A 72,089-nucleotide genomic window follows, 5' to 3' on the forward strand; every position below is an offset into this window, starting at 1 on the left:
GGCAATCTTAAGTGATTGGATTCCAATTCCTTGGCAACCCAATCTCTCAAATCTTGATCAATAGCCAATTCCTTGGTCTAATTGCTCATGAGAAGAGATGAAGTATGGTCACTGATTATACCACATGTATTCCCAAATCAAAGTGTTGGTAGGATTATATGTCACCATATCCATCCAAACCCCAATTTGGTCTAACATGAGAAAGCATTTCTAGCATGATCTCTTCATTCCTCTTCCAAGGTCCGAATAGATCCAAGTATGAATAGCTTCTTTTCCAAGACAACTACCCAATAGGATAAAGATTGAAAGCTTTCTAGTAAAATCAAGAGAAAAGAAAGAAGAAGAATAATGAAAACTATTATTGATCCATCAAATTACAACAGAGCTCCCTAACCCAATGAAAGGGGTTTAGTTGTTTATAGCTCTGGGAATGGAAAGCATAAATGAAAAGTACATTTCCCAAAATAAAACTAGAGTTGGAGAGAAAGTAAAATATACAGAGTGTAGTTCTTCCAATGCCAAAAGCTCTCTACTAGTTCAAAACTACTCCTATATATACTACTCTTCTGATCTTCTAGTTGGCTCTTCAAGTCTTGGATATAGGCCTTTGGATCTTTTGAAGCAGTTACAGTTCTTCAGTGGGCTCAGCTTTGCTTGCAGAGAAGTGTGAGTTAGGCATGGACGTTAGTTAGGACGTTAGTGGTGTTAACGTTAAGTGAAAATGTGGGTTCGAGAACGTTAGTGACGATTACCTTTTTCACTAACGTTCCAAGCCAAAAAAATGGTCCACGTTAACTTCAACGTTAATGGCACTAACGTGACCACTAACGTTGCCTCTTGGTCCTTCGCAAACGTTATTGGCATTCACCTTTTCCAATAACGTTGCTTATTGCCCCTTTTTCCCACGTTAGAGTTCATGTTAGTATAACTAACGTGACCCTTAACGTGGGCATGCCTAAGCTTGGAGAGCGTTAGTGACACTTACCTTTGTTACTAACGCTCCAAACGCCCCTCTTTCCCACGTTAGAGTTCACGTTAGTTGGATTAACGTGACCACTAACGTGGTGGTGATTGCCATCTCCAACGTTAGTGACAAAGGTGAGTGTCACTAACGTTGGTCCATCAATTCTTCCTCCACGTTAGCTTCCATGTTATTGTAATTAACGTGGCAACTAACGTGGGCAATAGTGGCTTAATCCAACGTTAGTGACAAAGGTGAGTGTCACTAACGTTGGCGATTCCTTGTTCCTTCCACGTTAGAGTTCACGTTAATGTACTTTAGGTGACTCTTAATGTGGCCAAGTGTGCCCTTTTTCCAACGTTAGTGGTATTCACTTTTACCACTAACGTTGGAGCTTCCTTTCTCCTCCACGTTAGCTTCCACGTTAATGTAATTAACGTGGCAACTAACGTGAGCTATAATGGCTTTCGAAGGCATTATTGGCGATCACTTTTCTCATTAACGTTGCAAGCTTATGACCATTCCACGTTAGTGGTCACGTTAATTAGACTAACGTGACTACTAACGTGGTTCTTCCTTGCTTCCTTTGTCCTGAAATCAAGCAGTTAAGTACATCAAAGCTCTATTCCAAGTCATGAGATCATGTATTATCTAATTTGCCATTCAATTCATGCATAATTCTCATGAAATCATATAAAGTTCACCATGTTTACTTGAATCAAGATGTAAGTGAATATCTACCCAAAATTTACTTATTTACTAGGAAAATGCATGAAACTACCCTAAAACAGTAAAGAAAAGGTCAGTGAAACTGGCCAAAATGCCCTGGCATCACATGTATAGTTAAAAAAACTTTATTAGAGTTTTGAATAGAGTAGTAACTCTTAAATAACAAGAGAATAATGTAATTTTACATTGCAGGCGAGTTTGAATTGTTCTGGAGCTGTGGCTTCATCAGTTCCCGGTTCATCAGCTTTCTTCGGAAGCAGCTTGAAGAAGGTTACATCAAGAATCCCCAGTAGCAGCAATGTTTCCTCCGGAAGCTTCAAGATTGTGGCGATCGATGAGGACAGGCAAACAGATAAGGACAGATGGAAAGGGTTGGCCTATGATATCTTAGATGACTAGCAAGACATCACAAGAGGGAAGGGTATTTTGTAGTTTTTAAAGGAAGTAGATAATGTAATAGTTGTTGGAATTGTAATGCATGTATTACAAATTCATGGGTAGTTGTTATCACTTTGATTTTTTGTTAGAGCTTGTCATGTGATCAACCACTATATTTGGTATACAAGTTTATGAAGGTTTTATATTGTTAATAGTAATTAAAATTATTATGAAGGTTTTATATTGTCTAAATCTTACATTATCTATGAATTTTCTTAGGTTTCATTACGAAGATTAAAAAAAAACAATTGAACTTGAACAAACTTATAGCCACGCTTTAAAAGCGTAGCTATTTCATACAGTAGTCATTTTTTGCCACGCTTTTAAAGTGTAGCCATATCTCTAGCTATTGGCACGCTTTAAAAGTGTAGCATATCTCGCTATTGTCAGGCTTTAAAAGCGTAACCGTATCAAACAACCGGCACGCTTTAAAGCGTAGCCATATCCTCCCGCATATGGCCACGCTTAAAAGCGTGGCAATAGATAAAAGCGTGGCAACAAAAAAGCGTGGCCATAGGTCACCAAAAGCATGGCGATAGAGCAACCGACACGCTTGCAGTTGTGACGCTTTCAAAAGCGTGCCGGTTGCTCAAAAAGCGTGGCGAAAAGCTATCGCTACGCTTTTTCCCACTTTTCGTCACGCTTTAAAAGCGTAGCAAAATCCTAGTTTTCTTGTAGTGCCACTTGAACCAAGCCAACACCATCCGGATCCACTTTCATTAAAGGCCAAATTGAAAGCAAGCAAAGCCCATTAACATGACTCAAAGGGACAAGAAAAAGCTAGATTAGGAATTTTATTTGAATTTTAATTTGTTTTCAATTTCAATTTCATTTTTTATTTTTGTAATGCCTATATAAAGGCATAAATTTCATTTCATTAAAGAAAAGGCTGGCTCTGCTAGAGAGCAATAGGAGTAGGAGTAGGATAGAATAGAAAGCTCTCTTTGATACAGTTTTGTTTTTTTGCAATTATCATATTTCAGTCTTGAATTCAATTTCATAGTTTCGTTTTCATTAAGCTTGATTTACTCTTCTGCACTTCTACTTCTCTGCAACTTTACATTTCTGTTCTTGATTCAATCTGATTTACTCTTCTCTGAAATTTTATTTTATACCACTTTACAATTCTGTTCATGATTCAGCTTGATTAAATTTTCATGCAATTTAAATTTCCAGTTACTTGTCCTCAAGTTTTCTTTGATTACTGCTTTCTTTAAATTTACTGCACCCAATTTCCTTTACATTTACTGCAATTTACATTTCTTGCTCTTTAAGATTTTACCCAATTTACTTTCTGCACTTTACTTTCACTGCAATTTATTTTCTGTTGCTTCAATTTCATCCAATTCACCAATGTTAGCTTGACTAAACTAATCACCTCACTAAAGTTGCTTGATCCATCAATCCCTGTGGGATCGACCTCACTCTTGGGAGTTATTACTGCTTGATGTGACCCGGTACACTTGCCGGTGAGTTTGTGTGAAAATCTAATTTTCCCCCATCAAGGATCATTGCAAATAATGAAAACTGCTCAAGAGGCACATAATCTTATAGACATGGTGGCCAACAATGAGTACTTCTACTCCTCTGAAAGGCAAGCAGCCCCAAAGAAAGGTGTATTTGAACTTGAAGGAGGTGATACAATATTAGCTCAGAATAAACACATGTACTAGCAGCTTCAACAGCAAATTAAAATGATGAAAAAGAGGATGGATGGATTACAACTTGTAGCAGTGAGCACAACTAACCAACCACCAGTGGTATGGGGACAGCAGGAGGAAAGCTATGAAGAATAACAGCCTGAACAAGTGTAGTACATGCACAATCAAGGTTCTAGACCAAATGATTTCCATGGAGACACTTACAACTGATCTTGGAGAAACCACCCCAATCTGAAATGCGGAGAGAACCAAAACCAGCAACCTTGGCAAAAAAACTCCAACCAAAATAACTTCCGCAACACAAACCACCAAAACCATCAAAACACTAACCAAAACCCATACAGAAAACCACAAAACAATCAACCCCAATTCAACTTCTATCCACCCAATAACCTATCAACTAACCAAAATAACTTTCATTCCCCATCTACATCCCACACTCAACCACAACCTCCCCAAGAATCCGAAGAATCTTCAACTTGGAGATGATGATGGAGAAAATGATCAAGCATCAAGAATTGGCCAATAAAAACCATGAAGCTTCACTAAGGAACCTGAAAAGACAAATTGGACAATTGTCCAAGCAAAGAGCAGCTGAAAGACCAACCAATGCACTACCGAGTGACACTATTCCCATCCCCAAGGAAGAATGTAAAGCAATTCAACTTAGGAGTGGAAAGACATTGGAGAATAACAAAGAAGCTAACAAGAAGCCAGTAGAGGATGATAAGGCCAGCAGCAAGGAAGAAGTAACAATCAAAGAGAGGAACCAGGAAGAGCTCGAAAAGACGGATGAAGAGTCTCAAGCTTCAAAGAAAGAAAAACAAGTCATGATAGAGCCTCCACAGGAACAAAGGAAGGAAGTTAAACACTACATACCTCCTCTGCCATACCCTCAAAGATTGCAAAGAGAGCTCAAGGATCAACAGTTTCCCAAATTTTTGGAAGTTTTTAAGAAGCTGGAAATTAACATTCCCCTTGATGAAGCATTGGAACAGATGCCTCTATATGCAAAATTCCTCAAAGAGCTCATCAATAAGAAAAGAAGTTGGAATGAGAAGGAGACATTGATTTTAACACAAGAGTGCAGTGCAGTGATTCCAAGAGGTCTCCCACCAAAACTCAAAGATCCTAGGAGTTTCATCATATCTTGCACCATAGGCAACATGACCTTGGAAAAAACTCTCTATGACTTAGCAGCCAGCATCAATTTGATGCCCCTCTCACTAATGAAAAAGCTTGCAATAGAGGAAGTCAAACCCACCAGAATGTCACTTCAAATGGCTGACAGATCACTCAAGATACCAAATAGAGTTGTAGAAAATTTATTGGTAAAGATTGGAGAATTTATCTTCCATGCCGACTTTGTCATCTTGGATATGGAAGAAGAAGGACACAACTCAATCATCTTGGGAAGACCCTTTTTAGTCACAACAAGGGCTATTATTGATGTGGAGAAAGGTGAAATGACCCTCAAAGTGTATGATGAAAAAATGATCATCAATGTCTTTAAAGCCATGCAACATCCCCCTGAGAAGGAAAAGCATATGAGGGTGGAATTGGTAGAATACTTGGTGGAAGAAGTGTCTGAAATCAATGTCCAGGAGAAATAAGAAGAAGACATGGAAACTGATCAAGATGTCACAGAGAAACCAGCCTTTGAAATCTCCCTTGAAGGCAAGACAGAGGAAATGCCAAAGTAAGAATTAAAGCCCCTCCCTCCTCATCTCAAGTATACATTTCTTAGAGAAGAAGAGACCTTGCCAGTGATTATCAATTCCTCCTTAAACATGGAAGAAGAAACAAAGCTGATTAAAATATTAAAAGCTCACAAGACACCTTTGGGGTGGACGATTAATGATATCAAGGGCATAAGCCCTGCCATCTGCATGCATAAAATCTTGCTGGAGGAAAACTCAAGGCCTGTGTTGCAGCCTCAGAGAAGGCTTAACCCAGCTATGAAGGAAGTGGTTCAAAAAGAGGTGATGAAGATGTGGAATGCTGGAATTATATACCCAATCTCTGACAGTACTTGGGTAAGTCCGGTCCAAGTTGTACTAAATAAGGGGGGATGACTGTCATTTCCAATTAGAAGAATGAGTTAATCCCTACAAAAATAGTAACTGGGTGGAGGATGTGCATAGATTATAGAAGACTGAATGAGTCTACAAGGAAAGATCATTTTCCTCTCCCATTCATTGATCAGATGCTAGAAAGATTGGCTGGCCATGCCTATTACTACTTCCTGGATGGATATTCTGGGTACAATCAAATAGTGGTAGACCCCAAGGACCAAGAAAAAACCTCATTCACCTGTCCATTTGGTGTGTTTGCTTACAGAAGGAAGCCTTTTGGGCTCTATAATTCTCTAGCAACATTCTAAAGGTGTATGCTCTCCATATCCTCTGACATGGTAGAAAAATTTTTAGAGGTTTTATGGATGACTTTTCTGTCTTTGGTGACTCTTTTGACACTTGTCTGCAACATCTAACCCTTGTATTAAAAAGGTGCCAAGAAACAAATTTAGTTTTGAATTGGGAAAAATGCCATTTTATGGTACCAGAGGGCATTGTTCTTGGGCAAAAGGTTTCAAGCAAGGGTATAGAAGTTGATAGAGCAAAAATAAAAATCATTGAAAAGCTTCTTATACCTGTTAATGTGAAAGCAGTAAGAAGTTTTCTTGGACATGCTGGTTTTTACAGGAGATTCATCAAAGATTTTTCAAAAATAGCCAAACCACTGAGCAATCTGCTAGTGATTGACAATCCTTTCATCTTGGATGACATTTGCAAGCCTGCCTTTGAATCTTTAAAAAGAAAACTCACTACAGCACCAATCATCACACCTCCAGATTGGGAATTACCTTTTGAACTCGTGTGATGCAAGTGACTTTGCCATTGGTGCTGTATTGGGGCAAAAGAAACACAAGATGCATCATGTTATATACTATGCCAGCAAGGAGTTGAATCAAGCACAGAAAAACTACACCACCACTGAAAAAGAGCTCTTGGCAATTGTATATGCATTTGATAAATTTGGACAATACTTGATTGGATCCAAAGTTATATTATATACTGATCATGCTGCTCTCAAGTATCTCTTGTCTAAACAGGATTCAAAGGCAACGCTTATTAGGTGGGTGTTGCTGCTACAAGAATTTGACATTGAAGTGAGAGATAGAAAAGGGAATGAGAACCAAGTGGCAGACCATTTGTCAAGACTATCACAAGAAGCTAACCAAGATACACCACAACCAGTGAATGAAAAATTTCCAGATGAATATCTTCTTCAAATACAGCAGGCACCTTGGTTTGCTGACATTGCAAACTATAAGGTGGGAAGGAGGATTCCTCAAGAGTTTACTAAGTAACAAGTGAAGAAGCTATGTAATGAAGCCAAGAAATTCTTGTGGGACGAGCCATATTTGTTCAAGAGGTGTCCGGATGGGATGATTAGAAGGTGCATTCCTGAAAATGAGATGAGAGACATATTGTGGCACTGTCATGGTTCAGCTTACGGTGGACATTTTGGGCCAGAAAGAACAGCAGCTAAAGTGCTTCAAAGTGGGTTTTATTGGCCGACTATATTCAAGGATGCCAGAGAATTTGTGCACCAATGCAATGAATGTCAAAGAGCTGGAGGGTTAACAAAGAGGAATGAAATGCCTCAAAACTTCATATTGGAAGTGGAACTGTTTGATTTATGGGGTATAGATTTCATGGGCCCCTTTCCTCCATCATATTCCTTCAAATACATTCTGGTACCAGTGGAATATGTCTCCAAATGGGTGGAAGCCATAGCGACAACTACCTGTGATGTACTAATTATTCTTCAATTTCTTAAGAGACACATCTTCACTAGATATGGGGTGCCAAAAGGCCTTATTAGTGATGGTGGCAGCCACTTTTACAACAGACAGATGGAAAAACTACTTCACAAATAAGGAGTAATTCACAAAGTAGCCACACCATATCACCCTCAGACTAATGACCAGGCTAAATTGGCAAATAGGGAGCTGAAGAGAATCCTAGAGAAGACAGTGGGGATCATAAGGAAAGACTGGGCAAGAAAATTGGATGATGCTCTGTGGGTATACAGAACAGCATTCAAAACTCCAATTGGGAAGTCACCATTTCAGCTAATCTATGGCAAATTTTATCACCTTTATGTGGAGTTAGAACATAAAGCTTACTGGGCCACTAAGCTCCTCAATCTTGACCCTCAAGTAGCAGGAGAAAAAAGGCTATGAGAAGCTTATGAGAATGCAAAGATATACAAAGAGAGAGCTAAGAAGTGGCATGACAGGAAAATCTTGAAAAGAAAGTTCAAACCAGGGCAGCAAGTGCTCCTATATTATTCCAGGCTCAAGATTTTTCCTGGCAAACTCAAGTCCAAATGGACTGGCCCTTACCTGATAACCAAGGTTTTCCTACATGGAAGCCTTGAACTTTTGAATGAAGCAACAAAGGACATAATCACAGCAAATGGTCAAGGAGCTAAGCATTATCTGGGAGGATCTTGGAACAAAGAAGAGAGAGTTTAGGAGTTGGGATGAACAAAGAATGGAAGACGTCAAGCTAATGATGATAAACAAGCGCTTGTTGGGAGGCAACCCAACCAAAGGTAGTTTTCTTTTCCTAACTATTTCAGTAAAAGGGTTAAGTAGATTTATCTATATTGCAAGGAGCTAGGTTTGGTGTTGCACACCAAAACAATTTAAGGGTGAATGAAGGGTGCTAAGTTTGGTGTTCCACCAAAAATTTCATTTAAAAACACATTTCAACCCTCTACATAAATAGTTATTAGCTCCATACAATTAGGGAAACTACTCAACCATTGTCTGTTTTCTAGTTTTTAGTTTTTGCTCCCTTTAGCAAAAGCACAAGGTTTCATGTATATGGTTGATTTATTGCATAAGAGGTATTAGTAAGGGACTAAGTTTGGTGTTCACACACCAAAGTAAGTTCAAAAGCCTACAAACATTCATGCATGTTAACCATTTTTCAAGTGCTTGGAGGACAAGCAACTTCTACTACCAGTGCAGAAAACTATTCAACTTTTTGGAAGGATTTTGAAACATCAGCAAGAAAAGCACAATAGCTAAGAAGAAGGATAAAGGATTAAACAAGAATATACCAAAAGGTTGTATTGTTACTCAACTGTTTATATCTGGCTGTATTTCAGTTGGAAGTTTGATTGTACCCCCTTTTTGATAAGTTTACCACTATCTGCATTTTTGCTAGTTTACTGTCATCATTAATTGAGTGATCTAGCCAGAGTGTCTGTCTCACTCAATTTACTTGAATATATGTCTTGTTTCCCTTTGCATGAATAAGAGAAAATATTGAGACAGGAAGTAAATGTCCAATGTGGCAGGAATGATAATAAAGCTCTATGGTGGTAATTGTCTTGTTTCCCTTTGCATCAATAATAAAAGCTGCAGGATAGGATGTATCTTTGTAGTGTGAACTTAGTTGCTGTTGTAAAGCCTTCAATTAATAATTATCCTAAATAAAAGAAAAAGAAAGAAAGGAAAGGAAGAAAAGCCAAGAATTGGCAACCAAAAATGAAAGAAACAGATAATAAGGCTAGACACCAATAGCTTGGACCTTAGGACACATGCCTGTGATGCTATTGTATTAGGATTTGTTTGGATTATTAGGTTCTGAGGAGTATTTTAAAACTTGGAAAAGCATTTAGTGACCGAAATAGGTGTTGGGCATCAATGTCTTAGGATGAATTGTGAGCCAAGTGTCTGTAGTAAATAGGTGTTGAATTGAGCCAAAAAGCTTCTGCAACACTTAGCTATAATTGAAAAACAAGCTTCTGAAGCAAAAGAAAGAAAGAAAAAGCTAACAAGGATCAATAAAGAATAAGGCATTATAGCAACAATTCTAGTTAACACTCAAAGAGACATTTCTTGATTGGAAGCTGATAATAATTGAGCTGCATTCTGTCTGCATAAAACCCCATGAACCAAATTCAATTACCTGCTAAATAAGGACATATAGGCTTCTCTGTTTTCTCTCATTTCTTCTCATGTTTTAGTGCTTGCTTGGGGACAAGCAAGATTTAAGTTTGGTGTTGTGATGACAAGTCATCTTATGCTAGTTTCACAAGCATTTTTCATGTGTTTCATTAGGTTTTATGCACTTTCTCGCACAATAAGTAAGTGGTTGGAGTGGAATTTCTTGATTATTGTGATTCAATCAAACATCATTTATTTTATACAAAATCATGAGATTTATGCAAGAACTAAGTGATTATTATGATTGATGCAAATTCTTGTGATTTTGGTGAAACTTTGATTTCTTTTTTGGTTGATTTCAGGTGAGAAAATGAAGAAAAGAAGAAGCCATGCAGTATAGTGTTGCGTTCAAATAATTAATGCCACGCTCACTTGCGACGCGCACGCATAACGGACGCTTACGCGTCAGGGATGGATTTTTGAAGATCCACGCGTACGCGTGCATGACGCGTACGCGTGGTAGTGGTTGGCGCTCGTTTTCAAAAAGAGCGCTACGTTCATTTACTCAACATTTTTGGGCACGTTCAAATTTGGAGGCAAAGTTTTGAAATCGACGCGCACACGTGCATGACGCGCACGCGTCGATAAAGACTTGTGATGAAGCACACACACGCGTGACTGGCGCTGAAGCCCGGAATTGAGATTTTACTACCCACGCGCACGCGCAGAGGACGCGCACGCGTGGGCAGCGCTCACTAAGCCAACGTAGCACTCACTAAGTTAACGCTATAAACGATGCGTACGCGAGAAAGGGATGTGCGAGCATGTTTCGAGCTGAAGATTGATAGTGACGCGTACGCGTACATGTCACGTACGCGTCGGTGAGCAAAAAGCGCAAAAGGACGCGCACGCATCAGAGACGCGCACGCATGGATGAATGAACGCTGCGCTCACTTTGAGAATGCAACGTTCCACTAGAAGCAGCAACCAAAAGCCAATTTGTCCACTTCATACAAGGCCGCAAAGCCCACTCCAATTACTTGAAGACTAAATTGGAAAGTGTATAAAGAGGATAAAATTTGATTTCACAGGGGGCTCTCTTTTAATTCTCATTTTTAGAATTTTAGAATTGAGATCAGATCTGAATTTTTCCTTCTGTTTTTGTTTTCTTTCTTCTGCTATAATTTTTGGTATTCTGCTTTTGGTTTTGGAACTCTAATTGGAGAATTCTTCTGAATCTCTTCACCTTGGAGTGTTCTTTTATTTTTTCCATTTCTAGCTTTAAGAATTGGAGATCTGATCTTAAATCTTCTTTCTGTTTTTACTTTCTCTGCAATTTCTTCTTCCTGTTTTGGTAAAAGAGCAATTGATATCTTAATTTCTTTTCTGTTTCGTTATTCTTCTGCAATTGTCAATTTCTCTTTCTGGATTTTAGAATTGATGTAAGTTTTCTTTCTGTTTTATCTTTTTCTACAAAGTCTTCATTTCTATTTTGGTACTAAAATCCTGATTGATCTATTTTCTGCATTTCTTCATCTAAGAGTTCTTTAATTCACTGCAATTTACATTTTCCAGTTCTGTTTTGATTCCCAATACCCAAATCCCTTTATTCTTCATGTAATTTAAGTTTCCTGGCAATCTAAATTCTACAATTTAAATTTCTTGCACTTTAAGTTTCAGCCATTTTCCTTTCTTGTACTTTAAGTTTCTGCTGATTTAATTTCTTGCACTTTAAGTTTCTACAATTTACTCCTTCAGGACTTTAAGATTCTGCCAATTTTTCATTCTACACTTTAGTTTACTTGCAATTTTATTTCTGTTAATCAAATTTCACTCAAATCATCAATTATTCGCTTAACTAAATTCATCACCATACTAAAGTTGCTTGACGTTGGAATTTTTGCCAGTAAAGAATATTATAAAAACAGTCGCGTCGTAGATATAGTTTCTAAACCAACAAAAATCCCTTCGTACAAACGTTTTGGTTGTCACAAGTAACAAACCCCTTTAAAATTGATAACCGAGTATTTAAACCTCGGGTCGTCTTCTCAAGGAATTGCAGGGAGGTGTTCTTATTATTGGTTATGAGTTTGTAAATTGGGGGGTTTAATGTATAAGATAAAAAGCAAGAATAGTAAATGGCAAGAAAGTAATATTGTATTAAATTAAATAAATAATAAAACTCTGGCAAGGTATAAGCACTGGAAGTCCTATTCTTGTCAATTGCGATGAGAATTGGGTGTTAATCCCACTTTGTTAACCTCTAACTATGAAGGTAAATCAAGTGGATTAATTAGCTTAATCCTCAGGTCCTAGTCAATTGCTATGGAAAGACTAGAGTTATTGGAGCAACTCCCAATTTCAACCACTGCTTTATTTGACAGCTTAAGCGTTACCAATAAATCAACCAAAGCCAAAAGGGAAAAATCCAAATTATTTATATAATAAAAAGGAGCAATCATAAGTCTGAAATACCTCAAGATATATTAAATAGAAAATCAATCTAAACATAGAGAGTTATAAACAAAATTGAGAAAAGAAATAAAAAGAACATTGAACCTGGGAAGAAGTTGAAATAATAAAGTTGAAATAATAATACATCCTAATTCCTTTAAGAGGAATCCTAATCCTAAATCCTAAGAGAGAGGAGAGAACTTCTCCCTCTAAAAACTACATGAAAAGTGAATTATGGAAGCGTCATTATGAATGGATGCATTCCCCCACTTTATAGTCTCTAATTTGTGTTTTCTGGGCCGCAAACTGGGTCAGAAACAGTCTAGGATTCGCTGGTTTCGAATTTTGCCACGCTGGATTTCCGTCACTGCGACGCGGCCGCATGGATCACGCGGTTGCGTCACCTAGCGTCAGGGAAACTATAATATATTATATATCAAATCGAAGCCCCGGACGTTAGCTTTCCAACGCAACTAGAACCGCATCGTTTGGACCTCTGTAGCTAAAGTTATAGCCGTTTGAGTGCAGAGAGGTCAGGCTGGACAACTTAGCAATTTCTCCAACTTCTTGCATTCCTTCCACTTTTGCATGCTTTCTTCCCATCCTCCAAGCCATTCCTACCTTATAATATCTGAAAACACTTAACACACATATCAAGGCATCTAATGGTAATAAGAGAGGATTAATAATAAGCAAATATAAGATCAAAGAAGCATGTTTTCAATCAAAACACATAATTAGGAAGGAAATATAAAACCATGCAAATAGTATGAATAAGTGGGTAAAGAGTTAATAAAAACCACTCAATTGAGTACAAGATAAACCATAAAATAGTGGTTTATCATTGCTCAATCCATCAATCCCTGTGGGATCGACCTCACTCTTGTGATTTATTACTACTTGATGCGACCCGGTACACTTGCTGGTGAGTTTGTGTGGAATCGTCTTTCCCTCATCACCTCCTCTTGGATTCTTCTCAGTGTCACTTGGGAAGCAATAAGTGGATTTGGGGATTTGTTGAGATAGGTATTCCACTTGTGACTCAAGCTGCTTGATAATTTTTCCTTGACTTTTCATACTCGTCCTCACTTCCTCCTTGAATGTTTTGTTATCTTCAGACTCCTTGCAGAGGTTTTCAAGCATAGCGTCGATCTTGGAGAATCTATCATCAGATGGTAGGTTAGAGGTGGGATGTTGAGGCTTATTGGCTTGGGCTTGGTATGGTGGTTGAGAATAAGTGTTTTGTATGGTCTGATATGGTCTTTGGTTGGACTGTTCGTAAGTGGAGTTGTTGTAATGGTTTGGATTATGAGGTCTGTGGTTTTGGTTTTGGTTTGGTTGGTTTCCCCACCAAAAGTTTTTGTGGTTCTTCTAACCTAGGTTGTAAGTTTTGGAGTAAGGATCTGCTCTTGTCTTGCAGAATTTCCAATGTAGTTGACTTCTTCTTCCTCTATGTTTAGCTCTTCTGGTGCTGATGGTTGGGTATGGATTGCTGCTACTTGGCTTGCCTCCATCTTCTTTGTAAGATCCGCCAATTGCTTGGCAATTATCTTGTTCTAAGCCAAAATTACATCCATGTTGTTCAGCTCCATGACTCCTTTGTTGTTGCTTCTGTCTGAGGCATAAAAATACTCATTATCAGCCACTATCTCTATAACATCAATAGCTTCTTCAATGGTCTTCTTCTTGTTAAGGGAACCTCCAGATGAGTGGTCTACAGCTTTCTTTGATTCACGATTCAGCCCTTCATAAAAGATATGAATTTGCACCCACTCGTTAAACATATCAGGGGGATATTTCCTTGTCAAGTCTTTGAATCTCTCCCAAGCTTCATAAATAGTCTCACTCTCCTGCTGTCTGAATGTTTGAACCTCTGCTCTCAGCCTATTGACTCTTTGTGGAGGATAGAACCTTGCCAAGAATTTGTTAACTACATCTTCCCATGTTGTGAGGCTCTCCTTTGGAAATGATTCTATCCACTTGGATGCTTTAACCCTTGAGAGAAGGGGAATGAAAGCAGCCTGTAGGCATCAGGATGAACTTCATTTGATTTCACTGTGTCACAGATTCTTAAGAATGAAGTGAGATGTTGATTAGGATATTGTTGGGTGCTTGATAAACCATTATTTTATGATTTATATTGTGTTTAATTGAGTGGTTTTTATCAAGCCATTACCTACTTATTCATATGAATTGCATGATTTTATAATTCCTTCCTAGTATTATTTATGGTTGAAAACTTGCTTCCTAGAAACCTTTAATTAGTACATTTTAACTCTCCTTTATACTATTCGATGTCATGATCTGTGTGTTAAGTGTTTTAGGCTTCATAGGGCAGGAATGACTCAGAGAATGGAGAGTAAGCTTACAAAAATAGAAGGAACACAAGAAATTAAAGAGATGATCAGCGAACACTGACGCGAGCGCATAGCTCACGCGAGCGCGCGAAATGAAGAAATCTCAGCGACGCGAACGGGTACCTGAAGCAAACACGTTGATTGGAGTCTGCACGAATGACGCGAACACGTGGACGACGCGCTCGCGTGACAAGGGAAATCGCTAAATGACGCGAACACGTGGACGACACGTACGCGTGAATTGCGCAATCTGCAGAAATAACAGAATATGCTGGGGCGATTTTGGGCCGCGTTTTGACCCAGTTTTTGGCCCAGAAACACAAACTATAGCTAGGGAACATGCAGAGACTCAATACGCATCCACACACATTCAGATATATTGATATTAGGATTACTTTTAGTTTTAGATCTGAATCTAGATTAGCTTTACATTGATAGTTTATGCTTTTGCTTTGGATTTTGGATGTTGAAGAGTCATTACCTCTGTTGAACTTACTACTTTAGTTTGTTTCTTTATCCCTTTACTCTTTTCAGTTGATCATTGACCCTATTCAGATAAGTATGATGCATTTGGATTTATTAATATATAGAGTTACCTTTACTTTTAATTAATTGTTAATTCTCTATTTTATTTTATTTAATTTATTATGTCTTCTTATATTTTTATGAGTATTATATCCATGTCAATGGAGTAGATTTTCTACTTGACATGGGGGTTGATTAGAAGGAGACACTTGAGTTGGAATGCTCAAGTGCTTTGTTAAATTGGACATTATTGGCTAATTCTGTATCTACTAACGCTAGACCTTCCTAAGGGAGAGGACTAGGATTTGCGGATAAAAGTTAGCTCAATCACTTGACCTTCCTTTATTTAGTAAGGGTTAACTAAGTGAAAACAACAACCTCTTTACACTACACTAGAGAAGATTCCAACAAGGATAGAACTTTAAATTAATCATTTTCCCAGTCAAGGCCTTTTAATATCAATAATTATTCTTAGTTTATTTTCATTGCCTTAATTTACAATTATTTTAATTACTCATTATCCAACTCAATTTTTCTAGAAAATTTCTGATTAATAAATTAGCACTCTTTCCTGCAACTTGTTGGGAGACGACTGATAAACCACTATTTTATGGTTTATATTGTGTTTAATTGTGTAGTTTTATCATGATCCTGACCCGCTTATTCATTAAAATAGCATGCATTTATATTTTCTTCCTGAAATCATTACATGAGTGAAAACTGCTTCCTAGAGACTTTTAATTATACATTTTACTTCTCCTTTATTCCATTCAATGCCGTGATCTGTGTGTTAAGCATTTCAGGCTTTATAGGGCAAGAATGAGTTGGAGATTGGAAAGGAAGCCAGCAAAAATGGAAGGAACACAAGAAATTGAGGAGATGACCAGCGAGAAGCGACGCGGCCGCATGGACGACGCGACCGCGCGGAGAAGATCAAATCGCAGTGACGCGGCCGCATGGATGACACGACCACGCGAAATGGAAAAGCACGAGCGACGTGGAGGCGTGGACGACGCGCCCGCGTGGTGAAGCGAAACGCGAATGACGCGTCCACATGAGCGACGCGATCGCGTGGCGTGCGCGATCTACATAATTTGCAGAATCGCTGGGGGCGATTTTGGACCCTATTTTGACCCAATTTTCGGCCCAAAACAGCAGACTAGAGCCAGAGAACATGCAGAAAAACAGAGACAACATTCATTCTACACAGTTTTAGTTTTTAGATCTAGTTTTATTCCTCGTCTAGGTTTTCTCTCTACACATTCATAGTTCTTAGGATTTAATTTTCACTTACTTTTTTGGCATTGGAACACTGAGAAGAGTTATTACCTCATCAAGACTTCGTCATTCTAGTTCGTTTTCTTTACTTGGCTTCAGTCTTCCATGTTATTTGCTTTGTTAATTTTACCATTGGAATATTTTTAGGATTATTTAATACAAGGATCACCTTTATTTTAATTGGCTATTTCGATTTTTATTTACAATGTCTTCCTTTAATTCCCTTTTATATGCTATGAATTTTACATTCACAATGAGCGAGTAGTTCCCTAACTTGATGGGGAATTGTTTGAAAGGAACCCTTGAGTTGGAAGGCTTGAAAGAAAAATTGTAATTGGGTTTATGGTTGGATTGCCTCCTAATCACTAACACCAATCCCTTTTAATTAAGTGGATTGCAACTTTTGAACGGACGCAGCATTCCAACTTGTTTGACTTTCCTTTACCTAGTGAAGGATAACTAAACAGGATAACCTTCAATTGTCAATTAATCCTGAGAGCATTCCAACAATAATAGGGATTCCAACTAATCAATTCCCAGTCAAGGCTTTTATTTACACTATTCAAATTCACCAATTTAATTTCCTGTTTGCTCAATTCAACCCTTTTTGAAAACCTCTGATAAATAAAATATCACACTTTTCTACAACTCGTTGGGAGACGACCTTGGATTCATACTCCCAGTATCTTAATTTCAATTTTCTGTGACATCTTTCTAAATTGATAGGCAGATTTCTGGCAAATTAAGAACTATACTTGCAACGTATAAATTTTAACAATTTTTAATTCGCTAATTTCTGCCTGCATCAATTTTTGGCGCCGTTGCCGGGGAGTTGCAATAGAGTGCTAAAGTTATTAATTAGAATTTATTTATTTGCATTTTATTTTATTTTTCTACTATGAGCTGCATGTTTCTTTCGCTAGATGACGCGTTCACTTCCTGACCCATGCTTGCCAGTATTCGATCCTGAGATTGAAAGAACCATCTCACGATTAAGGCGAGCTCGGCATCGGTTAGTCCTCTCTGAGGGCGGATTTAAAATGCCATTTGAGGAAGAAACCAGCCCCCGTTCTACTGATTCGGTTGATTCACGTGCAGACGACATGGCAGAACCTACGAGAGTTACCATCTAGGAGGAAGGAGCCCCTGATTTTACAATGCAACCGTTTCAAGCGCATCACCCAGCAGTGGCTACATATTTCGAAATAAAGACTGCACTGCTCAATTTGATGCCCAAGTTTCATGGCTTACCTACTCAAGAGCCTATCAAGCACCTAAGAGATTTCCTGGCAGCCTGTTCTACTGTCAGGCGAGATGGTGCAGATGAAACTTCAATTCTGCTGAAAGCTTTCCCGTTTTCTCTTGAAGGAAGAGCAAGAGAATGGTACTACACTCAACCCCTAGCAAATGTATCCAACTGGGATACGCTCAGAAAAGAGTTTTTGGAGAAATTATTTCCATCTGAAGTTACTGTTAAGTTGAGGAAAGACATTTCCACGATTGTTCAAGATGACAACGAGACTCTCTTTGAATATTGGAAGCGCTTCAATAGTCTTCTGGAAGCATGCCCCCACCACATGATCGACAAGATAGTATTGCTCAGCTACATCACACAGGGTATGAGGCTCCAAGATAAGACCACATTGGAAAGTGCTAGTAATGGGTCTACGAAAAAGTACAAGACCTCTGATGAGGCATGGCAATTGATCAGCGACCTAGATGAATCTACTAGGAACCACAGACAGAAGCAAGGCCGTTCAGAAGCCGTTGCAGAAGTATCCTCTAGCAGAGAGACTGCTGCTCTGACTCAGAGTATCTGTGAAATGACTAACTTACTAAAGCAGATGCAATTGAATCAACAACAAGTTCAGCAAGCTCAACCTTCTCCAGCACAGCAAAGCCAACAGTTAGTCTCACAGAGAGTTTACGGAATTTGTGCTGATTATAGCCATTATACTGATGAATGCCCGCAACTCCAACAGGAAGACAACATGGTAGCATCCACTCATAACTTCTATGATCGCCCCAACCAAGGGTACAATCAAGGTGGAAATAATAACCATGGATGGCAGGACAATTCTAACCAGAATTGGAGGAACAACAATAACAGAGAAGGCAGAGATAATCAGGGAAATCAGAGGTGGAATAATAACAACAACAGGCAGCAGAACCAACCTTACAGAGCATCTCACCTGAGGCAGTCCCAAGAACCACAGAATACCCAATAGCAGACCTCTCAATTTACTCACCCTTCTTCATCTTCTAATGAAGAGTTACTAAAATTTTTTGAGCGAAGTCAACAGACCATGGAAAATAACATTAATGTCAGTCTGAATGGTCTGACCGCTACTTTGCAAGCTCTTGTCTCACAGATTGGATCAATGCAAAATTCCAATAACCAACCTTCATGTTCCACTGGAATTCCCTCTCAACCATTACCCAATCCGAAGGGGGACATTAATTCCGTCACCCTAAGGTCCGGAACCACACTGCAGGAGAGGAATCAGGATGAGCCAAGCCCACCAGAGCATGCCTCAGCTGAAGAGGTCATAGAAATAGAAGATGTTGAAGAGGAAGAGGACATACAGGACATAACTGAAAAAGAAGAAGCCCAACCACAGGAGGAAGCACCAAGAGGCGCAGACACTGCAGAAAACACCACTCCCATTCCATTTCCACAACTTACAAGGAAGCCCAGGAAGCAACTGGAACTCGATCCCAAAATAGTAGAAATATTCAAAAAGGTTGAGGTAACCGTTCCTCTTTTTGTATACATAAGGACAAAATTTATGAATTAGAAACTATTCCTTTAGGTAGTTCCATATCTGCTTTAATAGGAGGATTACCTGAGAAGTGTAGTGACCCAGGTCCTTGTATAGTTAGTTGTACTATTGGTGGAGTAGTAATTTATGATTGCATGTGTGATTTAGGAGCCTGTGTTAGTATAATGCCTTTGTCTATATATGATATTTTGAGGCTCCCTCCCTTAAAAAGGTCGGAAGCTCGTTTTGTGTTAGCAGATAAAAGCATTATTACAGTGGCTGGAGTTGCTGAAGATGTTTTAGTGAACATTAAAGGGCTTACATTCCCCACTGATTTTTATATCTTGGAGATGCCCCATAATGACTCAGATAAGCCATCATCAATCCTACTTGGAAGACCATTCATGAAGACATCAAAATTCAAATTGGATGCTTTTTCAGGAACATACTCTTTTGAAATAGATGGCCGCATAGTAATCTTCAATCTAAATGGAGTCATAAACAACCCTCTAGAAGATCATTCTATCTTCTAGTGTGATGTCATAGATGAAACTGTAGCTGAAGTTCACAAGGAAGAGTTAGAAGAGAACCACATTGGACAAGGTCCAAGTGTGGGGACCCTCTTGACTGACAATGAGGGCACCTCAGCATTTTCACAAGCTCCAGACAATCCAGAGCCTACCCATGATCAGAAGTTGGAACTGAAATCTCTTCCTCCACATCTCAAATATGCTTATCTTGAAGATGAACAGAAGTTCCCCGTTATCATTGCAAGGGAACTCACTTCCCAACAAGAAGAGCAGTTACTTGATGTACTGAGGAGGCATAAGAAAGTAATTGGGTGGAGTTTGGCAGACATAGTAGGCATCAACCCTCAAGTATGTAAGTACAGAATATTTTTAGAAGAGGGAGCAAGACCTGTCTGTCAACCCCAAAGAAGATTGAATCCCAATATCTTGGAAGTTGTCAAAAAGAAAGTGACCAGACTATTGGAAGCAGGTATCATCTATCCCATTTCAGACAGTGAATGGGTTAGCCCAGTACAAGTGGTGCCCAAGAAGTCTGGAGTCACTACAGTGAAGAATGAGCATGGAGAGCTCATAGCAACTAGAGTTCAGAATGCTTGGAGAGTCTGCATTGATTACAAGCGTCTCAACCAAGCTACCCGTAAGGATCACTATCCACTTCCATTCATTGATCAAATGCTGGATCGCCTGTCAGGTAAATCACATTATTGTTTTTTAGATGGTTACACAGGTTATTTCCAGATTCATATAGCTCCTGAGGACCAAGAAAAGACCACTTTTACATGTCCTTTTGGGACTTATGCTTACAAGAGAATGCCCTTTGGCTTGTGCAATGCACCAGCTACTTTCCAAAGGTGCATGATGAGTCTTTTCTCTGATCTTACTAAGGACTGTATGGAGGTTTTTATGGATGATTTTAGCGTTTATGGTGATTCTTTTAGCCTTTGCTTAGATGGATTATCTAGAGTATTAGATAGATGTGTTAATACAAACCTTTTATTGAATTTTGAAAAATGTCATTTTATGGTAAAACAAGGGATTGTATTAGGACATGTGGTATCTAATAATGGCATTTCTGTAGACCCAGCAAAGGTGAGTGTTATTTTTAGTTTATCTTACCCCTCTTCTGTGAGGTCGTTCCTTGGCCATGCAGGTTTTTACAGGAGATTTATTAAGGACTTTAGTAATGTAGCACTTCCCTTATCCAGATTACTACAGAAAGATATTGAGTTCGAATTCAGTGAAGATTGCAAGCAAGCGTTTGATAAGCTGAAGGCCGCCCTGACTCAAGCTCCAATTGAGAGAGGACCAGACTGGAGCCAGCCGTTTGAAATCATGTGCGATGCTTCCAACCATGCAGTAGGAGCAGCGCTGGCTCAGTGTGAAGGTAAGGATCCTTTTGTTATTGCTTATGCGTCTAAGACTTTAGACGCTGCCCAGTCCAATTATACTACTACTGAAAAAGAGCTTCTTGATATTGTTTTTGCTCTGGATAAATTCTGAGCTTATTTACTTGGTACTAGAGTAGTAGTGTATTCGGACCATGCAGCTTTAAAGTATCTATTATCTAAAAAGGAATCCAAACCAAGGCTCATACGTTGGATACTGCTATTACAAGAATTTGATTTAGAAATAAAGGATAGGAGTGGTAACCAGAATTCAGTGGCAGACCACTTGAGTCGCCTTGAGCACATTAAGGATGATTCTGCTCCTATAGATGATAATTTTCCATTTGATAACCTGCAAGCAGTATCTGAGGTATCTCCCTGGTATGCACCTGTAGCTAATTATCTAGTTAGCCGCACATTTCCTCCTAACTTTTCTAAGCATCAAAGAGACAAGCTGAAAAGCGACTCTAAATATTATATATGGGATGACCTATATTTATGGAGATGTGGCGATGATCAGGTAATTAGACGGTATGTGCCTCAATCAGAATTCCAGTCCATCTTAGAGGCCTGTCACTCATCTGAGAGTGGAGGACATTTTGGCCCTCAAAGGACTGCTAGAAAAATCTTGGACTGTGGATTCTGGTGGCCTACTCTTTTTAGAGACGCTGCTGAATTTTGTAAATCTAGCCCCCCATGCCAAAAATTTGGTAATATATCAAGGAGGGATGAGATGCCTCAACAAATTATACTTTTCTGTGAAATTTTTTATGTTTAGGGCATTGACTTCATGGGTCCATTTCCAAATTCTAATGGTTATTTCTATATATTATTAGCTGTGGACTACGTTTCCAAATGGGTGGAAGCAATTCCTACCCGCACTGATGATGCTAACACTGTTGTTTCCTTTGTGAGAAACCATATTATCTGTCGCTTTGGATCCCCACGAGCAATCGTGAGCGATCAAGGCACCCATTTTTGTAACAGGAGACTAACAGGACTAATGAAGAAGCATGGGATAATTCATAAGGTTGCAACAGCATACCATCCTCAGACCAATGGGGAAGCTGAGGTGTCAAATAGAGAGATAAAGCGTATTTTGCAGAAGATAGTCAAACCTCATAGAAAGGACTGGAGCACCAGGCTACAAGATGCACTCTGGGCATACAGAACAGCATACAAAACACCCATTGGGATGAGTCCGTTCCGTTTAGTTTATGGAAAAGCTTGTCATCTCCCTGTTGAGGTAGAGCACAAAGCCTTTTGGGCAGTCAAGGAGTGCAACATCGGGAGGAAGAACGCCGGAGCTGAAAGGTAGTTGCAACTACAAGAACTGGAAAGCCTTCTCCTAGAAGCTTATGAGAACTATAGACTATACAAGGAAAAGATGAAGGCTGCACATGATCAGCACATCAATAGGAAAGAGTTCTAATCTGGGAATTTAGTCCTTCTTTACAAATCTCGTCTGAGGCTCATGCCAGGCAAGTTGAGATCCAGATGGGAAGGTCCATACAGAGTAGAGAAGGCCGAACCATACGGAGTTTATCACCTAAGTCATCCTTCAAGTTCTGAACTTATCAAAGTTAATGGACAACGCCTGAAGTTATACCATGGCAAGAAGATGCAGAAAAATAAGAAGCTTGAGATCTTCCTCTTGGAAGATCCCCACATAGCAGAAGATTGAGCTAGTGGAGCGTCCAACTTACGGACGTTAAAGCAAAGTGCTAGGTGGAAGACAACCCACCATGGTATGATCGTTCTTTTCTCTATTTTTAGTTTTCTTATCCAATAACTCTTCTCTTTATTAGTATATTTCGTGCATCTGCATTTACATAATTAAAAAAAAAAATTGATTGCCACGCGACGCGACCACATCAGCGACGCGTCCGCGTCGCAAGGAGAGGGGAGAAAAATAAAAAACGAACAGAGAGTCATGCTGGAGCATGGCTGGAGGAGTGCAGTGGCACAAATCAGCCCACGCGACTGCGTCGCTGACGCGTCCGCGTCGTATGGGCATAATGGCCTCTGACGTGACCGCGTGCCCTGATTTTCGACGTAGAAAGGGTGCACAGCTAAAAGTTGTGCTAGAGTGGTGCTGGACTGGCGCTGGACGCGCAATCCCCCTCACGCGACCGTGTGCCCCACGTGGCCGTGTCGTACCCCATAAACTGCCCACTCACGCGATCGCATGCCCCACGCGATCGCGTAACCTAAAATTTGGCATTTAATGATTTTAAACAAAGAGTTATGTGAGTGCGAGGCAACCCTCGCGCCACTGGCACAAACTGGGTCACGCGACCGCGTGACCGACGCTACCGCGTCCCTCACCTTAAGCGCAAGTCGCGCGACCGCGTGCCCCATGCGATCGCGTCGCTTGCACCGCACAACTCAACCTAATTTTACCAATTATCATATCTTTTTCTTCTCCAAATCCTAATTTTCCTTTTTCCCTCCTTATTTCTTCCTCCCCCCTTCTTCCTTCTATCTCACCTTTCACTCTCTCTCCCTCACCTCCATTAACAAGGTTTTATTTTTTATGCCAGGGCATCTTGGCCAGTTTCACTGACCTTTTCTTTACTGTTTTTAGGTTAGTTTCATGCATTTCTTTAGGAAATAAGCTAGTTTTGGGTAGATATTCACTTATGCCTTGATTCAAGCATGCATTGTGCAATTTACATAATTTTATTAGGATTTTGAATAAGTTTGGTGAAAAATATTATGTTGCATTACTCATGACTTGGACTAGAGCTTTGATGCACTTTATTGCTTGATTTCAGGACCAAAAGGAAGCAAGAAAAGGGGAGTTAACTTGCAAGGTTAATGAGAAAACCAAGCCCAAATAAAGAAAGGAACTGCTTCAAACTCAAGATCCAAAGGCCCAAGACTTGAAGAATCACACTAGAAGCTGAGAAGAGTAGTATATATAGGAGTAGCATTGAATTGAGAAAGAGTTCTGGAGGCTGGGAAAAGGAGAACTACTCTCTGTATTTTACTTTCTTTGCAATTTATAGTTTTATGATGTATTCTCTATCTTTGTTTTCATTTTCAAGAGCTATGAACAACTAAACCCCTTTCATTGGGTTAGGGAGCTCTGTTGTAATTTGATGGATCAATACTAATTTTCATTATTCTTCTTCTATCTTTCCTCTTGATTTTACTTGAAAGCTTTCGATCTTCATCCAATTGAGTAGTTATCTTGGAAGAGAAGCTATTCAAACTTGGATCTCTTTTGAACCTTGAAAGAGGAATGAAGAGATCAAGCTAGAAATGCTTTCTCATGCTGGACCAAATTCGGTTTGGATGGGTATGTGACTATAACCCTCTCAATACTTGATTTGGGAAATACATGTGGTATAATCAGTGACCATACTTCATCTCTTCTCATGAGCAATTGACCAAGGAATTGGCTATTGATCAAGATTTGAGAGATTGAATTGCAAGAAATTGTAATTCAATCACTTAAGATTGCCAAGGAGATCAATGAGTGCATTGATTGAGGAAGAGATGAAAATGAACTTGATCCGGAGAATTGCAACATCTCCTAAGCCCAATGAACTCCCCATCTCTGATCTTACCCATTCTCTTTAATTTCTGCCATTTACTTTCATGAGCAAATCCCCCATTCCCATTTACAATTCTGCAATTTATTTTCAGTCATTTACTTCCAGTCCTTTAATTCTAGCATTTACTTTTCTGTTATTTACATTCCCGCCATTTTATTTTCTGCAACTCTCAACCCAAATTCTGGATTCGCTCAACTAGAACATTCTTCTCATTAAAGTTGCTTGATCAATCAATCCCTGTGGGATTTGACCTCACTCTATTGTGAGTTTTTACTTGACGACAAATTCGGTACACTTGCCGAAGGGAGATTTGTTGAGAGACAAGTTTTTCGCGCATCAAGTTTATGGCGCCGTTGCCGGGGATTGATTGTGCATCAACAATGATTAAATTGGAAGATCACTAGATTGATCATTTTTATTTTGTGCATTTCATTTTTCTGTTTGAGTGATTTACTTTTTGTTTTAGTTAAACTTCTTCCCTTCCCCCTCTATTCTTTTGTTTTTCTTTATTATTTTCAATTCTGTTTGCTAACCCACTAACTGTTTGATATATTGCATCACCCACAACTAACAGCAATTCTGACACAAATACTGTCTGCACCTATTTTCTTTGCTTGCACTTGTTGGTTGTATGACACGGAGAAGAAGCGGGGCTTCAACTTCCTTTGATTCTGAACCTGAGAGAACCTTCCTTAGACTAAGGAGGGAGGCAAAAGAAAAACGTGTAGTTGGTGCTGAAGAAGAGGAGGAACACTTTGAGGAATACTTTGAACCTAACATGGAAGAAAACATGGAAAATCATCATGAAGAAGAGACTCACAACCATGGCAGAGGAGGTGGAGCAAATCATGCTGGGGAGGATAGAAGAGTTTTGGGCTCTTACATCAATCCAAACCCAGGCAATTGTGGAAGTAGCATCCAAAAGCCAACAATCCATGCCAACAACTTTGAACTTAAACCACAGCTCATCACCCTTGTTCAGAACAACTATTCGTTTGGAGGAGGTGTTCAAGAAGACCCCAATCAACATTTGACCACCTTCCTGAGAATATGTGACACAGTAAAATCTAATGGTGTTCATCCTGACACCTATAGACTGCTCTTATTTCCCTTCTCACTCAGGGACAAGGCAGCCAAGTGGCTGGAATCCTTCCCAAGGGAGAGCTTGACAACTTGGGAGGATGTGGTGAACAAATTCTTAGCAAGATTCTACCCTTCTCAATGAATCAATAGGCTGAGAGCTGAGGTTCAAACTTTCAGGCAACAAGATGGTGAGACTCCGTATGAAGCATGGGAGAGGTTCAAGGACTTAACAAGGAGGTGTCCACCTGACATGTTCAACGAATGGGTCCAGCTGCACATCTTCTATGAAGGGCTCTCTTATGAGTCAAAGAAGGCCGTAGACCATTCATCTGGAGGATCCTTGAACAAGAAGAAGACCATTGAGGAAGCCATAGATGTTATTGAAACAGTAGTAGAAAACGACTACTTCTATGCTTCCAAAAGAGGGAACACAAGAGGAGTGATGGAGCTAAACAATGTAGATGCTCTGTTGGCCCAAAATAATCTCATTACCCAGCAGCTGGCTGACCTCACCAAGAAGATGTAGAGGAACCAAGTAGCAGCAATCTCATCTTCATCAACAATCCAAGAAGGAGTGAATGAAGAAGCAGAGGGGAGTCAGGAGCAAGCCAACTACATTGGGAATTCACCAAGGAAAAACTATGATCCATACTCCAAGACATACAACCCTGGATGGAGAAACCACCCAAACTTTGGGTGGGGAAGTAAACAAGATCAAAACCAAGACCAGAGGAATCTCAACACCCCCACAACAACACTTTTCCACACACTTATCAAAGCCAAAACAGCACATCTGCTCCGAACCACTCATCAATTGATGACAAGCTCTCTAAGATCGAAACCTTCATTGAAGAAATATGCAGAGACATTCAAGATAGTAAAGCATTCAGAGAGGAAGTACAATCAAACATGCAGAATCAAAATGCTGCCATCACAAAACTGGAAACACAAATCAGCTATCTGTTTAAGCAGCTTCCGAACCACAATTTTTGCTATGATGCCCATTCAAGCAAAAGGGAGGAGTGTCAAGCTATCACACTTAGAAGTGGGAAGGAACTGAAGGAACATCCCCAAAAACCACAAGAAGAAGGCTCAAATGAAAAGGGAGAAGAGCAAGATGGAATGCAACCCCCACGCCAAGTCTGCAGAAAGAAAAAAAGATACCCCAACTGAACATCTCAAGAGCTCCATACCCCCAGCTATTGAAGAAAAAGGAAGATGACAACCAGTTCTTGAGATTTTTGGAAATCTTCAAAAAGCTACAAATCAACAGACCATTTGCTGAAGCCATAGAACAAATGCCACTTTATGCCAAGTTTTTGAAGGAGCTAATGACTAAGAAGCGAAGCTGGAAGAACAACGAGACTGTGATACTAACTGAAGAGTGCAGTGCTATCATTCAGCATAAACTACCTCAGAAACTGAAGGATCCTGGGAGTTTTCAGATCCCTTGCATTATAGGAGAAATCACAGTAGAAAAGGCTCTTTGTGACTTAGGGGCCAGCATCAATTTGATGTCAGAAGCTATGATGAGAAAGATGAAAATTGAGGAGGCTAAACCAACAAAAATGGCTCTACAACTGGCAGACCGGTCGTTCAAATTCCCTCACGGGATAGTAGAGGATTTGCTAGTAAAAGTAGGAGATTTCATATTCCCAGCAGATTTTGTGGTGCTGGACATGCAGGAAGACGCCAAGACCTCCATCATCTTGGGAAGCCCATTCTTGGCCACTGCTGGAGCTGTCATTGATGTTCAGAAGGGTGACCTCACCCTGAGGTTACACAATGAAAAGATGACATTCAATGTGTTCAAGGCCATGAGTTATCCACCGGAACAATTGGGGGAATGCATGAGGGTAGATGCACTTGAGGATGAAGTGGAGGAGAATTTTGAAGAAGATGAACCTGAAGAGAACGAGAGATTGGTGGAGGAAGAATCTGAATCAAGTGAAGAGGTAGCTACAGCAGAAATACCTATACCAGATGCACCAAAGGAAGGGAACGAAAAATCAAAAGCACCCAAACCTGAACTCAAAGCATTGCCACCCACTCTCAAATATGCATATCTAGGAGAAAATGAAAACTACCCAGTGATCATAAATTCATCCCTCCCCCAAGATCAAGAGGATGAACTACTCAAGGTGCTGCGGGAGCATAAGGATGCCATTGGATGGACCCTTGCTGACTTGAAGGGAATCAGTTCAGCCATATGCATGCATAAAATACTGTTGGAAGATGATGCCAAGCCATCAATTCAATCCCAAAGAAGGCTGAACCCAATCATGAAGGAAGTGGTACAGAAAGAGGTTATGAAGCTTTGGCAAGGAGGGGTCATATACCCAATTTCGGACAGCCCTTGGGTTAGCCCCATACATGTTGTGCCAAAGAAGGGAGGGATCACTGTGGTTACCAATGAAAAGAACGAGCTCATACCTACAAGGACCGTCACAGGATGGCGGATGTACATAGACTACAGGAAACTCAATGAGGCTACACGAAAGGACCATTTTTCCCTTCCATTCATGGATCAGATGTTGGAAAGACTTGCAAGGCACGCATATTATTGTTTTCTCGACGGTTATTCAGGATATAACCAAATAGTGGTTGATCCAATAGACCAAGAGAAAACCTTATTTATCTGTCCGTATGGAGTGTTTGCCTATAGGCGCATGCCATTTGGATTATGTAATGCCCCTGCAACTTTCTAATGCTGCATGCTTTCTATCTTTTCAGATATGATAGAAAAATTCATTGAAGTTTTTATGGATGATTTCTCGGTATTTGGAGATTCTTTTCCTAGTTGCCTACATCACCTCGCCTTGGTATTGAAAAGATGCCAAGAGACCAATTTGGTCTTAAACTGGGAAAAATGCCACTTCATCGTGACAGGAGGAATAGTCCTTGGTCACAAGGTCTCTCACCAAGGCATTGAGGTTGATAGAGCTAAAGTAGAACTTATTGAAAAACTACCCCCACCCAGTGATGTCAAGGTAATTAGAAGTTTTTTAGGGCATGCTGGTTTTTACAGAAGGTTCATTAAAGATTTTTCAAAGATAGCCAAGCCCTTAAGCAATCTCCTTGTATCTGATACACCATTCATCTTTGATGAAACATGCATGCTAGCTTTTGCACATTTGAAAATGAGGTTATCCTCTGCTCCTATCATTTCCCCACCTGATTGGAACCTACCATTTGAATTGATGTGCGATGCATCTGATTTTGCAGTTGGGGCAGTGTTAGGACAAAGGAAAGATAACCTAGTTCGTGTGACATACTATGCTAGCAAAGTCCTTAATGAAACTCAAAGAAATTATACCACTACTGAAAAGGAGTTGCTAGCAATAGTTTTTGCATTTGACAAATTTAGATCATACCTCATTGGTGCTGAAGTGATTATTTTTACAGATCACACAGCACTTAAATATTTGTTTGCCAAGCAAGAATCAAAGCCAAGACTAATAAGGTGGATCTTACTGTTGCAGGAATTTGATATTGAAATCAGAGACAAGAAAGGAGTGGAGAACAAAGTGGCAGATCACCTATCCAGAATCCCTCATGATCAAGGTGGAAAGAATGATACAAATGTGAACGAGCTCTTCCCTGATGAGCAATTGATGATAGTTCACAAAGCACCATGGTTTGCAGATATTGCAAATTTCAAGGCAACTGGGGCATTACCCCCAGGGATCAATAAACATCAAAAGAGGAAGCTCAGGAATGATGCAAAATACTTTGTCTGGGATGAGCCATATCTCTTCAAGAAATGTTCAGATGGAATTCTTAGAAGATGTGTTTCGGAAGAAGAAGGGAGAGAAGTCCTGTGGAACTGCCACGGTTCATGCTATGGCGGGCACTTTGGAGGGGACAGAACTGCAGCAAAGGTGTTACAAAGCAGATTCTTTTGGCCCACCCTTTTCAAGGATGCCAAGGAACTAGTAAAAAGCTGCAATGAAAGCCAAAGATCTGGAAACCTGCCCAAAAGAAACGCCATGCCACAAAATTTCATCTTGGAACTGGAACTGTTTGATGTGTGGGGAATTGATTTCATGGGACCATTACCAACCTCATATGCAAACAAGTACATCCTGGTAGCAGTGGATTATGTTTCCAAATGGGTAGAGGATATTGCAACCCCAACTAATGATAACAAGGTAGTCATGAACTTCCTCAGGAAGAATATCTTTAGCCGGTTTGGAGTCCCAAGAGCTCTCATCAGTGATGGAGGGAGCCACTTTTGTAACAAACCACTAGAAGCTTTCCTCTTACGATATGGGGTAAAACACAAAGTAGCCACACCTTACCATCCTCAAACAAGTGGGCAAACTGAGATATCCAACAGAGAGCTGAAGAGGATCCTGGAAAAGACTGTGGGCGCATCTAGAAAGGATTGGTCAAAGAAGTTGGATGATGCTCTTTGGGCATACAGAACAGCATTCAAAACTCCACTTGGAATGTCTCCATATCAACTAGTCTATGGGAAGGCTTGTCACTTACCACTGGAGCTGGAACACAAAGCTCTTTGGGCTATCAAGATACTAAATTTTGACAGTATTGCTGCTGGTGCAAAAAGGATCTTGCAGCTGCAAGAGATGGAGGAATTCAGGTCACAAGCCTATGAAAATACTAAGATGTATAAAGAAAAGGCAAAGAGAAAACATGACATGCATCTGGCACCTAGGAGTTTCGAAAAAGGGCAGCAAGTACTCCTTTACAATTCTAAATTAAGGCTGTTCCCAGGAAAACTCAAGTCAAGGTGGTTCGGACCTTTCATGGTTACAAAAGTATCACCATATGGCCACATCGAAATCACGGATGAAGGTTCGGAGAGGACTTTTACAGTGAATGGACAAAGACTTAAGCATTACCTGGGCAACATGGGGGAAAACCCCAGAGTAAAGTACCATCTCAAGTGATTAAGGACTCGTCGAGCTAGCGACAATAAAAGAGCGCTCTGTTGGGAGGCAACCCAACCTCAGGTAGTTTCACTTTCATCTTTATTTCAATAAAAATCACAAGTTGTTTCCCCTGTATTGTAAGGAGCTAAGTTTGGTGTTCCACACCAGAACAATCCAAGAGTGATAGTGTAGTTCTAAATTTGGTGTTCCACTAAAGGACATTGGTTAGAATTACACTCTACTTCAAAAGAACATTGCTAGCTCCATCCAATCAAGAGAAACCACTTAGATGTAATTAGACTATAGGTGATCATTGCTTTGTTGATAACAAGATATGAGGGTCTCTGCATATATGCAATGTTTTGTACTGGGCAAAGAACTAAGTTTGGTGTTCACACACCAAATTGAGTTCAAAAGGCACAAGCATACATGTAAGCTAACTATGTCTCAAGTGCTTTGGAACAAGCAACTTCCAGTAACCTTGCAGGAATCTTATAAGGAAATGGTGCACCTTCACCCAAAGAAGCGAGGCAGCAAAAACTAGGATGATGACAAAGAGAGAGGGGGACAAGAGATCATCACCCGAAGGTTGTATTGTTATCTAATTCCATTGTACTCAGAATTGTTGAAAGTTGGAAGTTCGAATGCACTTTTGATTTGTAGTTACTCATAGTTGAACCCTTTTTAAATTCTGTCTTTTAAGTTCTGAATAGGTCTATGTGCACTAGTCTTTATGTTACTGCACCATCACTTAACTTTCTTGTAAGCTTGTCCCTTTAAATCAAATGAAGAAGAGAATGTTTATGTTTTTAAAAGACCATAGTAGAGTTCATAATGTGGAAGTGCATTCATGAATCTTTGGGGTAGTCATAAGTTAGCTAAGTTGGTTCAACCACAAGGCTGGGATGACAATTATCTGGCCTGAATACTTTGCTTTGGATACACTCATGAGACTAAGTTAATAACAAGATCCTAATAAGAGAAAAGGGAAAGAACAATGGAAGTGAAAAACAAAAGAAAAAGAGTAAGCAATAAGGCTAGGCATCAATGGTTTTAATCTTGAGGCAAGTGTCTGTGGTGCTCCTGTGTGAGGGATCTACTTGGATGAATAAGCTCTTAGGGGTGCCTTATCACTTGGTAACTTGGGTTAACTAACCCGGGATTATCAGCTGAAAGTCCACTATCAAGAGTAACCCTCACTACAGAACACTTAGTAACCCAAAGAGGTGCTGGACACCAAGGTCTCAAGAAAAGAAAATAAATAAACTATATGCCTGTAGTGTGTATGTATGGGGGAGAGACTTGAGGGAGTAAGTCCTTAGGGGTGCTTCAACACCTAGCACCTTGAACCAACTGGTTCGGGAGTGTTGGCTGAAAACTTATCTTAAAGAGTTGCCCCCTTACAGAGCACTTAGCCTGAAGAACACAAATAACCCTTGAAATGACAACAAAAGGATCAATGCATAAAAGTCTCATGGGATATAAACAAAGTGGGTGTTTTAGGACATGATAAAGGTCTGAAAGCCAGTAATGGAATGAACCTAAGTTGCTATGCATGAAACCACCATAAAATCAGTAACATGACTTCCACAAGAATGACTCATTCCTCTGGATACTCCATTCATCATTCTCTTGTTCCAGTACTTGCTTAGGGACAATCAAGCTTTAAGTTTGGTGTTGTGATGCCAGGGCATCTTGGCCAGTTTCTCTGACCTTTTCTTTACTGTTATTAGGTTAGTTTCATGCATTTCTTTAGGAAATAAGCTAGTTTTGGGTAGATATTCACTTATGCCTTGATTCAAGCATACATTGTGCAATTTACATAATTTCATGAGGATTTTGCATAAGTTTGGTGACAAATATTATGTTGCATTACTCATGACTTGGACTAGAGCTTTGATGCACTTTATTGCTTGATTTCAGGACCAAAAGGAAGCAAGAAAAGGGGAGTTAACTTGCAAGGTTAACGAGAAAACCAAGCCCAAATAAAGAAAGGAACTGCTTCAAACTCAAGATCCAAAGGCCCAAGACTTGAAGAATCACACTAGAAGCTGAGAAGAGTAGTATATATAGGAGTAGCTTTGAATTGAGAAAGAGTTCTGGAGGCTGGGAAAAGGAGAACTACTCTCTGTATTTTACTTTCTTTGCAATTTCTAGTTTTATGATGTATTCTCCATCTTTGTTTTCATTTTCAAGAGCTATGAACAACTAAAGCCCTTTCATTGGGTTAAGGAGCTCTGTTGTAATTTGATGGATCAATACTAATTTTCATTATTCTTCTTCTATCTTTCCTCTTGATTTTACTTGAAAGCTTTCGATCTTCATCCAATTGAGTAGTTATCTTGGAAGAGAAGCTATTTAAACTTGGATCTCTTTTGAACCTTGAAAGAGGAATGAAGAGATCAAGCTAGAAATGCTTTCTCATGCTGGACCAAATTCGGTTTGGATGGGTATGTGACTATAACCCTCTCAATACTTGATTTGGGAAATGCATGTGGTATAATCAGTGACCATACTTCATCTCTTCTCATGAGCAATTGACCAAGGAATTGGCTATTGATCAAGATTTGAGAGATTGAATTGCAAGAAATTGTAATTCAATCACTTAAGATTGCCAAGGAAATCAATGAGTGCATTGATTGAGGAAGAGATGAAAATGAACTTGATCCGGAGAATTGCAACATCTCCTAAGCCCAATGAACTCCCCATCTCTGATCTTACCCATTCTCTTTAATTTCTGCCATTTACTTTCATGAGCAAATCCCCCATTCCCATTTACAATTCTGCAATTTATTTTCAGTCATTTACTTCCAGTCCTTTAATTCTAGCATTTACTTTTCTGTTATTTACATTCCCGCCATTTTATTTTCTGCAACTCTCAACCCAAATTTTGGATTCGCTCAACTAGAACATTCTTCTAATTAAAGTTGCTTGACCAATCACTTCAATGGCTTCTTCCACAGTCTTTTTCCTGTTCAATGAACCTCCTGATGAATGGTCTACAGCCTTCCTTGATTCATAAGAAAGTCCATCATAGAAAATATGCAATTGCACCCAGTCATGGAACATGTCTGGTGGGCATTTCCTTGTCAAATCCTTGAACCTCTCCCATGCCTCGTAGAGAGTTTCACCATCTTGTTGTCTAAAAGTCTGAACCTCAGATCGAAGCCTATTGACCTTTTGTGGGGGGTAGAAACGTGCCAGAAACTTGCTCTCCACCTCATCCCAGGTTGTTAGGCTCCCCCTTGGGAATGATTCCAGCCACTTAGCTGCCTTGTCCCTAAGTGAAAATGGGAACAAGAGCAGTTTATAGGTATCTTCCTGGACTCCATTGGACTTCACAGTATCGCAAATTCTCAGGAATTTTGTGAGATGTTGGTTTGGATCTTCATTGGCACTCCCACCAAATGAACAATGATCCTCCACAAGTGATATTAGCTGTGGTTTGAGTTCAAAATTGTTGGCCTGAATGGGTGGTTTCTGAATGCTGCTACCACAATTCCCAGAGGTTGGGTTTATGTATGAACCAAGAACCCTCCTCTCAGGAATGGCATTGTTTCCATCAGCCCTCTCATGGTTGTGAACTTCTCTATCCATGTTGAGATCTAAAGCTTCCTCAAAATTGTCCTCAGATTCTCCTTCAGATTCCTCTTCTCTCAGTACTCTCTTCCCTCTTGCTTCCCTTCTAAGTCTATGAAGGGTCCTCTCTGGTTCGGTATATGGAGGAGTTGATGTCTCTCCTCTCCTACCTGTCATACAAGAACACAGCACAGGCACCAAACAAGTGAAATACTCTTGGTTAATGGAAGAGTATGGTTAGAGCAGTTGAGGAATTAATTCAAATAGTTAGTGAGTCAGTGAGTTAGTTGCTTGAATTTAAAGGCATAAAGAAAGAAAGCATGTAACAGAGTGCAGAAATTAAAATTCAACAAGTAACTTGAACTGAATTAACAAAGCAAGAAAAATGCTCAATCTAGTTAACTTCCAATTTGAGAATTGTCAATCGAAAACCAATCCCCGGCAACGGTGCCATAAACTTGATGCGCATAAACTTGTTATGCTACGATTTAGGAAATTGCACGATCGGCAAAATTCCTTCCGGCAAGTGCACCGGTTATCGTCAAGTAAAAACTCACAATAGAGTGAGGTCGAATCCCACAAGGATTGGTTGAGTGAGCAATTCGGATTAGAAGTATGTTCTAGTTGAGCGGAATCAAGATTTAGATGAGAATTGCGGAATGTAAAATTGCATGAATTAAAGAGCGAGAAGCTAAATTGCTGAAATTAAAAGGGATGGGGGTGATTGCATGAATTTAATTGCAGAATGTAAAGAGAAAGTGGTAGATCAGAAATGGGAGTTCATTGGGTGTTAGGAGATATTGAGATCTCCGAATCAAAACAACTTTTATCCCTTCCTCAACCAATGCATTCATTGAATTTTGCTTGGCAATCTTATATGATTGGATCCCAATCCCTTGGCTCACCAATTCTCTCTAAAAACAAACAAATTCCCAATCCCTTGGTTTAAATGTTCATAAGAAGAGATGATGCTCGATCACTGATTATACCACACAGTTTCATGAACCACAATTTGGTAGGATTACATGTCACAATATCCATCCAAACCTCAATCCAATTCACTGTGAGAAAGCTTCTCTAGCATGAATCCTCCATTCCTTTCCCAAGGTTCCGAAGGATTCCAATTATGGGTAGTTTCTTTCCCAAGACAACTACCCAATGGAATTAGATCGAGAAGCTTTCTAACAAAATTCAAGAGAAAAGATTGAAGAAGAAGATAAAACTATTATTGATTCATTGAATTACAATAGAGCTCCCTAACCCAATGAAAGGGGTTTAGTGAGTCATAGCTCTGAATTCAATTACAAAACTAAAGGAAAATGATCCAAAGTTCTCTGTGTATCCAAAAAAACTCCCTCTAACTTAAATTCTATCCTATTTATACACTTTCTAAATTGAGCTTCTGTTGTGTTTCTTGGGCTTTGAGGCCTTTCCCTGAATTCCTTTTGCTTTGGGTTTATGGTCCATAATTCTGATGAGGCTGTGATCCAATTCTGTAACATTCATTGAGCAAACTTAGTGATAAACAAGTAATGACACAAGACTCAACAAATTAAAGCTCCAGACTCATCAATTCTTCAGGCCCAATCCCATAAACCATGATATTCAATTGGGTTTCATACCATAATACGTTCAAGTTAATGTTTGTGCTCAAATGCTAACTTAAACTTCAATATATTTGGCCCAGAAACCCCTTTCAAAAAGTGGCGTTTAAGTTGAAGTTTAAGTTTCAGTTTAAGGTTAGACTGAAACTTAAACGTGGAAATGGAAGAAAGCAACCCAGGAGTGTGAAATGTCGAACACGTTTAAGCTTCAGTTTAAGGTTAAACTGAAGCTTAAACGTGGAAATGAAGAAAGCAACCCTGGAGGAGCAATTGGGTCGAACACGTTTAAGCTTCAGTTTAAGGTTAAACTGAAGCTTAAACGTGGAAATGAGAAAGCAACCCTGGAGGAGAGAAATAGTCGAACACGTTTAAGCTCCAGTTTAAGGTTAAACTGGAGCTTAAACATGGAAATGCTCCTAGTGCCTTTCTTACTTCTGGCGTTTAACCTCCAGTTTAAGGTTAAACTAGAGGTTAAACGTGGAAATGCTTCCTGGTGAGAATTGTGTCGAACACGTTTAAGCTCCAGTTTAAGGTTAAACTGGAGCTTAAACCTGGAAATGCTCCCTTGGTGAAATTCTCATTCTGGCGTTTAACTTCCAGTTTAAGGTTAAACTGGAGGTTAAACGCCAGTTCCAGCATTTCTTAGCCTTCATGATTCTGGCGTTTAAGCTCCAGTTTAAGCTTAAACTGGAACTTAAACTCCACATGTGATATTCAAGCTTCCTTGCCTAGCCTCTTCTTCCCTGAAATCATCCAAACAATTGCATCAAAGTCTTGCAAAATTTCATGAGAAATCTTCCATTCATAGCATTCAAGTAATATAACTAAAAACTCATGGAATTTGCATCAAAATCGTACTGTTTGGATGGTTCATTGCTTTGTTATTCATTTAACCATTCTTGGTTACTTTAAGCTCAAGAAAATGCATAAAACAACTAAAACTAACAGAAAAATGCTAGTGAAACTAGCCTAAGATGCCTTGGCATCACAACACCAAACTTAATACTTGCTTGTCCCTAAGCAAGTCCTGAGTTATTTGAGAAGAAAGTATGAAACAGAAAGCAATTACATTGGCTATATTAGCAAGCATTTGAAGTTCATCAGAAGGGTTTTATGCAGAAAGTTGCAGTATCACTTTTTCATTCTTATCAGGTAAGATTATCACTTTTTCATTGCATCCATCAAACACTGCTATGGCCTCTTGTTATTCTTATGTCCTTGGCACTTTTCTCTTCTTTGTTTTTCTTTTCTTTTTTTCTTAGAGCTCCTTTGCTCCTTGTTTGCTTAGTGTCATGTGTTGCACAAGCCTTTGGCATTTTCTTTTTCTTATCAGTGCACTACACATATCCACTCCAGGCATTTTAGTTCACATTTCTTCTTGAGACATTGGTGCCCAGCACCTCTTTGTGTGACTAAATGTTTTGTATTTAGGTTGCTCTTGATAATGGACTTTTGGTTGATAATCCCGGGTTAGTTAACCCAAGTTACCAAGTGTTGAAACACTCCTCAGAACCTATTCATCCAAGCATATCCTTAATACATAAACACCACAGGCATTTGTCTCAGAAGTTCAAACCATTGGTGCCTAGCTTATTTTCTCAACTTTTTTTTGCTTCTTGGTTGCCCTTTTTCAGTGGCTTTTTCTTCTTCTTTTTCTTTCTTTTTCATGGCCAAAGACATTTATTCATTAAGATCCATAGACAGTTTTTAATTTCTACACAAAAAATGATAATTCTACACTCTATTTCCAGTGATCTGACTAAACAATCAAGCATGCATACCACCACTTAATTCTACTTGATTTGTCACTAATTGAGCCAAGTTACTTTTGTTCAAACTTTTCTTTTATTTTTGGAAACAGAACAAGCATGGCAAGCATTTGTTTAAGAAGGTGAAGTTATATCCAAACATCTAGGTATTCACTTTATTCAAAGCAGTAAACAGACACTCATACTAAAAACTTCACATTCCAGAAGATTCAATAATTACAGTTTAAACCAGACCAAGCATGCTTTTGTTTGCCTTTTAAAGAATGGTCAAGGAACACCACCACCTTGTGAAATTTCTTGTTTTCTCTTTGTTGCCAGGAAACAATTTGATTTTTCCTTCTTCTCCTAATTGTTGCTTCATGTTCTTTCTCAGATCCTTGTTTCCTTTCCTGCAAAGAGTGATGAAGCTGCTTGCTTCTCAAGCACTTGAGTGGTTAGCTCAACTATGTATGGGCAAGTGTCTGAGTCTTAAGTTGGTGTGTGAACACCAAACTTAGTCTCCTACTTACTCCTCTGTTCTTTGAATCCTTGAGTTCTCCTTGGAATGAAGTTGCTGCTAAGGAATTTAAGCATTCCTGTGATTGCTTAGAATGGTTGTTCCTTTCATATAATTCAAAGGTTATTGTGTTCAGTTGATCTTTATGGTGGAACACCAAACTTAGAGTCACACATTCCCTTTTGAATTATTGATCCACGAATTCATTGTTTGGTGTGAAACACCAAACTTAATTCTTTGCAATGCACAGAAACTACTTCACCCTTTTTATTGAAACAAATAAAAGAAACAGCAAAAGGGTATTACCTCAGGTTGGGTTGCCTCCCAACAAGCGCTTCTTTAACGTCACTAGCTTGACGGTTGTCTTCCTCAGTTGAGGTTATATTTAACCTTGTCCTTCTCCTCCACATCTCCCAAGTAATGTTTGAGTCTTTGACCGTTCACAGTGAAGGTTCGTTGTGACTTTTCTTCCATGATTTCTACTTGTCCATATTGGGAGACCTTGGTGACAAGGAATGGTCCAGACCACCTTGATTTTAGCTTCCCTGGAAATAGCTTCAGCCTAGAATTGTAGAGCAATACTTTTTGTCCTTCTTCAAATTTCCTTGGGGGTATGTTGCTGTCATGCTTCTTCTTTGCTCTTTCTTTGTAAATTTTGGCATTCTCATAAGCTTCAGGTCTGAATTCTTCCAACTCTTGAATTTGCAACATCCTTCTTTCTCCAGCAGCTTTGCTGTCCAAGTTCAAGATTTTCAAGGCCCAGAATGCCTTGTGCTCCAACTCCAGTGGCAAATGGCAAGCTTTTCCATATACTAGTTGGTAAGGAGACATTCCAATTGGTGTTTTGAAAGCTGTCCTATATGCCCAAAGAGCATCATCTAGCTTAATCGACCAGTCCTTCCTTGAAGTTCCCACAGTCTTTTCCAGGATTCTTTTGAGTTCTCTATTAGATATTTCGGCTTGCCCACTTGTCTGTGGATGGTATGGTGTGGCTACCTTGTGTTTGACTCCATATTTTAGAAGCAATGCCTCTAATAGTTTGTTGCAGAAGTGGCTTCCTCCATTACTGATGATTGCTCTTGGAACCCCAAAACGGCAAAAAATGTGTTTTCTGAGGAAGTTCATGACTATCTTATTATCATTGGTTGGAGTTGCTATTGCTTCCACCCATTTGGAGACATAGTCTACTGCTACAAGAATGTAATTATTTGAGTATGAGGTGGGAAAGGGTCCCATGAAATCTATCCCCCATACATCAAACAATTCAAGTTCCAGAATGAATTGTTGTGGCATTTCATTTCTTCTTGGCAGGTTCCTCGCTTTCTGGCATTCATGGCAGTGCTTCACTAGTTCCTTTGCATCTTTGAAGATAGTGGGCCAATAAAAACCACACTGCAACACCTTAGCTGCTGTTCTTTCTCCTGCAAAATGTCCTCCATAAGTGGAGCCATGGCAGTCCCATAAGACTTCCCTTCCTTCATCCTCTGATATGCATCTTCTGAGTATGCCATCCGAACATTTTTTGAACAAGTATGGTTCGTCCCAGATGAAGTATTTGGTATCATTTACCAATTTCTTCCTTTGATGCTTGTTAAATTCCAACGGCAAACTCCCAGTGGCCTTGAAGTTTGCTATGTCTGCAAACCAGGGTGCTTTGTGAATTACCATGAGTTGTTCATCAGGAAAGCACTCATTTATATGTGTGCTTTGTGCGCTTCCTTCTTCACATGGTATCCTTGATAAATGGTCTGCCACCTTGTTCTCTACACCCTTCTTGTCTTTGATTTCAATGTCAAATTCCTGCAACAAAAGAACCCATCTAATAAGTCTTGGTTTGGATTCTTGTTTAGCAAGTAAGTATTTTAAAGCTGAATGATCAGTGAAGACAATGACTTTAGATCCAATGAGATAGGATCTAAATTTGTCAAATGCAAAGACTATTGCCAAGAGTTCTTTTTCAGTGGTTGTGTAATTCCTTTGGTTATCATTCAAGACTTTACTGGCATAATAAATCACATGTACCAAATTGTCTTTCCTTTGTCCTAACACTGCCCCAATAGCAAGGTCTGATGCATCACACATCAGTTCAAAAGGTAAGTTCCAATCAGGTGGGGCAATGATAGGTGCAGAGGAAAGTTTTTGCTTCAAAAGTTCATAGGCTAGCATGCAATTTTTATCAAATACAAAGGGTGTATCAGAGACAAGCAAGTTACTCAAAGGTTTGGCTATTTTAGAAAAGTCTCTAAAAAACCTTCTGTAAAAACCAGCGTGTCCCAAAAAACTCCTAACTGCCTTGACATTACTTGGTGGAGGTAGTTTTTCAATGAGTTCCACCTTAGCTCTGTCCACCTCAATGCCTCTATTAGAGATTTTGTGGCCAAGGACTATTCCTTCTGTGACCATGAAATGACACTTTTCCCAGTTTAATACTAGGTTGGTCTCTTGGCACCTCTTAAGCACCAAGGCAAGGTGGTGTAGGCAGCTAGGAAAAGAATCTCCAAACACAGAAAAATCATCCATGAAAACCTCAATAAATTTTTCAATCATGTCCGAAAAGATGGACAGCATGCATCTTTGGAAAGTGGCAGGTGCATTGCACAATCCAAAGGGCATGCGTCTATAAGCAAAAACTCCATATGGACAAACAAATGATATTTTCTCTTGATCTCTAGGATCAACTACTATCTGATTATAGCCTGAGTATCCATCCAGAAAGCAATAGTAAGCATGTCCTGCAAGCCTTTCAAGCATCTGATCCATGAATGGGAGTGGGAAATGATCTTTTCTGGTGGCTTCATTGAGCTTCCTATAGTCTATGCACATCCTCCACCCAGTGACAGTTCTTGTGGGTATGAGTTCGTTCCTCTCATTTGGCACCACAGTTATGCCACCTTTCTTGGGAACTACATGGATGGGACTAACCCATGGGCTATCAGAAATGGGGTAGATTACCCCTGCCTGCCATAACTTCATGACCTCCTTTTGTACCACTTCTTTCATGACGGGATTCAATCTTCTCTGAGCTTGAATGGAGGGTCTAGCATCCTCTTCTAACAAGATTTTATGCATGCATATGGATGAACTTATCCCCTTCAAATCAGCTAGGGTCCATCCAATGGCATCTTGATGAGTTTGTAGCACCTTGATCAATTCTTCTTCCTGTTCTTGACTCAGGGCAGAGCTAATGATAACAGGATGGCTCTCATCACTACCCAAGTATGCATACTTGAGATTAGGGGGCAATGCTTTGAGCTCAGGTTTTGGTGCTTCCTTCTCTTCTTTCACTCTCTCTGGCATGCTTGGCATGGTTGTTTCAGCAGCCTTGATGTCACTAACTTCAATATCCTTGGTGAACTCCTCCTCTGCCACTTCCTTTGTTGTTTCCTCAAAGGTTTCTTGTACTGCAATGTCCACTACATCCACCCTCATGCATTCCCTTAGTGATTCTGATGGATAGCTCATTGCCTTGAATACGTTAAACACCAATTTCTCATCATGTAGTCTAAGAGTGAGTTCACCCTTTTGTACATCTATGATGGCTCCAACAGTAGCCAGGAAGGGTCTTCCCAGAATTATTGAAGCTTTGGCTTCTTCCTCCATATCTAACACCACAAAATCAGCAGGAAATATAAAATCTCCCACTTTCACCAACAAATCCTCAACTATCCCATGAGGGAATTTAAAAGTTCGATCTGCCAATTGGAGGGCCATTCTTGTTGGTTTGGCTTCCTCAATCTTCATTCTTCTCATCATTGTTAGAGACATCAAATTGATACTGGCCCCTAAGTCACACAAGGCCTTCTCCACCATGACTTCTCCTATGATGCAGGGGATTTGGAAACTGCCTGGATCCTTCAATTTCTGAGGCAATTTGTGCTGAATGATGGCACTGCATTCTTCAGTTAACAACACAGTTTCCTCATTTCTCCAGCTTCTCTTCTTGGTCATTAATTCCTTTAAGAATTTTGCATAGAGTGGCATTTGCTCTATTGCCTCAGCAAACGAAATGTTGATTTGAAGCTTCTTGAAAATCTCCAAGAATCTGGAGAATTGGCCATCCTTTTCACTTTTCATCAAACGTTGAGGATATGGTGCTTTAGGTGTATAAGGCTTCAGGACCTCTTTTTCTTTTTCTTTTGTTGCAGACGGTGTAAAAGATTGTCCTTGTTCCTTGTCTCTCACATTTTCCTTTGCTTCATCCTTTGTGGTTTCCTTTGAGATCTCCTTTAGATTCTTTCCACTTCTGAGGGTTATAGCCTTACATTCTTCCCTTGCAATAGCCTTGGCAGCATGAGAAACGCTTGGCCCAGGGGTTTGCTTAGACAAATACACAATTTGATTTTCTAGCTTCTGGATGGCAGCTCCTTGGTTTTGCAGGTTAGAATTTACTTCTTCCTTAAAGGCTTTCAATTCGGTTATGTCTTGACTCATGGTTGCAAGCATTCCTTCTATCCTGTTTAATTGATCTTGAAATTGTTGGTTCGGATTAGGTTGGGTAGGTTGATTATTTTGGCCATGATATGATGGTTGGGAGTAAGTGTTTTGTGTGGCTTGGTATGATCTTTGGTTGGAGTTTTGGTATGTGGAATTGTTATGTTGGTTGTGGTTGTAAGGTTTGTGGTTTTGTGGTTGGGTTTGTTGGTTCCCCCACCCAAAGTTTGGGTGGTTTTTCCATCCTGGATTGTAAGTGTTGGAATGTGGATCATATGATTGCCTTTGTTGGTTTCCCACATAGTTGGCCTCTTCCCAATCACCTCCTTCAGTGCTTACTTCCTCTTGATCTTGTGTGTGTATTGCAGCCACTTGCTTTGTTTCTAATTTCCTGGTGAGCTCTGCTAGTTGCTTGGCAAACACCTTGTTTTGGGCTAAAATTGTATCAACATGGCTCAGCTCCATGATTCCCTTAGTGTTGTGTCTCTCTGAAGCATAGTAGTACTCATTCTCAGCCACTGTCTCAATCACTTCAATGGCTTCTTCCACAGTCTTTTTCCTGTTCAATGAACCTCCTGATGAATGGTCTACAGCCTTCCTTGATTCATAAGAAAGTCCATCATAGAAAATATGCAATTGCACCCAGTCATGGAACATGTCTGGTGGGCATTTCCTTGTCAAATCCTTGAACCTCTCCCATGCCTCGTAGAGAGTTTCACCATCTTGTTGTCTAAAAGTCTGAACCTCAGATCGAAGCCTATTGACCTTTTGTGGGGGGTAGAAACGTGCCAGAAACTTGCTCTCCACCTCATCCCAGGTTGTTAGGCTCCCCCTTGGGAATGATTCCAGCCACTTAGCTGCCTTGTCCCTAAGTGAAAATGGGAACAAGAGCAGTTTATAGGTATCTTCCTGGACTCCATTGGACTTCACAGTATCGCAAATTCTCAGGAATTTTGTGAGATGTTGGTTTGGATCTTCATTGGCACTCCCACCAAATGAACAATGATCCTCCACAAGTGATATTAGCTGTGGTTTGAGTTCAAAATTGTTGGCCTGAATGGGTGGTTTCTGAATGCTGCTACCACAATTCCCAGAGGTTGGGTTTATGTATGAACCAAGAACCCTCCTCTCAGGAATGGCATTGTTTCCATCAGCCCTCTCATGGTTGTGAACTTCTCTATCCATGTTGAGATCTAAAGCTTCCTCAAAATTGTCCTCAGATTCTCCTTCAGATTCCTCTTCTCTCAGTACTCTCTTCCCTCTTGCTTCCCTTCTAAGTCTATGAAGGGTCCTCTCTGGTTCGGTATATGGAGGAGTTGATGTCTCTCCTCTCCTACCTGTCATACAAGAACACAGCACAGGCACCAAACAAGTGAAATACTCTTGGTTAATGGAAGAGTATGGTTAGAGCAGTTGAGGAATTAATTCAAATAGTTAGTGAGTCAGTGAGTTAGTTGCTTGAATTTAAAGGCATAAAGAAAGAAAGCATGTAACAGAGTGCAGAAATTAAAATTCAACAAGTAACTTGAACTGAATTAACAAAGCAAGAAAAATGCTCAATCTAGTTAACTTCCAATTTGAGAATTGTCAATCGAAAACCAATCCCCGGCAACGGTGCCATAAACTTGATGCGCATAAACTTGTTATGCTACGATTTAGGAAATTGCACGATCGGCAAAATTCCTTCCGGCAAGTGCACCGGTTATCGTCAAGTAAAAACTCACAATAGAGTGAGGTCGAATCCCACAAGGATTGGTTGAGTGAGCAATTCGGATTAGAAGTATGTTCTAGTTGAGCGGAATCAAGATTTAGATGAGAATTGCGGAATGTAAAATTGCATGAATTAAAGAGCGAGAAGCTAAATTGCTGAAATTAAAAGGGATGGGGGTGATTGCATGAATTTAATTGCAGAATGTAAAGAGAAAGTGGTAGATCAGAAATGGGAGTTCATTGGGTGTTAGGAGATATTGAGATCTCCGAATCAAAACAACTTTTATCCCTTCCTCAACCAATGCATTCATTGAATTTTGCTTGGCAATCTTATATGATTGGATCCCAATCCCTTGGCTCACCAATTCTCTCTAAAAACAAACAAATTCCCAATCCCTTGGTTTAAATGTTCATAAGAAGAGATGATGCTCGATCACTGATTATACCACACAGTTTCATGAACCACAATTTGGTAGGATTACATGTCACAATATCCATCCAAACCCCAATCCAATTCACTGTGAGAAAGCTTCTCTAGCATGAATCCTCCATTCCTTTCCCAAGGTTCCGAAGGATTCCAATTATGGGTAGTTTCTTTCCCAAGACAACTACCCAATGGAATTAGATCGAGAAGCTTTCTAACAAAATTCAAGAGAAAAGATTGAAGAAGAAGATAAAACTATTATTGATTCATTGAATTACAATAGAGCTCCCTAACCCAATGAAAGGGGTTTAGTGAGTCATAGCTCTGAATTCAATTACAAAACTAAAGGAAAATGATCCAAAGTTCTCTGTGTATCCAAAAAAACTCCCTCTAACTTAAATTCTATCCTATTTATACACTTTCTAAATTGAGCTTCTGTTGTGTTTCTTGGGCTTTGAGGCCTTTCCCTGAATTCCTTTTGCTTTGGGTTTATGGTCCATAATTCTGATGAGGCTGTGATCCAATTCTGTAACATTCATTGAGCAAACTTAGTGATAAACAAGTAATGACACAAGACTCAACAAATTAAAGCTCCAGACTCATCAATTCTTCAGGCCCAATCCCATAAACCATGATATTCAATTGGGTTTCATACCATAATACGTTCAAGTTAATGTTTGTGCTCAAATGCTAACTTAAACTTCAATATATTTGGCCCAGAAACCCCTTTCAAAAAGTGGCGTTTAAGTTGAAGTTTAAGTTTCAGTTTAAGGTTAGACTGAAACTTAAACGTGGAAATGGAAGAAAGCAACCCAGGAGTGTGAAATGTCGAACACGTTTAAGCTTCAGTTTAAGGTTAAACTGAAGCTTAAACGTGGAAATGAAGAAAGCAACCCTGGAGGAGCAATTGGGTCGAACACGTTTAAGCTTCAGTTTAAGGTTAAACTGAAGCTTAAACGTGGAAATGAGAAAGCAACCCTAGAGGAGAGAAATAGTCAAACACGTTTAAGCTCCAGTTTAAGGTTAAACTGGAGCTTAAACGTGGAAATGCTCCTGGTGCCTTTCTTACTTCTGGCGTTTAACCTCCAGTTTAAGGTTAAACTGGAGGTTAAACGTGGAAATGCTTCCTGGTGAGAATTGTGTCGAACACGTTTAAGCTCCAGTTTAAGGTTAAACTGGAGCTTAAACGTGGAAATGCTCCCTTGGTGAAATTCTCATTCTGGCGTTTAACTTCCAGTTTAAGGTTAAACTGGAGGTTAAACGCCAGTTCCAGCATTTCTTAGCCTTCATGATTCTGGCGTTTAAGCTCCAGTTTAAGCTTAAACTGGAACTTAAACTCCACATGTGATATTCAAGCTTCCTTTATTGATTTTGTTGCTTCCTTGCCTAGCCTCTTCTTCCCTGAAATCATCCAAACAATTGCATCAAAGTCTTGCAAAATTTCATGAGAAATCTTCCATTCATAGCATTCAAGTAATATAACTAAAAACGCATGGAATTTGCATCAAAATCATACTGTTTGGATGGTTCATTGCTTTGTTATTCATTTAACCATTCTTGGTTACTTTAAGCTCAAGAAAATGCATAAAACAACTAAAACTAACAGAAAAATGCTAGTGAAACTAGCCTAAGATGCCTTGGCATCAACTTGTCATCATATGCACTAACTATTTTCCATTAATGATCTTTCACATGTACTCATGAGCGTGTGTTGACATAATTTACCTTTTAATGTGCATTTACAACCATCCTTTTTTGTTCTCTTCATTGCTATATATCTCCTTGAATTTAATTTACTCTCTCTTCCCTTTTCAGGATGGCCACCAAGAAAGGAAAAGAGAAAGCTACTCCCAAACCTCCAGCAAGGAGAAGAACTAAAAGAGCACTAGTGGCAAAGCCTTCTTCAACTGCAGTCAAGCCCTCCACAAAAAGAGTTAAGAGGATCATAAAGGTTGATGAAAAGGAGAAAGCCTTTCAAGCAAAGGACGCTGCGTGATTTTTCAATCGCTACTGTGAGCATATGTTCCCCATCCTAGCTGAAAGGAGTTACAACAATGAACACCTTCTTATCCTCCCGCCCAATATTGCTACTTTTATTGAGCTACAAATTGAACGAAGACAATGGGGTTTCCTACAGAGACAACAGAAGCAGGTCAATCTTTCTTGGGTAGTCGAGTTCTACTCTAACTTCTACCTGCCTACCCTGCAGTCTGTCTTTGTCCGTCAGAAGCAAGTCCCCATTACAGAAGAGGCTATTCAACAAGCTTTGAGTCTTCCCCCTATTCCAGAAGAATTGGACGCTTTTCAAGAAGCTGCACTCAAGCGCCAGATGTACCAATTTGACTGGGAAGTTGTACTCAGAGTTATCGCACTACCTGGCAGCCGTTGGATCTACGGATACCATTGTACCCGCCCTAAGGGAATATCAGCTTCAGCACTTACCTTGGAGGCTCGCGTATGGGCAAAGATCATGTCCCATTACGTCTTTCTGAGCACTCACGAGTCCTCCTTCACTGCAGACATGGGCGTTCTACTATGGTGCATCCTTACAGACCAGCCTCTGAATCTACCAAGACATATCCGGAATGTCATGGGACACGTACAAATTGCGGGCAACTTACCTTTTTCCGCCTTGGTCTCAGATCTTGTCTCAGCAGCCGGAGTTTCCTACAGAGCTGGAGACACCAAAGCCATGCTTCCACGGGATGATCAGTATGTCCCCAATGGGAAGTACCTCAGACTTCCAGCAGCCACTACAAGCCTTCCCACTGCTCCGGTTGAAGATATCCCTTCTTCAACACCACAAGCACCTACAATAGATGAACTGCTCCAGCAGATAATCAAAAGATTGGATTGGCAAGAACATAAAGCGAAGTTAAGAGAGCGCCGTAACGAGTACCGATTCAAACACCTCAAGGAGCTACTCAAGGGACACTTCAAGGACTCAGACACCCTGGACTCCACTTCCTTTACCAGCACAGGGAGCCATGATGGTCCCGACTGTGGAGATACTACTACCAGCCCACCCCTGTTCCTGACAGATGGCACCGAGGACGGTGCAAAGCCTTAAGTGTGGGGAGGTCGGTCAGTACCTGACTTTCGGAGGTAATTTCTCTTCCCTAGCACCAATAAATTAGGATATTTTAGTTAGTTCATCTTTCTTTTATAGAATAGGATAAATTGCATAGTAATAGGTTAGTTGCATGTATGCTCTACTTGATTGAAAAGACAATAAGTTTCTTCTAAGACTCTATCTTTGGAACAAAATTTCACTAATTTTTCACATTTTTATGATAAATGTGCTTGAAGTTGTATTTGGAACATGATGTTTTAGCTAAAGAACACACAACCTGTAAAGATTTGAGCCTTTATGCATGGTTACGTTATTTAACCATAATTATTTTATTCTTGTGTGTTTACTTCTCTATGATTGTAATCTGTATTTTGTTTTATCTTATATGTCCAATATTTATTATATTTGTATGCTTGCATATGATTGAGGCCATCTTTTGTTTAAACTCACTTATCCAAATTAAGCCTACCCTTTTCAATTACCTTTGTTAACCACTTTGAGCATTTAAATCCCATTTGTTCTAAATTTCACCACATTACTAGCCTTAAGCGGAAAAATAATTGTATATCCCAAATTGAATCTTTGGTTAGCTTAAGATAGAATTATGTGTGCTAGTTAAATATGGGAAATTGTGGGAACAAAAGTTATTAAGGGAATGTGTCATGATAATTTAATGGAAATTTGGATACCTACTCATGTGAAACTATAAGAATTAAAAATCTATGTACATTGATAAGCTATGTTTATTTTTGCTTCTATTTAACAAAAAAAAAATTAATAAATAAATGAATAAAGGGACAAAATTACCCCAATGCTGAATTGAGAATTCAAAGATCAATGCACATATGATAAAAATTAAAATAAAAAGTTGATACATGGGTATGGAATGTAAAAGGGGAATTCTGGGTAGCTAGGTATGAATTCTAAGGTTATGCAAGTTATATAGGTTGGGTTGAAGCTTGGGTTAATTAAAGATTCAATTTATAAGCTCACTTGACCATACATGTATCCCCACCTACCTTGGCCCCATTACAACCTTGAAAAGACCTCATGATGTTTGCATTGGTATATTAACTGTTGTTGATTGGTTAAGAGAAGAACAAAAGTTAGAGAGCACGATTAGAGAAGGATAGAGTGATTACCTTATACACTAGAGAGATTAGAGCGTACATACATCATCAGTGAGGGTTCAATGCTTGAATTTCCATGTTCCCTGCTTTCATGAGCTATCCTCTTGCACCTTTGTCTGTCTTACTGTATAATGATAGAATTAGTGGAATTTGATTTGTAATTATTTTGAAGAGCTTATTTACTTTCGATCAAGTGGGCAAGAATCATATAGTTGTATTCATTTATATAGGATTGCATTGCATTGCATGAGTTTCTGCATGTTCATACTTGTTTATTTTATCTCCTTCAATTGAGCAAGAGGACATGCTAATGTTTAAATGTGGGGAGGTTGATAAACCACTATTTTATGGTTTATATTGTGTTTAATTATGTGGTTTTATCATGATCCTGACCCGCTTATTCATTAAAATAGCATGTATTTATATTTCCTTCTTGAAATCATTACATGAGTGAAAACTGCTTCCTAGAGACTTTTAATTATACATTTTACTTCTCCTTTATTCCATTCGATGCCATGATCTGTGTGTTAAGAGTTTCAGGCTTTATAGGGCAAGAATGAGTTGGAGATTGGAAAGGAAGCCAGCAAAAATGGAAGGAACACAAGAAATTGAGGAGATGACCAGCGAGAAGCGACGCGGCCGCACGGACGACCCGACCGCGCGAAGAAGATCAAATTGCAGTGACACGGCCGTATAGATCACGCGACCGCGCGAAATGGAAAAGCACGAGCGATGCAGAGGCGTGGACGACGCGCCCGCGTGGTGAAGCAAAACGCGAATGACGCATCCGCATGAGCAACGCGATTGCGTGGCATGCGCGATCTGCATAATTTGCAGAATCGCTGGGGGCGATTTTGGACCCTATTTTGACCCAATTTTCGGCCCAGAACAGCAGACTAGAGCCAGAGAACATGCAGAAATCAGAGACAACATTCATTCTACACAGTTTTAGTTTTTAGATCTAGTTTTACTCCTCCTCTAGGTTTTCTCTCTACACATTCATAATTCTTAGGATTTAATTTTCACTTACTTTTTTGGCATTGGAACACTGAGAAGAGTTATTACCTCATCAAGACTTCGTCATTCTAGTTCGTTTTCTTTACTTGGCTTCACTCTTCCATGTTCTTTGCTTTGTTAATTTTACCATTGGAATATTTTTAGGATTATTTAATACAAGGATCACCTTTATTTTTAATTGACTATTTCAATTTTTATTTACAATGTCTTCCTTTAATTCCTTTTTATATGCTATGAATTTTACATTCACAATGAGCGAGTAGTTCCCTAACTTGATGGGGAATTGATTGAAAGGAACCCTTGAGTTGGAAGGCTTGAAAGAAAAATTGTAATTGGGTTTATGGTTGGATTGCCTCCTAATCACTAAAACCAATCCCTTTTAATTAAGTGGATTGCAACTTGTGAACGGACGCAACATTCCAACTTGTTTGACTTTCCTTTACCTAGTGAAGGATAACTAAACAGGACAACCTTCAATTGTCAATTAATCCTGAGAGCATTCCAACAATAATAGGGATTCCAACTAATCAATTCCTAGTCAAGGCTTTTATTTACGCTATTCAAATTCACCAATTTAATTTCCTGTTTGCTCAATTCAACCTTTTTTGAAAACCTCTGATTAATAAAATAGCACACTTTTCTGCAACTCGTTGGGAGACGACCTGGGATTCATCCTCCCAGTATCTTAATTTCAATTTTCTGTGACATCTTTCTAAATTGATAGGCGGATTTCTAGCGAATTAAGAACTATACTTGCAACGTATAAATTTTAACAATTTTTAATTCGCTAATTTCTGCCCGCATCAACGACCTGGGACTTATACTCCCAGTATTTTTAATTCTAATTTTTGTGACAACCCTTTTAAATTGAGAAGCGGGTTTTAACAGGTTAAGAACTGTACTTGCAACACATTTCGTTTATTAATTTCTTAACTGGTCAATTTCTGCCACCATTAGCGCTTCCTGCAAAAGAACAATTGTTTTAAACCAGTGTGATGAGCTGTGGTTTCAATTCAAAATTATTGGCATGGAGAGTTGGCTTTTGAATGCTGCTACCACAGTTTCCTGGGTTTGGATTGAGTAGGAGCCTAGAACTCTCCTCTCTTGTCTAGCAAGGTTGGCTGCACCCCTTTTGGCATGATTGTTCACCTCTCCTTCATGATGGTTTTCCATATCATCCTCTATGGTTATATCCAAGTCTTCCTCCTCTTGTTCTGCACCAACAGCCCTTTTTCCTCTTGCTTCCCTCCTTAATCTCAAGAAGGTTCTCTCCTGTTCACTGTCAAAAGAGGTTGAGACCTCTCTTCTACCTGTCATACAACGAACAAGTACAAGAAACAACAAGTGTAGAGTCTACTAAAACAGAGTATAATTAGGTTGGTTAGAGCAATTTATCAAATAGTTAATGAGTTAGTGGATTAGTTCTGCTGGAAAGTAAAGAAATAAAGAAAAATTAAAGAGGAACAACTAAAAATTGCAGAGAACGAAAATGAACAACTGAAATTAAAATTCAATTAATCAAAAGAAAAGAAAACTACTCAATCAAGTTATCCTCCAATTTAGTAATTGTCAATACAAAACCAATCCCTGGCAACGGTGCCATAAACTTAATTCACTCGAAAACTGTCTCTCAACAATTTCCTACCAGCAAGTGCACCGGATTGTCGTCAAGTAAAAACTCATTGTAGAGTAAGGTCGAATCCCACAGGGATTGGTTGGTTGATCAATGTTAATTGGAGAATTATGCTAGTTGAGCGAAATCAAAATTAGGTTAAGATTTGGCGAGAAACTTAAATTGCAAGAAATTAAATGACAAAATTAAAGTGTGAGAAATTAAATGACAGAAGCCTAAATTGCATGAAATTAAATGGGAATGGGGAAATTGAGCATGAAATTAAAGAGCAGAAAATAAATAGAATGGGTAGATCAGAGATGGGGATTCATTGGGTTTCAGGAGATATTGAATTCTCCGGATCAAATCATTTTCATCTCTTCCTCAATCAATGCATTCATTGACATTGCTTGGCAATCTTAGATGATTGGATCCCAATGTCTTGGCTTACCAATTTCTCTAAGCATGAACAATTGCCCAATGTCTTGATTTAATTGCTCAAGGGAAGAGTTGAAGTTCGGTCACTGACTATACCACACAAATTCATAGATCAAAGTATTGGTAGTATTAAATGTCACAATATCCATCCAACCCCCAATCTAATCCAATGTGAGAAAGCAATTCTAGCATGAATTCTTCATCCCTCTCTCAAGGATCCAAAGAATTCCAATTATAGATAGCTTCTCTGTCAAGACAACTATCTAATTGAATTAAGATCGAAAGCTTTCTAACAAAAATCAAGAGAAAAGAAAGAAGAAGAAGATGAAAACTACTATTGATCCATTGAATTATAATGGAGCTCCCTAACCCAATGAAAGGGGTTTAGTTGTTCATAGCTCTCAAAAAAAATGGAATTGAAAGATACATTGCAGAATTCAAAGATTTGCAGAAAAGTAAAATTGGCAGAGTGTCAATATCCCTCCGCCCCTCTAAAGTTCCAAAAGTCCCTAACTACCTTAAATTCTAAGCTATTTATACACTTTCTTTTCTTGATCTTCAATCTCTGAATTGGGCTTTTGGCCTTGATTAAATTGGGTTGAAGTTGCTCCAATTAGCTTTCCTTGCTGTTGAGAAGAGATCTGTTTGAATTGCCAAAGTCTGCTGCTCACGTTAGAGTCCACGTTTGATGGCCAACGTTGACTCAAACACCTCTCTTAAAAATCTGCTCTACTTGCTGTCATTAGCGTTTGGCTCAACGTTGGAGTGCCAACATTCTTCTACCCACGCGTACGTGTGCCTTGCGCGTTTGCGCCCTTGGAGTCAGAATGCACATCCACGCGTGCGCGTGGATGCAAAAATCCAATTTCCAGTTTTAAAAACATTTAGAAGAACGTTGGCCTCAGCATTGGACTGCCAACGTTCCCTCCAACGTTGGCTTATCCATGTGTGTGCGTGCGCGTGGATTCTCAAAAGTTAAGCCCGCGCGTATGCGCCACAGATGCGTGCGCGTCATTGTGCTTTTTCAAATTCAGAATTTTGGGATCACAGTTGCGCACGTTGACTACCAACGTTGGAGGTAGCATTTGGGGTCCAATGTTACCCATCCATGCGTACACGTCAGCTGCGCGTGCGCATGGATTGTCAGAATTTCCAATCCACGCGTATGCGTACAGCACGCATGCGCGTCGCTACAGATTTTCAAAATTTCCAAAAAGCTCATTTATTCACAACGTTGGGGGTAATGTTGGATTGCCAATGTTCCCTCCAACGTGGGCACCAGCAAATAATGCAGAATCTTGCTCTGCTCCCTTCTCAACGTTTAAGGCAGTGTTGGTGGTCCAACTTCGCCACTAACGTTGCTTCTTGTTCATCCTTTCGATGTTCCTTCTTCAACTTCCTTCCATGCTTTCCTTCACCTATCATCCACCAATACATGCATCAAAGCCTTGCTAAGGTCATGAGAATTCTCATCATTTTTATCACACAAGTAATTATAGCATAATTCTCATGAAATTGCATCAAATTAACCATGGTTGAATGAATCTAGGCATACATAAATTTCTAACCCAATTTCTTACTTATAGCTCAAGAAAGTGCATAAAACCTATTAAAAACAAAGAAAAAGGCTAGTGAAACTAGCCTAAGATGTCCTGGCATCACGTCCAGCGCCAGAAAGGGATTCCAAGCTGGAGTCCAACGCCCAAAAATGTGCCAGGACTGGAGTTCAACGCCCAAGGAAGCCTAAGCACGTGGATCTCATCAAACTCAGCCCAAACACTCACCAAGTGTGCCGCAGAAGTAGATTTTAGCACTAGATAGACTGTTTTACCCTTACTAGTCATCTGTTTATTATTTAAGGGATTATGTTCATGTAATTCGGACCTCTTTTTTCAGACTCTTCAATGCTGGAGAGCATCATACACGTTTACTTTATGTTTTTACTTTCAGTATGAGTTTCTAAACCTCCTAAGTTGAGGGGAAGAGCCCTATTGAGTCCTATGAATTAATAAAAGTATTTCTGTTTCTTCTTTGATCTGTATTTGATCTATCTCTAAGATGTATATCTCGATCTTCATCGTGGTTGATGAGCGGATATTTCATACGCTTTTTGGGGTTAATTTCATATAGTTTTGAGTATGATCTAGTTAGTTTTTAGTTTATTTCCATTAGTTTTTAGGAAAAATTCATATTTCTGGACTTTACTATGAGTTGTGTGTTTTTCTGTAATTTCAGGTATTTTTCTGGTTGAAATTGAAGGAGCTGAGCAAAAATCTGATTCAGGCTGAAAAAGGACTGCTGATGCTGTTGGATTCTGACCTCCCTGCACTCAAAGTGGATTTTCTGGAGCATGCTTCCAATTGCGCTGGAAAGTAGACATCGAGGGCTTTCCAGCAATATATAATAGTCCATACTTTGCATAAGTATAGACGACGTAAACTGGCGTTCAACGCCTGTTCTCTGCCCAATTCTGGCGTCCAGTGCCAGAAAAGGATCAAAAGCTGGAGTTGAACGCCCAAACTGGCACAAAAACTGGCGGTCAACTCCACAAATGGCCTGTGCACGTGAATTGCTTAAATCTCAGCCCAGCACACACCAAGTGGGCCCCAGAAGTGGATCTCTGCATCATCCATCATAGTTTACTCATTTTTTGTAAACCTAGGCTACTAGTTTAGTATTTAAACAACTTTTAGGGACTTATTTTGTATCTCATGACATTTTAGATCTGAACTTTGTACTCTTTGACGGCATGAGTCTCTAAACTCCATTGTTGGGGGTGAGGAGCTCTGCTGTGTCTCGATGAATTAATGCAAGTATTTCTGTGTTCTATTCAAACACGCCTGTTCCTATCTAAGATGTTCATTCGCGCTTAACTGTGATGAAGGTGATGATCTGTGACACTCATCACCATTCTCAACCCATGGACGTGTGCCTGACAACCACCTCCGTTCTATATTAGATTGAATGAGTATCTCTTAGATCTCTTAATCAGAATCTTCGTAGTATAAGCTAGAATAGATGGCGGCATTCATGAGAATCCGGAAAGTCTAAACCTAGTCTGTGGTATTCCGAGTAGGATTCAAGGATTGAATGACTGTGACGAGCTTCAAACTCCTGAAGGCTGGGCTTTAGAGACAAACGCAAAGGAATCAAGGGATTCTATTCCAACCGGATCGAGAACCAACCGGTGATTAGCCGTGCTGTGACAGAGCGCGTGAGCGTAGTTTTCACTGGAAGGATGGAAGGTAGCCATTGACAATGGTGATCCACCAACACACAGCTTGCCATAGGAGGACGTGCGTGCGTGAACAAGAAGACAGAGGAAAGCAGAGATTCAGAAGACAAAGCATCTCCAAAACTCCAACATATTCTCCATTACTGCATAACAAGTAACCTTTAATCCATGCTCTCTCGTTTATTTGCAATTCAACTGATAAACATAATTGACTTTCTGACTAAGATTTACAAGATAACTATTGCTTCAAACTAACAATCTCCGTGGGATTCGACCCTTACTCACGTGAGGTATTACTTGGACGACCCAGTGCACTTGCTGGTCAGTGGTACGAGTTGTGAAAAGTGTGATTCACAATTTGTGCACCAAGTTTTTGGTGCCGTTGCCGGCGATTGTTCGAGTTTGGACAACTAACGGTTTATTTTGTTGCTTAGATTAGGAAAAAAATTCTCTTTTTGTTTAGAGTCTCTTTTTATTGTTGTGTTAGAATCTTAGAATCCTTATTTTCTTTTTAAAAATCTTTTTCAAAAAAATAATTTTTCTATTAAATCCTGTGCCAAACTTTAAGTTTGGTGTTTTCTTGTTGATTTTTCTGTGTTTTTCGAAAATTTATTTTGGTTTTCTAAAAATTTTAAGTTTGGTGTTCCTTGGTGTTTTTTTTCCCCCCCAAAATTTTCGAAAATAAGAAACCTCAAATCTAAAAATTTTAAATCCTGTGTGTCTTATTGTTTTTCTCTCTCCTTTAAAAATTCAGATTTTTATTTCAAAATTTAAAACCTTTTTCAAAAATCATCATATCTTTTTCAAAATCTCCTAACCACTTTCTCTCTCCTCACTTTTTCGAAAATCTTTTACTCATTTTTATTTATTTTATTTTGATTTATTTTATTTTCGAAATAAATTAATAAATAAATAAATACAAATATTTTCTCTATTTTACATCATCTCCCCTTTCTCCATCATGGACCTAAGTGGAAATGAACAGTCCAGGAGGACTCTGGGGTCATATTCTAACCCCTCTACTGCTTCATATGGGAGTAGTATCTGCATACCCTCCATTGGAGTCAGTAGCTTTGAGTTGAATCCTCAGCTTATTATCATGGTACAGCAAAGCTGCCAGTATTTCGGTCTTCCACAGGAAGAACCTACAGAGTTTCTGGCATAATTTTTACAAATTGCTGACACAGTACATGATAAGGAAATAGATCAGAATGTCTACAGACTATTACTGTTTCCATTTGCTGTAAAAGATCAAGCTAAGAGGTGGTTAAATAACCAACCTAAGGCCAGCATAAAGACATGGAAACAACTGATAGAAAAATTCCTGAATCAATATTTCCCTCCAAAAAGGATGACACAGCTAAGGCTGGACATCCAAGGCTTTAAACAAGGAGATAATGAATCTCTTTATGATGTCTGGGAGAGATACAGAGAGATGCTACGAAAATGTCCCTTTGAAATGTTTTCAGAGTGGGTTCAGTTAGACATCTTCTACTACGGGCTTGCAGAAGGAGCTCAGATGTCTTTAGATTACTCAACTGGTGGATCTATCCACATGATAAAGACAATTGAAGAGGCTCAAGAGCTCATTGATACAGTTGCCAGGAATCAGCATCTGTACCTAAGCAGCAACCCTTCCATGAATGAAGAGGTTAAAACAGTAACTGCTGAACTCAGTCTTGTGAAACAAGCTGCTGAATTCAATCAGCAATTGGACTTTCTAACAAAGCAGCTACCCGAATTTAAAGACAGGTTACAAGAGACAAGGATGGCTAATATACATATGGATGAACAGTTTAAGCAAACAAAGCAGCAGCTGTCAAGGCAAATAGCAGAAGAATGCCAAGCAGTTCAACTATGAAGTGGGAAAACATTAAATACCCCACCTCAAGGCAGCAAAAAGCTAAGAAATAAGCAAACCACCCAAAATTCACCTGAGGACAGTAAGAGCCCAGGGAAAAGTAATTCTGGAACTGAAACGCCAGAAAATTGGTGGAAGGCTGGCGCTGAACGCCCAGACCATGCTCAGGACTGGCGTTCAACGCCAGAAATGGGCAAGGATCTGGCGTTGAACGCCCAAAATGGGCAAGATCTGGTGCTGAACACCCAAAATGGGCACAGTTCTGGCGTTCAGACGCCAGGAGCAGACAAGGAGCTAGCGTCCAGTTTCACTGGTGCACGAAATTGTGATGTCCAGGCTCGAACAATCCCTGGTAATGGCTCCAAAGCTTGGTGCCTTGATCTTAATTCATAATTGTCACAACTTCGATACAACTAACCAGCAAGTGCACTGGGTCGTCCAAGTAATACCTTACGTGAGTAAGGGTCGAATCCCACGGAGATTGTTGGTATGAAGCAAGCTATGGTCACCTTGTAAATCTCAGTCAGGCGGATATAAAATAATCATGGAGTTTTCGAATAATAAATAGTAGAATAGGGATAGAGATACTTATGTAATTCATTGGTAGGAATTTCAGATAAGCGAATGGAGATGCTTTTCGTTCCTCTGAACCTCTGCTTTCCTGCTACCTTCATCCAATCAGTCTTACTCCTTTCCATGGCTGGCTTTATGCAAGGGCATCACCGTTGTCAGTGGCTACATCCCCTCCTCTCAGTGAATAATATGCTCACGCACCCTGTCACGGCACGGCTATTCATCTGTCGGTTCCCGATCATGCTGGAATAGGATTCACCCTCCTTTTGCGTCTGTCACTAACGCCCAGCACTCGCGAGTTTGAAGCTCGTCACAGTCATTCAATCATTGACTCCTACTCAGAATACCACAGACAAGGTTTAGACCTTCCGGATTCTCTTGAATACCGCCATCATTCTAGCTTACGCCACGAAGATTCTGGTTAGGAGATCTAAGAGATATTCATTCTAGCTTTAATTCATGTAGAACAGAAGTGTTTGTCAGGCACGCGTTCATAAGGGAGAAGGATGATGAGCGTCACACATAATCATCACCTTCATCACGTTCTTGGGTGCGAATGGATATCTTAGAAGCGAAATAAGAAGAATTGAACAGAAAACAGTAGTACTTTGCATTAATCTCTGAGGAACAGCAGAGCTCCACACCTTAATCTATGGAGTGTAGAAACTCTACCGTTTGAAAATACATAAGTGAAGGTCCAGGCATGGCCGAGATGGCCAGCCCCTCTGATCTAAGAACCAGTCGTCCAAAGATGCCTAATACAATAGTAAAAGGTCCTATTTATAATAAACTAGTCACTAGGGTTTACATGAGTAAGTAATTGATGCATAAATCCACTTCCTGGGCCCACTTGGTGTGTGTTTGGGCTGAGCCTGAGTGTTGCACGTGCAGAGGCCATTTGTGGAGTTGAACGCCAGTTTCTGTGCCAGTTTGGGCGTTCAACTCTGGTTTTGGATCCTTTTCTGGCGCTGGACGCCAGATTTGGGTAGAAAGCTGGCGTTGAACGCCAGTTTACGTCGTCAATTCTTGGCTAAAGTATGGACTATTATATATTGCTGGAAAGCCCTGGATGTCTACTTTCCAACGCAATTGGAAGCGCGCCATTTCGAGTTCTGTAGCTCCAGTAAATCCACTTTGAGTGCAGGGAGGTCAGAATCCAACAGCATCAGCAGTCCTTTTTCAACCTCTGAATCTGATTTTTGCTCAAGTCCCTCAATTTCAGCCAGAAAATACCTGAAATCACAGAAAAACACACAAACTCATAGTAAAGTCCAGAAATGTGATTTTAACACAAAATCTATTAAAAAACATCCCTAAAAGTAACTAGATCCTACTAAAAACATACTAAAAACAATGTCAAAAAGCGTATAAATTATCCGCTCATCACAACACCAAACTTAAATTGTTGCTTGTCCCCAAGCAACTGAAAATCAAAATAGGATAAAAAGAATAGAATATACTATAAATTCCAAACTATCAATGAAACAGAGCTTCAATCATATGAGCGGGACTTATAGCTTTTTGCCTCTTGAATAGTTTTGGCATCTCACTTTATCCGTTGAGGATCAGAATGATTGACATCTATAGGAACTTCAGATTTCGAATAGTGTTATTGACTCTCCTAGTTCAGTATGATGATTCTTGAACACAGCTTCTTTATGAGTCTTGGCCGTGGCCCTAAGCACTTTGTTTTCCAGTATTACCACCGGATACATAAATGCCACAGACACATAATTGGGTGAACCTTTTCAGATTGTGACTCAGCTTTGCTAGAGTCCCCAATTAGAGGTGTCCAGGGTTCTTAAGCACACTCTTTTTTTTTTGCTTTGGACCTTGACTTTAACCGCTCAGTCTCAAGTTTTCACTTGACACCTACACGCCACAAGCACATGGTTAGGGATAGCTTGGTTTAGCCGCTTAGACCAGGATTTTATTCCTTTAGGCCCTCCTATCCACTGATGCTCAAAGCCTTGGGATCCTTTTTATTTCCCTTGCCTTTTGGTTTTAAGGGTTATTGGCTTTTTGCTCTTGCCTCTTGGTTTTAAGAGCTTTGGCTTTTTCTGCTTGCTTTTTCTCTTTTTTTTTTCTTTCTATTATTATTATTTTTTTTTTCGCCTATTTTTTTTTTCTGCAAGCTTTGTTCTTTGCTGCTTTTTCTTGCTTCAAGAATCATTTTTATGATTTTTCAGATTATCAAATAACATGTCTCCTAGTCATCATTCTTTCAAGAGCCAACATATTTAACATTCTTAAACAACAACTTCAAAAGACATATGCACTGTTCAAGCATACATTCAGAAAACAAGAAGCATTGTCACCACATCAATATAATTAAACTAAGTTCAAGGATAAATTCAAAACTCATGTACTTCTTGTTCTTTTGATTTAAAACATTTTTTTCATTTAAGAGAGGTGATGGATTCATAGGACATTCATAACTTTAAGACATAGTTACTAACTACTAATGATCATGTAATGAAGACACAAACATGGATAAGCACACAACATAGAAAACGAAAAACAGAAGAAATAAGAACAAGGAATGAGTCCACCTTAGTGATGTCCTTGAGCTCTTCTATGTCTCTTCCTTGTCTTTGCTGCTCCTCCTTCATTGCTTTTAGATCTTCTCTGATTTCATGAAGGATGATGGAGTGCTCTTGATGTTCCGCCCTTAGTTGCTTCCAATAATTGTGTGGAAGAAAATGTATCCCCTGAGGTATCTCAAGGATCTCTTGATTTGCAGTCAAATGTTCTACCACTGAGCTATAGACCCTTGATGGAAGCTTTTTTCTTCCCTTTCCTCTTTCTAGAGGCTTCTCTGGCCTTAGGTGCCATCAATGGTTATGGAAAAAACAAAAAAGCTATGCTTTTTACCACACCAAACTTAGAATGTTGCTCGTCCTCGAGCAAAAGAAGAAAGAATAGAAGAATAAGAAGAAGATATGGAGGAGATGGATGGGAGTGGTATTCGGCCATATGGGTGGGATTGGGTGGGAGAGAGATGTTGAATTTTGAAGGAAAGTGGGTGTTTGGATGTGAGTGGTAAAGGGTTAATTAGGGAAGAGTGTTTATTGGGAATAGAGGATGATTGAGAAGAGAGAAGAGAGTGAGTGGAGGTGGGTGGGGATCCTGTGGGGTCCACAGATCCTGAGGTGATCCTGTGAGGACCACAGATCTTGAGGTGTCAAGGCATTTACATCCCTGCACCAATTTAGGCATGCAAAATGCCCTTGCACACAACTCTGGGCGTTCAGCGCCAGGTTGGTGCCCATTTTGGGCGTTCAACGCCCATTTGCTGCCATTTCTGGCGTTGAACGCCAGAACCATGCTTGTTCTGGGCGTTCAGCGCCAGGATGCTCCCATTCTGGGCGTTCAGCGCCAGAACTATGCTCTGTTCTGGCGTTTGAACGCCAGACAGATGCTCCTCCAGGGTGTGATTTTTCTTCTGCTGTTTTTGATTCCGTTTTTGAATTTTTTTTATTTATTTTGTGACTCCACATGATCATGAACCTAAGAAAACATGAAAAACAATAAAAATAAGAATTAGATAAACATTGGGTTGCCTCCCAACAAGCGCTTCTTTAATGTCAATAGCTTGACAGTGGGCTCTCATGGAGCCTCACAGATGTGCAGAGCTTTGTTGAGACTCTCCAACACCAAACTTAGAGTTTGGATATGGGAGTTCAACACCAAACTTAGAGTTTGGTTGTGGCCTCCCAACACCAAACTTAGAGTTTGACTGTGGGGGCTCTGGTTGACTCTGCTTGGAGAGAAGCTTTTTCTGCTTCCTCCCCATGGTTGCAGAGGGAGATCCTTGAGTTTTAAACACAAGGGAGTTCTCATTCCATTGAAGGAATATTTCACCTCTGTCAACATCAATCACAGCTCTTGCTGTGGCCAGGAAAGGTCTTCCTAGGATGATGGATTCATCCTCTTCCTTTCCAGTAACCAGGACTATGAAATCAGCAGGGATGTAAAGGCCTTCAACCTTTACTAACACGTCCTCTACTTGTCCATAAGCCTGTTTTCTAGAGCTGTCTGCCATCTCTAATGAGAATTTAGCAGCTTGCACCCCATAGATTCCCAGTTTCTCTATTACAGAGAGGGGCATGAGGTTTATTCCTGAACCAAGGTCACACAGAGCCTTAAAGATCATGGTGCCTATGGTACAGGGTATTATGAACTTTCCAGGATCCTGTCTCTTCTGAGGCAATGTCAGTTGATCCAGATCACTTAGTTCATTGATGAACAAGGGAGGTTCAACTTCCCAAGTATCAATGCCAAATAATTTGGCATTCAGCTTCATGATTGCACCAAGAAACTTGGCAGTTTGCTCTTCAGTAACATCCTCATTCTCTTCAGAAGAGGAATACTCATCAGAGCTCATGAAGGGCATAAGGAGGTTCAATGGAATCTCTATAGTCTCTAGCTGAGCCCCAGAGTCCTTTGGTTCCTCAGAGGGAAGCTCCTTATTGACCACTGGACGTCCCAGGAGGTCTTCCTCCTTGGGATTCACGTCCTCTCCTCTCCTCACAGGTTCGGCCATGGCGCTTATGTCAATGGCCTTGCACTCTCCTTTTGGATTCTCTTCTGTATTGCTTGGGAGAGTACTAGGAGGGATTTCAGTGATCCTTTTACTCAGCTGGCCCACTTGTGCTTCCAAATTTCTAATGGAAGACCTTGTTTCATTCATGAAACTTACAGTGGCCTTAGATAGATCAGAGACTAGATTTGCTAACTTAGAAGCATTTTGTTCAGAGTTCTCTGTCTGTTGGTGAGTTGATGATGGAAAAGGCTTGCTATTGCTAAACCTGTTTCTTCCACCATTATTAAAGCCTTGTTGGGGCTTTTGATCCTTCCATGAGAAATTTGGATGATTTCTCCATGTTGAGTTATAGGTGTTTCCATAAGGTTCACCTAAGTAATTTACCTCTGCTATTGCAGGGTTCTCAGGATCATAAGCTTCTTCTTCAGAAGATGCCTCTTGAGTACTGTTGGATGCAGCTTGCATTCCATGCAGACTCTGAGAGATCATATTGACTTGCTGAGTCAATATTTTATTCTGAGCCAATATGGCATTCAGAGTATCAACCTCAAGAACTCCTTTCTTCATAGGCGTCCCATTATTCGCAGGATTCCTTTCAGAAGTGTACATGAACTGGTTATTAGCAACCATGTCAATGAGTTCTTGAGCTTCTGCAGGCGTTTTCTTCAGGTGAATGGATCCACCTGCAGAAGTGTCCAGTGACATCTTTGATAGCTCAGATAAACCATCATAGAATATATCCAGGATGGTCCATTCTGAAAGCATGTCAGAAGGACACTTTTTGGTCAACTGTTTGTATCTTTCCCAAGCTTCATAGAGGGATTCACCTTTTTTCTGTCTGAAGGTTTGAACATCATCTCTAAGCTTGCTCAGCTTTTGAGGAGGAAAGTACTTGGCTAAGAAAGCTGTGACCAGCTTATCCCAAGAGTTCAGGCTGTCTTTGGGTTGAGAATCCAACCATAATCTAGCTCTGTCTCTTACAGCAAAAGGGAAAAGCATGAGCTTGTAGACTTCAGGATCTACTCCATTAGTCTTAACAGTATCACATATCTGCAAGAATTCAGTTAAGAACTGAAAAGGATCTTCAGATGGAAGTCCATGAAACTTGCAGTTCTGCTGCATCAGAGAAACTAATTGAGGTTTCAGCTCAAAGTTGTTTGCTCCAATGGCAGGAATGGAGATGCTTCTTCCATGTAAATTGGAATTAGGTGCAGTAAAGTCACCAAGCATCTTCCTTACATTATTATTATTTTCGGCTGCCATCTCCTCTGCCTGTTCGAAAATTTCTAAAAGGTTATCTCTGGATTGTTGTATTTTAGCTTCTCTTAATTTTCTCTTCAGAGTCCTTTCAGGTTCTGGATCTGCTTCTACAAGAATGTTCTTATCCTTGCTCCTGCTCATATGACAAAGAAGAAGGCACAGAAAAATAATAATAATAATAGAGATCCTTTATACCACAGTATAGGGATCCCTGTGTGAGTAGAAGAAGAGGGGGAGACAAAGAATGTGATATAATGGATGAAACACAATTGTGAGGATGGCAGAGATGTGAGATGAGATGTTAGGATATGAATGAATAAATAGAATAGGATGGGACAGGGAGAATTTTTGAAAATATTTTTGAAAAAGAGTTAGTGATTTTCGAAAATGGTTTTTGAAAAATGTTAGTAATTTTCGAAAATTTTTAAAATAAAAAATAAAAATAAAAATAATTAGTTAATTAAAAAGAAATTTTTGAAAAAGAGGGAAGATATTTTCGAAAATTAGAGAGAGAGAGAGTTAGTTAGGTAGTTTTGAAAAAGTTAAGAAACAAACAAAAAGTTAGTTAGTTAGTTGAAACAAATTTTGAAAAGATAAGAAGTTAGGAAGTTAGAAAAGATATTTTGAAATCAAATTTTTGAAAAAGATAAGAAGATATTTTTGAAAAGATATGATTGAAATTAGTTTTGAAAAAGATTTGATTTTTAAAATCACAATTAATGACTTGATTCACAAGAAATCATAAGATATGATTCTAGAACTTAAAGTTTGAATCTTTCTTAACAAGCAAGTAACAAACTTGAAATTTTTGAATCAAAACATTAATTGTTATTGTTATTTTCGAAAATTTGGTATAAAAATAAGAAAAATATTTTTGAAAAATATTTTTGAAATTTTCGAAAATAACTAAGAATTTTGAAAAAGATTTGATTTTTGAAAAAGATTTTGAAAAAGATAAGATTTTCAAATTGAAAATTTGATTTGACTCATGAGAAACAACTTGATTTTAAAAATTTTTGAAGAAGTCAACTCAAATTTTCGAATTTGATGAGAGAAAAAAGGGAAAGATATTTTTTTGATTTTTTGAATTTTTATGAAAACATGAAAATTATGCAATGCATGAAATTTTTAGATCAAAACAATGAATGCATGCAAGAATGCTATGAATGTCAAGATGAACACCAAGAACACTATGAAGATCATGATGAACATCAAGAACATATTTTTGAAAAATTTTTAATGCAAAGAAAACATGCAAGACACCAAACTTAGAATTCTTTAATGCTTACGCACTAAGAATTCAAGAATGCATATGATAAACATGAAAAGACACAACAAAAAATCATCAAGATCAAACAAGAAGACTTACCAAGAACAACTTGAAGATCATGAAGAACACCATGAATGCATGAAATTTTCAAAAAATGCAAGATGCACATGCAATTGACACCAAACTTATAACATGACTCAAGACTCAAACAAGAACACAAAAAAAAATATATATATATATATTTTTTTTTATTTTTATGATTTTCTAATTTTTTTTTTTGGATTTTTGTATAAATTTTTTGAAAACATTTGGGAAAAAGGAAGTAATGAATTCATAGTCCTCAATCAAAATCCTGGGAATTAGACATGGCTTCATGGCCAGTCAAGCTAAAACATGTTATATGAAACACTAGAATTCATTCTTAAAATTTTTGAAGAAAAATATATTTTTGAAAACATTTTGTTTTTTTTTTCGAAAACAGGTGAGAAGATTTTTTTGAAAAATTTTTGAAAATAAAACAAAAAGAAAATTACCTAATCTGAGCAACAAGATGAACCGTCAGTTGTCCAAACTCGAACAATCCCCGGCAACGGCGCCAAAAACTTGGTGCACGAAATTGTGATGTCCAGGCTCGAACAATCCCTGGTAATGGCTCCAAAGCTTGGTGCCTTGATCTTAATTCATAATTGTCACAACTTCGATACAACTAACCAGCAAGTGCACTGGGTCGTCCAAGTAATACCTTACGTGAGTAAGGGTCGAATCCCACGGAGATTGTTGGTATGAAGCAAGCTATGGTCACCTTGTAAATCTCAGTCAGGCGGATATAAAATAATCATGGAGTTTTCGAATAATAAATAGTAGAATAGGGATAGAGATACTTATGTAATTCAATGGTAGGAATTTCAGATAAGCGAATGGAGATGCTTTTCGTTCCTCTGAACCTCTGCTTTCCTGCTACCTTCATCCAATCAGTCTTACTCCTTTCCATGGCTGGCTTTATGCAAGGGCATCACCATTGTCAGTGGCTACATCCCCTCCTCTCAGTGAATAATATGCTCACGCACCCTGTCACGGCACGGCTATTCATCTGTCGGTTCCCGATCATGCTGGAATAGGATTCACCCTCCTTTTGCGTCTGTCACTAACGCCCAGCACTCGCGAGTTTGAAGCTCGTCACAGTCATTCAATCATTGAATCCTACTCAGAATACCACAGACAAGGTTTAGACCTTCCGGATTCTCTTGAATACCGCCATCATTCTAGCTTACGCCACGAAGATTCTGGTTAGGAGATCTAAGAGATATTCATTCTAGCTTTAATTCATGTAGAACAGAAGTGTTTGTCAGGCACGCGTTCATAAGGGAGAAGGATGATGAGCGTCACACATAATCATCACCTTCATCACGTTCTTGGGTGCGAATGGATATCTTAGAAGCGAAATAAGAAGAATTGAACAGAAAACAGTAGTACTTTGCATTAATCTTTGAGGAACAGCAGAGCTCCACACCTTAATCTATGGAGTGTAGAAACTCTACCGTTTGAAAATACATAAGTGAAGGTCCAGGCATGGCCGAGATGGCCAGCCCCTCTGATCTAAGAACCAGTCGTCCAAAGATGCCTAATACAATAGTAAAAGGTCCTATTTATAATAAACTAGTCACTAGGGTTTACATGAGTAAGTAATTGATGCATAAATCCACTTCCTGGGCCCACTTGGTGTGTGTTTGGGCTGAGCCTGAGTGTTGCACGTGCAGAGGCCATTTGTGGAGTTGAACGCCAGTTTCTGTGCCAGTTTGGGCGTTCAACTCTGGTTTTGGATCCTTTTCTAGCGCTGGACGCCAGATTTGGGTAGAAAGCTGGCGTTGAACGCCAGTTTACGTCGTCAATTCTTGGCCAAAGTATGGAATATTATATATTTCTGGAAAGCCCTGGATGTCTACTTTCCAACGCAATTGGAAGCGCGCCATTTCGAGTTCTGTAGCTCCAGAAAATCCACTTTGAGTGCAGGGAGGTCAGAATCCAACAGCATCAGCAGTCCTTTTTCAACCTCTGAATCTGATTTTTGCTCAAGTCCCTCAATTTCAGCCAGAAAATACCTGAAATCACAGAAAAACACACAAACTCATAGTAAAGTCCAGAAATGTGATTTTAACACAAAATCTATTAAAAAACATCCCTAAAAGTAACTAGATCCTACTAAAAACATACTAAAAACAATGTCAAAAAGCGTATAAATTATCCGCTCATCATTCACTCCAGCTTCTAACTCTGGCGCTCAATTGCCAGTGAGGGATCAAACACACACAAATACTGATAACAACCCCTCTAAAAAGGCTTCTTCAACCACTTCTGTAGGCAATAAACCTGCAGCAACTAAGGTTGAAGAATATAAAGCCAGGATACCTTATCCTCAAAAACTCCGAAAAGAGGAGCAGGATAAGCAATTTGCTCGCTTTGCAGATTATCTCAGGACCCTTGAAATAAAGATTCCATTTGCAGAAGCACTTGAGCAAATACCTTCTTATGCCAAGTTCATGAAAGAGATCTTGAGTCATAAAAAGGATTGGAGAGAAACAGAAAGAGTTCTCCTCACTGAAGAATGCAGTGCAATCATTCTGAAGAGCTTTCCTGAAAAGCTTAAAGACCCTGGGAGTTTTCTGATACCATGCATATTAGAAGGTAATTGCACCAAGATAGCTTTATGCGATCTTGGGGCAAGCATCAACCTAATACCTGCATCCACTATCAGGAAGCCTGGCTTAACTGAAGAAGTTAAACCAACCCGGATATGTCTCCAACTTGCTGATGGTTCCACTAAATACCCATCAGGCGTGGTTGAGGACATGATTGTCAGAGTTGGGCCATTCGCCTTTCCCACTGACTTTGTTGTGCTGGAAATGGAGGAGCACAAGAGTGCTACTCTCATTCTAGGAAGACCCTTCCTAGCAACTGGACGATTCCTCATTGACGTCCAACAGGGGGAAATAACCCTGAGAGTCAATGATGATGAGTTCAAGTTGAACGCTGTCAAAGCCATGCAGCATCCAGACACATCAACAGACTGCATGAAAGTTGATCTTATTGACTCTTTGGTAGAAGAGATCAACATGGCTGATAGTCTCGAATCAGAGTAAGAAGACATCTTTAAAGATGTTCAGCCTGATTTGGAGGATTCAGAGGACATGAAAGAGCCTCTGAACTTTCTTCTGAAAGAGGAAAAACCTCCTAAACCCGAGCTCAAGCCATTACCACCATCCTTGAAATATGCGTTTCTAGGAGAAGGTGACACTTTTCCAGTGATCATAAGCTCTGCTTTAAATTCACAGGAAGAGGAGGCACTTATTCAAGTGCTAAGGACACACAAGACAGCTCTTGGGTGGTCCATAGGTGACCTTAAGGGCATAAGCCCAGCTAGATGCATGCACAAAATCTTATTGGAGGATAATGCCAAACCAGTGGTGCAACCACAGAGGCGGCTAAATCCAGCCATGAAAGAAGTGGTGCAGAAAGAGGTCACCAAATTACTAGAGGCTGGGATTATTTATCCTATTTCTGATAGCCCCTGGGTGAGCCCTGTTCAAGTCGTCCCAAAAAAGGGAGGCATGACAGTGATTCATAATGAAAAAAATGAACTGGTTCCTACAAGAACAGTTACAGGGTGGCGCATGTGTATTGACTATAGAAGGCTCAATACAGCCACCAGAAAGGATCATTTTCCTTTTCCATTCATAGACCAGATGCTAGAAAGACTAGCAGGTCATGATTATTACTGCTTTTTGGATGGCTACTCAGGCTATAACCAGATTGCAGTAGATCCCCAGGATCAAGAGAAAACAGCATTCACATGTCCATCCGGAGTGTTTGCTTATAGAAGGATGCCATTTGGGCTACGTAATGCGCCTGCAACCTTCCAGAGATGCATGCTCTCTATTTTCTCTGATATGGTGGAAAACTTTCTGGAAGTCTTCATGGATGACTTCTCAGTATATGGAGACTCATTCAGCTCCTGCCTTGATCACCTGAAACTTGTTCTGAAAAGATGCCAAGAGACCAACTGGTAGCACAAATTGCGAATCACACTTTTCACAACGCGTACCACTAACCAGCAAGTGCACTGGGTCGTCCAAGTAATACCTTACGTGAGTAAGGGTCGAATCCCACGGAGATTGTTGGTTTGAAGCAATCTATGGTTATCTTATAAATCTTAGTCAGGAAGTCAATTATGTTTGTCAGTTGAATTGTGAATAACCAATAGAGCATAAATTAAAAGTTACTTGTTGTGCAGTAATGGAGAATATGTTGGAGTTTTGGAGATGCTTTGTCTTCTGAATCTCTGCTTTCCTCTGTCTTCTTGTTCACGCACGCACGTCCCCCTATGGCAAGCTGTGTGTTGGTGGATCACTGTTGTCAATGGCTACCTTCCATCCTTCCAGTGAAAACTACGCTCACGCGCTCTATCACAGCACGGCTAATCACCGGTTGGTTCTCGATCCGGTTGGAATAGGATTTACTATCCTTTTGCATCTGTCACTAACGCCCAACCTTCAGGAGTTTGAAGCTCGTCACAGTCATTCAATCCTTGAATCCTACTCGGAATACCACGGACAAGGTTTAGACTTTCCGGATTCTCATGAATGCCGCCATCAGTTCTAGCTTATACCACGGAGATTCTGATTAGAGAATCTAAGAGATACTCATTCAATCGGATATAGAACGGAGGTGGTTGTCAGGCACACGTTCATGGTTTGAGGAAGGTGATGAATGTCACAGATCATCACCTTCATCACAGTTAAGCGCGAATGAACATCTTAGATAGGAACAAGCGTGTTTGAATGGAAAACAGAAATACTTGCATTAATTCATCGAGACACAGCAGAGCTCCTCACCCCCAACAATGGGGTTTAGAGACTCATGCCGTCAGAGAATACAAAGTTTAGATCCGAAATGTCATGAGATACAAAATAAGTCTCTAAAAGTTGTTTAAATACTAAACTAGTATCCTAGGGTTACAAAATATGAGTGGACTATGATGGATGATGCAGATATCCACTTCTGGGGCCCACTTGGTGTGCCGGGGCCCACTTGGTGTGTGCTGGGGCTGAGATTTCGTGCAGAGGCCATTTGTGGAGTTGAACGCCAGTTTTTATGCCAGTTTGGGCGTTCAACTCCAGTTTTTTATCCTTTTCTGGCGCTGAACGCTAGAATTGGGCAGAGAACTCGCGTTGAACGCCAGTTTACGTCGTTTATCCTTGTGCAAAGTATAGACTATTATATATTGCTGGAAAGCCCTGGATGTCTACTTTCCAACGCAATTGGAAGCACGCCATTGCAAGTTCTGTAGCTCCAGAAAATCCACTTTGAGTGCAGGGAGGTCAGAATCCAACAGCATCAGCAGTCCTTTTTCAGCCTGAATCAGATTTTTGCTCAGCTCCTTCAATTTCAGCCAGAAAAATACCTGAAATTACAGAAAAACACACAACTCATAGTAAAGTCCAGAAATATGAATTTTTCCTAAAAACTACTAGAAATAGACTAAAAACTAACTAAAACATACTCTAAACTATATGAAATTATCCCCAAAAAGCGTATAAAATATCCGCTCATCACAACACCAAACTTAAACTGTTGCTTGTCCTCAAGCAACTAGACAAATAAAATAGAAGACTAATAGGTTGAGAAGCAATAATATCTCAGAGTTTTTGATTGAAGCTCAGATCCTAATTAGATGAGCGGGACTAGTAGCTTTTGCTTCTGAACAGTTTTGGCATCTCACTTTATCCATTGAAGCTCAGAGTGATTGGCATCTATAGGAACTCAGAACTCAGATAGTGTTATTGATTCTCTTTGTTCAGTGTGATGATTCTTGAACACAGCTTCTTTATGAGTCTTGGCCGTGGCCCTAAGCACTTTGTTTTCCAATATTACTACCGGATACATAAATGCCACAGACGCATAACTGGGTGAACCTTTTCAGATTGTGACTCAGCTTTGCTAAAGTCCCCAATTAGAGGTGTCCAGGGTTCTTAAGCACACTCTTCTTTTTGCTTTGGACCTTGACTTTAACCGCTCAGTCTCAAGTTTTCACTTGACACCTGCACGCCACAAGCACGTGGTTAGGGACAGCTTGGTTTAGCCGCTTAGACCAGGATTTCAGTCCTTTAGGCCCTCCTATCCACTGATGCTCAAAGCCTTGGGATCCCTTTTATTTGCCCTTGCCTTTTGGTTTTAAGGGTTACTGGCTTTTTCTGCTTGCTTTTTTCTCTTTTTTTTTATTTTTTTATTTTTTGCAAGCTTTGTTCTTTGCTGCTTTTTCTTGCTTCAAGAATCATTTTTATGATTTTTTAGATTCTCAATAACATGTCTCATGTTCATCATTCTTTCAAGAGCCAACATATTTAACAGTCTTAAACAACAAATTCAAAAGATATATGCACTGTTCAAGCATTCATTCAGAAGACAGAAAGCATTGCCACCACATTTAACTAATTAGAATTTCTCTTATTAAAACTCGAAATTTTATTGCTTCTTATTTAAAAGATCTACTATTTTATTCATGTTTGCTGATGATGAGAAAAATAAACTATAGCTTAATTGGAGATAAAATCAAAATAGACTAATTACTACTATATGACTCCTAAGGTAAAATTAAAATAAGAACAGTTATCACAGAGTTAAGGCTAAGATTAGAACTCAACAACCTTGAGGTTTGGGAAGTGGATGTTCCTCTAGTCTGTGAGGTGCTTGGTCCTTCAAGAGAGAATTTCTGGCGCTTCAGTTCCTTTAAATCACGCCCTTGCTCCTCTTGGAGTGGGTTGTTTTCCTTTAGGGGCCATGATCTTAGTGATCACGGATAAGCACACCAAACTTAGAGCTTTGCTTGTCCTCAAGCAAAAGAAAAAGAAGTAGATGGGTAGAAGGAGAGCTCCTCCCCACCATCCTGGCGTTTGAACGCCCAAACACTGCCTGTTTTGGGCGTTCAACGCCCAAATGCTGATCTCCTGGGCGTTCAACGCCCACTTGCTGTCATTCCTGGCGTTCAACGCCCAGTGGGTGGCCAGTTCTGGCGTTGAACGCCCGATTGCTGCCATTACTGGCGTGTTCTTGCCATTGAGCTCCCTTTCTCTGTTTTGTGTGCAAATTCCTTCTGTAACCCTGTAAACTTATACAAATGATTCTGTACCTTAGTGTCAGTGAACTTTATATAAACAAATAAAAATAAAAATAGGGCAGAAGTGCTTAGCGGATTAATGCCCCATGGCTGGGTTGCCTCCCAGAAAGCGCTTCTTTATTGTCTTTAGCTGGACCTTGCTGAGCTTTTAATCTAGCTTCAGCCTTGAGCATTCTTGCTCAATGTTGCCTTCAAGATAATGCTTGATTCTTTGTCCATTGACAATGAACTTCTTATCAGAATCAATATCTTGAAGCTCTACGTAACCATATGGTGACACACTTGTAATCACGTATGGTCC

At 39.6% G+C, this 72,089-nt stretch overlaps 4 non-coding genes across 4 annotated transcripts; 3 read left to right on the top strand and 1 right to left on the bottom strand.

The window, feature by feature from the left end:
* Positions 1–25,842: 25,842 nt before the first annotated feature.
* LOC148548743 (small nucleolar RNA R71) lies at positions 25,843–25,946 on the bottom strand. The gene has a single exon (XR_015898806.1). It is a non-coding gene; the product is annotated as a small nucleolar RNA R71 (small nucleolar RNA).
* Positions 25,947–33,656: 7,710 nt separating this feature from the next.
* LOC148548744 (small nucleolar RNA R71) lies at positions 33,657–33,760 on the top strand. The gene has a single exon (XR_015898592.1). It is a non-coding gene; the product is annotated as a small nucleolar RNA R71 (small nucleolar RNA).
* Positions 33,761–43,123: 9,363 nt separating this feature from the next.
* Positions 43,124–43,227, top strand: LOC148548745 (small nucleolar RNA R71). The gene has a single exon (XR_015898598.1). It is a non-coding gene; the product is annotated as a small nucleolar RNA R71 (small nucleolar RNA).
* Positions 43,228–62,846: 19,619 nt separating this feature from the next.
* LOC148548746 (small nucleolar RNA R71) lies at positions 62,847–62,954 on the top strand. Its single transcript, XR_015897006.1, has one exon. It is a non-coding gene; the product is annotated as a small nucleolar RNA R71 (small nucleolar RNA).
* The last annotated feature ends 9,135 nt before the right edge of the window (positions 62,955–72,089 follow it).

Source organism: Arachis ipaensis, chromosome B8 (assembly GCF_059453495.1).
Source record: "Arachis ipaensis isolate K30076 ecotype BB chromosome B8, ASM5945349v1, whole genome shotgun sequence".
NCBI classification, from domain to species: Eukaryota; Viridiplantae; Streptophyta; class Magnoliopsida; order Fabales; family Fabaceae; genus Arachis; species Arachis ipaensis.